The 72089-nt window shown below is 42.2% G+C and overlaps 5 protein-coding genes across 5 annotated transcripts; 3 read left to right on the top strand and 2 right to left on the bottom strand.

Annotated features, from left to right (window-relative positions):
• Nucleotides 1-29435: 29435 nt before the first annotated feature.
• tes (testis derived transcript (3 LIM domains)) lies at nt 29436-39271 on the bottom strand. Its single transcript, XM_083893776.1, has 7 exons — nt 39153-39271; nt 36003-36088; nt 33446-33989; nt 32616-33176; nt 31140-31355; nt 30899-31057; nt 29436-30024 (listed from the first exon to the last, which is right to left on the bottom strand). The coding sequence occupies exons 1-7, from the start codon at nt 39177-39179 to the stop codon at nt 29833-29835; spliced, it is 1785 nt and encodes a 594-aa protein (XP_083749902.1). The 5' UTR covers nt 39180-39271; the 3' UTR covers nt 29436-29832.
• Nucleotides 39272-42644: 3373 nt separating this feature from the next.
• On the top strand, nt 42645-46966 carry cpa5 (carboxypeptidase A5; the record flags this gene model as incomplete). The annotated part of the gene is made up of 11 exons (XM_083893616.1): nt 42645-42709; nt 43728-43809; nt 43976-44110; nt 44202-44314; nt 44772-44865; nt 44953-45054; nt 45158-45268; nt 45347-45437; nt 45696-45895; nt 45987-46071; nt 46779-46966. 11 exons carry the CDS (start codon nt 42645-42647, stop codon nt 46964-46966), a joined length of 1266 nt encoding a protein of 421 aa, XP_083749742.1.
• Nucleotides 46967-48453: 1487 nt separating this feature from the next.
• cep41 (centrosomal protein 41) lies at nt 48454-54076 on the bottom strand (the record flags this gene model as incomplete). Its single annotated transcript, XM_083893610.1, has 11 exons — nt 48454-48595; nt 49195-49398; nt 49528-49642; nt 49775-49842; nt 50387-50547; nt 51407-51512; nt 52181-52250; nt 52673-52734; nt 53085-53123; nt 53405-53468; nt 54044-54076. The coding sequence occupies 11 exons, from the start codon at nt 54074-54076 to the stop codon at nt 48480-48482; spliced, it is 1038 nt and encodes a 345-aa protein (XP_083749736.1). The 3' UTR covers nt 48454-48479.
• A 642-nt stretch (nt 54077-54718) lies between these two features.
• Nucleotides 54719-61025, top strand: poc1b (POC1 centriolar protein B; the record flags this gene model as incomplete). Its single annotated transcript, XM_083893774.1, has 11 exons — nt 54719-54839; nt 55507-55591; nt 56218-56389; nt 56514-56693; nt 57639-57746; nt 57960-58075; nt 59601-59734; nt 59820-59888; nt 60007-60159; nt 60249-60326; nt 60972-61025. Exons 1-11 carry the CDS (start codon nt 54825-54827, stop codon nt 61023-61025), a joined length of 1164 nt encoding a protein of 387 aa, XP_083749900.1. The 5' UTR covers nt 54719-54824.
• Nucleotides 61026-65863: 4838 nt separating this feature from the next.
• Nucleotides 65864-68191, top strand: LOC310930732 (semaphorin-4C-like; the record flags this gene model as incomplete). Its single annotated transcript, XM_083893773.1, has 1 exon — nt 65864-68191. One exon carries the CDS (start codon nt 65864-65866, stop codon nt 68189-68191), a length of 2328 nt encoding a protein of 775 aa, XP_083749899.1.
• Between the last annotated feature and the right edge of the window lie 3898 nt (nt 68192-72089).

Genomic DNA, 72089 nt, shown 5'->3' with positions numbered 1-72089 from the left:
GTCCGTGATGAACTCACTCTTTAGGAATCTCACCTCTCTCCACACACACACACACACACACACACACACACACACACACACACACACACACACACACACACACACAGCATCTCTCTGTGCCAGGGAGGTCACCATCATGCCAGAGTGAGACAAGCCTTCCACAACATTCCAGTCAGGAAGTGGTGTAAGGCAGATAACAGGCGAGTAGGAAGGGGGGGGCGAGCAGTGTGTAGTTCAGTGTGCACGCACTGTGTGTGTGTGTGTGTGTGTGTGTGTGTGTGTGTGTGTGTGTGTGTGTGTGTGTGTGTGTGTGTGTGTGTGCATTAGCCATAATATCTTCAACAGCACACGAAAGCCGAGGCTAATTAATAACAACCAGGAAGTGCGAGGTTTGTTTTCTTTGTTTGCTGCTGAACATGAAATCAGAGGAGTTATTATCGCAGTCCCTCAGGTCCCCGGTCGCCATGTCTGACCAGACGTAATGAGACTTCCTTATTGATCCATGTGGGAAAACTCAGGCCTGTAGGGAATGTGTCGGACAGCAGCTGTGGAGGTGATAGAAGGCTTCAAAAAGACGTCAGTGTAAGTGTTGTCTGTTTTTGCACAAGTTGTGTTCTCCTCTGGGTTTCCCACCGACCTGAGGAAGCATCTGAAGTCTGTGTAGATGCTTTTACTGAAATGAATGGCTGATTTTAGCAACTTAGCAAAAAGGCTCATGAATATAAAACCTATACCCCCTTAAATTTTACTTATCTCGCAGGCAGACATCCTTTTCTGACTGAAAACTGAAGTTTGCAAACTGCTTACGACACAAAGTCGGCATTTTTATCTTGATGGGATATCCCGATATTTCAAACCCTAAAGTCACACATTCAAACTGACTGATGGAGGCAGCAATGGATCAATGACTCAATGACTCAATCAAAAATCTGCGATCTTCTCTATGGACTTTGGTGCAGCAAAAAGTGGCATAACGTTCAGTTTACAGTTTCAAAAAAGCTGTTTATTGATGAGATTTAGTATCAAACTTATCGTAGGACGACACTAGCTTGTGTGCTGTGCGCGCGCCGCGGTGTGTTAGAGCTTAACATAGCAGCGGAGAAAACTTAACGAAACCCCACAGCTAAGCCGAATTGCAAGTTCAACAATTTGTGCCTCCAATTTTCCTTCATGTCTTTTGTACGTTTTTACCAGTATGGATTAGAAATGGGTCTTAAATTGTATTCATTATGGTCTTAAAAAAGTCTTAAAAAGTCTAAAATTTCACTTGTTGAAACCTGCAGAGACCCTGTATATATCGTATACTTGGATAATGGATCTTTTGTTATAATTTTACAACATTAATAAATGGAAGCAGCACCCAAAGGCCACCTTTTATCAACGGCTACTGGTCATATATACGTCATCAAATGTTTTCTTCTTATCCGTCTATGGTGACGTAAGGATAAGAAGAATACCGATACCACAACTGCTTCCAAAATAAGTCATTTTACACATTTACAGCTACAAAAGTTGGCCAAACGGGTGGTGAAGTGGTTTGTGCTCTTGCCTTTGCAGCAAGAACAAGGACCTTTCTGCATGGAGTTTGCATGTTCTCCCTGTGTGTGCTTGGGTTTTCTCCCATAGTCCAAAAACACCAGCTCTTAATTGATTGTAGGTTTGAGAGTGCCCTGGGTGTACCCCACCCTTTGCCCTATGTCACCTGGGATTGGCACCAGGCATGACACTCATGTGGAGCATAACGTGGTAGAATATGCATGGATGGACGGATTGATGAGCCTTTTGTTAAGAGGCTGACACCTGTGTTTTCTCTGCCTCCACTGGCAGCGGGGAGAATAAGTGCTTGTGTCTCAGCCTGGTTCTAGTGGTGACTCTGGGTCATTACCGCATGCAACCACACAAACCTGAACTATCCCTTTTAAAACCCTTAAAACAATGGTTGGACAATTGAGAGGGCGGTTACAGCAGATCAGGTGTCGGGGCGGTCATGTCATCGTGTTCAGACATGTTTTTCTTTGTGTATCCTGTCACTCTGTGTTTTATCAATCAATAACCTTTCTGCTGTGATTTTGTGCCTTGTAATATTTATGCCTCATTGCCCTGTCATGTCTTCATCTCTCTCCCTCCATCAGACTATTTCTCTGTTTTCATCTCTTTAAAAGATAGATCTCTCTGTCTTTACATGCCCTGTTACCACTTACCCACTGACATCAGTGGACCGAGGTGTAGCTGCATAGAAGTGTCTATATAAAGCCTCTCTCACCACGCCGAACACACACACACACACACACCCGACCCAGCCCCTCCCCTTCCTCCCCTTCCCCTTCTTCCCACAATCCTCTCTGCCCGACCGACGCAGAGTTTCCTGGCCTCGGTTCAGGAAATTGCCGCTCCAAAGAAGGAGGAGGAGGATGGAAAGTTGGAGACGGCTGCTTTGCCCTGGATACAATAATAAAACACACACAAACACACACACACATAGACACACATTCAGGGATAAAGAGAGAGCACGTCTTCTTCTGTCTGTAATCATGCAAACACTGGACTGCTCTGCGTTATCGAGGCTGTGTGGGAAAATGTAGACGCTGAAAGTGCTTGCACTCGTCTTCCTCAGTTTGATGCGTTCTTCTTCTCTTCATCATTCTTCTCTACCTGTTTTAGACGTGACGTGTATGCAGGAGAGTGTTAAAACTGTTAAGAGGCTCGTTTTTGACATTGAAACATGACTTAAAGCTGCAGCATGCAGGATTGCTCGTAAATTCTTTGCTTTTTTGAGTTTTCATCTGCTGAAAACGCTCACATTTGAGGGATTGGAGTTCCACTCATCAGATCCTCTAATATACGACATCCCTGTAACTCTGTGCTGATACTGACATACGTCTGGTTTTAGGTTTCTTTGCCGTGTAGGAAGTAGTTGCAGGTGCTAGTAAAGCCCTTTATTTTTTTTTCAGAGAACCCTTTAAAACCCCTTTATTCAGGAAAGGGGTTTTAAAGGGTTCTCTTGGTGGAACCCTCCAAAAGGGTTCAAGGTTCTACCTGGAGCCAAAAATGGTTCTCCTACGAGGACAAGCCGAAGAACCTAATATGGTTCTACTTAGCGCTTTTATTTCTAAAAGTGTAAAAGTAATACAGAACCCTTTTTTATAACCTTCTCTGATTCTCCACTTCTTCATTTCCTCCTGCGTTGCTGCAGTGTTGAGAGTATAGAACGTTCTGCGCCTTTCCCTCTCTGGTGTTCCTCACTTCTGATGACTCAGTCTTGCCTTTGAATAACAGAGTTCCCTTCTTTCTCTCTCTCTCCAGTGCAGTGTGTGTGCATGTGTGTGTGTGTTCTCAGCACATGCCACCACCACCAGATTCTGTCGAACAAAGGCCAGTGTGAAAGAGGTTTCTCTGTAGAAAGTGCAGTGTTTCATAGTTGACACGCTGCAGCGTTATTGTCAAAAGTACTTATTGTCATTTCTTTGTCGCTTCCACTCAACTAAACTTTCTTAGGAACCTATTTTCTCAACCAAAAGTGACTACCCTGTGATTTAGACATGGAAATAGCTCAAACTTATCATAACAGTGTTAAAACACACCGTGTTGCAGTATTAAAACACATCAGATATCTATAAAACCTGATTCTTGTCAGTACTTTTGCATCTCCACATGAAACTGAAGTTCAGAAAATGGTGTCTCTATTCTGGTGGTTGGCGGTTTGGAAATAGGAAAATCTACATTATGAGGCTGTTCCTGCATCTGGCTGAAAGAAACCAGAGCTATTTTCACTTTTTTTTAGTGTTTTACTATGAGCGGCAAAGGACTGCGGTGGCGCTGGTTCATAGGCTTACCCCCTTTTAAACCAGGCATCCGGCCGCACCTCTGGCTCCGCCTACTCAACGCTCGCCTCCCCGATGCCAACTGCCAACGCTCCTCACAACATGCAGGGGAAACCACAAGGACTTTGTTCACACTCGGTCCTACACGGGCGTACACAATGAGTACGCACACACTCACACACGCATACAGTACATATTCTCTCTGCTATAAAACATATAGTAAAACATAAGGCTCGTACCCTCAAAAATAAACAGATTCCTCATAGAGTTTATATAAAAGGATGCACGCACGCACACGTGCACGCTCACTTATAAGCTAAATCACACACAGGCACTGACACAATGACTGTAAAACCTCAGCATACTCTGCAGATGACACACACCACAAATACCCCCTCCAACTTCTGTCAACACTGGTGTCTCCCCCCTTTTTTTCAGTCTTGTTGTAACTTGTTGGCAGCTGGTTGCTACGACAACATCGGATCGCCCTGACAACAGCGGTGCGGAGGTTACACAACTGAGGGATAGTGTACGTACTGGGCTCCGGGACAACATGGCTGACTCACAGTTCCTCAGATTATCGGTGATAAGCTCAGCACGGTTGAATTTAAACTGGACTAAACCACTAATAACACAAAAAACCTGGCTTTATCCTCCACATAAGGGTCGTGAGGGGAGCTGGTGCCAATCCCAGCTGACACAGGTGGGGTACACCCTGGACAGATCGCCAGTCCATCGCAGGGACACATATAGAGACAAACAACTATCCTACATTTCAGATTCACCCCTACAGAGTGTCCAATTTGCCCAATCCCAGAATCTGCATGTTTTTGGACTGTGGGAGGAGCCCGGAGAACCCGGAGGAAACCCAAGCACACATGGGCAGAGCCAATAAGTGAACTGTGAGGTCAAATTTGAATGTTGAATATGAATTCCAACCGAATTTCCAGGCTCATTCCTCTTACAGGCGCTGTACTTCAAAGCAGCCATGGAAAATCACAAAGCTATAATCAAGCACAAATTAGCAACTGCACAGTGCAACTTAAAAACCTCAAATTGCAAACGCAAAGTGCAGTGTATGTATATATATATGTGTGTGTGTGTATTTCAGGTATTACTATGTTGTGGGGACCTAAATCTGTTTACACGCTCACATTATGGGGACATAAAAAAAAGTCTCCATAACATGAATTATTACAGTTCCACGTGAAGACATGTTGGTTAGGGTTAGCGCAGTAGTAGTAGTTATGGTTAAAGTTAGAGGAAGTCTCGGGAAATGAATGTAAATCAGTGAAATGTCCTCTGAAGCCATGGAAACCAGACGCATGCGTGTGTTTGTTGAATCAAGAGGTTGCACAGGCGGAATCTTGTTGTTGATGTTATTTCACCAAAGCTTTTAATCAGTGACTTGTTTAAAGAGGATTTTGCAGAGTACCTTTGGTTACGCCTCAGTTATTTCTGCCTTGTTCACAGTGGGCTACTGCGGAGGAGACCACAGAGGGCAACATATTTAAGCTAGCTAAATGGAGGCTAGCTGCAGCCTCCATTTTGACGACGTTAGTTCGACTGTTAAAAACTAATGATGTCATCAGGTTTGGTCTTTACTTAAAGGTCCCATTATATCCTATTTATCCAAGTTAAACTAGTTCCCTGGTGTCCTAATGAACATGTCTGTGACATGCTTTGGTCAAAATACCATAAGGATGAAGCACCACAGCAGTTCAATCACCCTGCCAAAACACTCTGTTTGGTAGTATCTCTTTAATAATAACAAAAACAAAAACTCAAGGGACAGGAAATGACATCAGCCACAGAGGCTACTGGGAGCTAACAGCAGTTAGCATTTGGAAAAGTGATCATTTGCAGGCTCTAGCAGGCACATTGCTGTCATATATAACATGTATCCACTGGACAGATAAATCCTCTGAGGCTGGAAGTTTGTGTAGAACTCTGTGCTGCACTGTGGAGCCAAGAATAGAACATTACACGGACTTCGCAGACTTCAGGTTTTCGGATGCCATTGCCCTCGCCAGCACTCTCGCGTGATTTACGGACAAATCGTAACTCCGCGCGAGACAACAATTCCAGGAATTTATCGTCGTGTGACGTCCCAAGTCAACATCGCGTGTTTTACCTCCTGTACCTAGACTGAGGCGGACCACAACAACATGAGTGGGTCATCTTTTTGGTAGGTCCTCCAGAGTCCCAAATATAAGTATTACAATTGTTAAAATGTTGATTTTGCATATTATGGGACCTTCAACTGGTAGTTGGTAGTGAGCCTTCAGCTGCACTAGGCAGGTGATTTTTGTTGATTGTTGGCTTTTATGTACTGTATATATATATATATATATATATATATATATATGTGTGTGTGTGTATATGCAGAGTAGTTGAACTGGAACAGCCAGGAGTGTGGAGACAGCTCATGAGAGCAGCTGCAGGTGAGCTGATTGCCACAGCTGCAGCTGCAGCTTGTTTGTGAATCATGCTCTCCCTTTAAATGTAGGAGCATTCAGCACATCGCGAGAGACACACACACACAACATGGGTTTGGTAGCGTTAGGTGCTGGGAAAATGCATGAGACATGTGAGCCACAGAGGCCGGGTCAAAGCACTTTATTTGAGTTTGCTGTTCATGTGTGCACAGCAGTTTAAAGCTTCTTCAGCTGTGAGAGGCCAGTTCCTAACAGCTACACCTATGATGGGCCAGATTTAGCAAACAGAGTTTAGAGGAGATCAATTCAACCAGTAATGCCACAAATATGTAGCCTTCACCAGTTCTGAGGTTTATAATCACCACTACTTGATTTTAAAGATTAAGACTATGTGTCTCTGAGGTGAAAATAAAAACGAGTTTGATATATATAATTAGATCATACTTAAGGAGAATGGTTGCAATGATTTTGCGTTGAGAGCTCAAAGAAAAGAAAAAAGACCAAGAGGCGAGAGCGGCGAGCTGACGGCTGCCAAAATATGAGGGAATTCCAAAGGATGTAGGAGAGTTTGTCAAAAGCCTGACAGGGAAACCCTGCCATCGCAAGAAATTCCTTCCATAACCTCTCACCAAACACACACACACACATTTGTGAAGCCTCTCTCTCACATTACACACACTCACTGTAGTGTGCACCAAAACACAACAGAAGTCATAAAAACCTCATGATGGTGAACGTCAGGGAGCAAAAAAAAAAAACACAGAAAAACAATCAGATGTACTTGATAGATAGTCAGTGTGCCTGAGGACACCCCCTGTGGCCACGTGGTACAGTCCAGATGTGTGACCCTGCCATTATATATGCGTGATGGAACATATATGTGTGTTTTTTGGACACACACACACACATTGCTATGGAGCAGGGGTTTCCTCAGCCTGTTAATGGAACACTGCCCCCGCTAATGGAGGGAAGCTCAGGGGCTGACGTGTGTAAATCTGTCCACGAGCTGAGTTAATGCAGGCACACGCCCTCATCCCCCTTGACTCGCATTGTCCCACAGCAGTGCATTGTGTGGCCCCTGGTCGCAGCGAGGATATGACAGAGTGTAGTTGGAAGGCTGGATGTGCAAATGACACCCCAGAGTGTTCTCCTGTTACCCAAATAGGCCTCAGCCGGCCGCTTCCGTGCATTGTCACGACAAGAGAGGCGAGGTTACAGTAGAAAGGGGGCTTGGCGAGGACTCCACTGATGGATTCCCAAGTTAATCAGGTGGGGAAATATCAAAGCACTGCGAGGGGGAAATGATCCCAGAGGGCGTAAACTACACTTAGCACTGTATCCTGACTGAAGCTGTGTTACAACCTGTAATAAAACTCATGATGTGATTGGACATGTGATTTTTTTTCGCAGGCACACCATCTGTTTTTGTAAGGCTTAAATCGATCTTTTATTTGGGAGTTTCAGAACTCCAAGTGTATTTGGCTTATCCACATCAGAGAATCATCATCATAAAGATCAGTGGTGTATGGAGTCTCTATATGTTAGCCCTGCAGTGGACTGGCTCCCGCACAACCCTCATTAAGATAAATAAAAGCAAGCAGTAGACAGTGAATCAATGAATTAAAAGTTTATTTCAGTAGTTGCAATACTCACAGCAGTTCATAGCTACGGGCTGCAATATCTGTGCAGGATGTGGTTGCAAATCTTTCCCGAAAAACAAGAATCTGTGACATGGCAGCATCAGTTGTGGGCGTAAACACATGGTTTGGGTTCTTCTCTCTCCTTTATTAGAGGAGTCGCTGGATTCAGGCCCAGATTGGTCTAATTTTCCAATTAATTCCCTAACTGGGTTAATGGCGTTCTGCTTATGATCAGTGTGTGTGTGTGTCCCCAGATGACCTACACTTAACTGTTCCTCCACAACCCAAAGATCTACCTTTTTGTCGATCTTTTGCACAAGTGCAGGGTAAAGGATCTGATAGAACCACAAGTTAAACCATAGGTTAATATGTGGACTTTCTTTTCTTTGAACTTGAATTTAGTAGCATTTTTTAACTGGGAGTAAACAATCAAACAGAAGTGGGCAGTGGGTGTGTTCTGTTATAAACAACAGCGTGTTGAAAGGATAATGATCTCCGTCCAGAGCTGCATTTTGCCTCTGTGTCAGCTGTAACTACATCTGTGTACATGTAATCACAACGTTGAAAGGAATTAAGTCACGAAACACGATCCAAATTATTTGAAGACGCATAAAAGAAAATTGAAAAAGGAGCCGCGATGAAACGAGGTGAAGTCAAGTCATAAACATCACAACTACAGTGATGTAAATGCCTCAAAGGGCTTTACAGCAGGTGACACCCTGTATCCTTAGACCGCGAGGAAAAGCTCTCCTACAGGGGAAAAAACATGGGGAAGAGCCACAGACGAGGAATTCCTCTTCCAGAAGGGACAGATCTGAAGGTGCAGAAGGTGCAGTGTGTGTCACGTGTACAGGATCAGCAGATTGCTAAAAACATCAAAATTTACAAAGAGTGGATAGTAAAGTAAATCACAGAATGTAAAAAATAGAAAATACCAACAGGAACAGAAATAGAAGAAAGGCAGATGGTCACAATAACAGTAAATGAAGATAAATGTAAAACACCTTTTTAAAAAAAGTGATATGATGATACTTAACAGTCTGTTCACACAAGAATGTGTCTATAATAAATAACTACTAATGGTCACATTCTCACCTACATCACCACATGCTGTAAATCCCAGAGAAAACCCACACAGACACAGAGAGAAGAACGTGATCCAAACCCGGGACAAAAAAAACCACATCCAAAGATATCCATCGTGTTAATGATGCACGTATGATCTGTTTCTGACACTGTTATACACATGTAAGGAGGCTCCTCAGGGTTAATTGGTGGGGCACCGGAGACGCTGTCAAGCTCTGTAAACTTTCCATGTGAGATGAGCTAATGTACCTGACACAAGCCCCCGTGTGGAGGAATGTGGGGAATGGCCTTTAACAGATGACAGTAAACTGCTGGCACAACAGAGGAGAGAGATCATGCCCTAATGGTGTGATCCTGGAGTACAAAACACCCTTTACACCATGCTTTATATGAATGTGTGTGTGGACACCGAGTGTATGGAAGAGCGCTGAGCATTAATTCCTTCTGCGGCTCCATGGTGCCGCACATTGTGAGCAGACACGATTTATTGCGACCAGATGGGCCAAGTGTATTCTCCAAAGAGCCACACAGCAACACTGAAGCTCCTGTTCATGTGTCCTGCTGGAAGAGAAATGGTAGAGCCTTTTACAGTTGAGCTAACAACAATCCCATCCCTCTCTCTACCTCACACACACACACACACACACACACACACACACACACACACACACACACAAGTATACATCGTGGGAAAAATGCAGGGTGAGAGCCAATCGCACAAAAGCCTGGTACGTTTTTGTATAAATTATTCTCTGAAATGGTCGTGCACAGGGTTTTTTTTAGAAATCCCAAGTTCAAAAGCACTCCGTATGCTGGTGTGGTATAGAATGAGAACCCTTATCTGTAAATGATTTCCATATGTACATATTAGGGCAATAAGGTCTGAAAGACGATCATCAACCCATCCATCTTCGACTACTTTATCCTCCACATAAAGAGGGTCGCGTGGCTGTTAGTGCCAATCCCATCTGACTTATGGTGAAAGCTTAGATTAGATTTAATTCATAGGTTCCAGTTCCGTTCCCTTGGAGTCCAGATCCTCAGCCACTTCCACCAGCTCCTGCTTGAGGATCCCAAGGTGTTCCAAGGCCTGCCATGAGCTATAATCCTTTCTGCATGTCCTGGGTCGGCACCAAGATCTCCTCCCAGAAGGACATACCTGAAAACATCTCCCCAGGGAGGCGTCCAGGAGGCATCCTAACCAGATACCCAAACCACTTCGGCTAGCTCCTCTCGACATGAAGGAGCAGCCGTTAGAGATGGTGATTATTAACCAAAGGTTCTGTTGTAATTACCAAACATCCACCTGCATCTCTTCCCTTCGTAGAGCTCAACTTGCTTTAGCTGTTGTGTTTTCACAAACTCCTTTTCTTAACGTTGCAGGAAAACAAACATTATAAACGACGAGTGAGACCAAGAGGTAGAGTGGGCAATCCTAAGGAAGAGAGGCACTGGTCTGATCCCTTGCTTCTTCAGTCAAAATGCTGATATTTCTCTGAGCAAGACACTCAACCTTAATGGGTGTGAATGTGGAGTGGCCAGTTTGCATGTTCTACCTGTGTGTGTGTGTCAGTTTTCTTTGGGAGTGAAGACACTATACTCTTCTTACTCAAGCAGTTTGTTATTTAAAATCTCCTGTTTTACTGCTTATTTCCACTGAAAATCAACCCTGCAGTCCCTGCTGTCCAACTACAGCTGCGTCTCATCTTCAGCACAGCTGTGCTGATAGTGTTAGTGCATTCCTGATCTGCACGGACCAACCCTGAACCAGGATGTGAAAAATACAGTACCACCTGGAGACAGAAGGAGGAGGAGGAGGAGGAGGAGGAGGAAGGGGGCTGTACAGTCAGAGGGTGGATGTTGAATTCCTTGGTACGGATGATATTCTGTATATGTTTGGATTAAGTTCTGTTTTGAACATGATCATATCTTGGATAATGCCTTTTAAGAAACGTTTTGAAGGGACTTCAAAGTGTCAAGACCGCACGTTTGCATTTCCATTAGGATGAGGACCAAAATAACCCACCCCAACCGTTCCATTTTGAAGTACCCTTTCTTTGGGGTACGAGAGTAACGGTATGGTACTAGTGGAGCTAGACCCAGGACAGTCAGCTGATTGGGCAACAGAAAAGCGTCTTCCATTGTTGTTTGTTGTGTCAGTGCACCGGTACAAATGTATCTCGTTGACACGGCCATCGGGCGCAACGCACACCCCTCCTACCAAGTAAAGGTACTGTTCTCAGTCGTAACGCAAGACTGGCCGAGGGCTTTACCTTGTACCATGATGGAAACACCAAGGCCAGGGACAAGACTGAGTCATCATTTGTGGTCTTGACAGGTCTTGACGAGTCCTCTATGACTTGGACTAGAGTAAAAATATGTCCTGTTTTGAGATAAGAAAACAAGACCAGTCTTGAGTACTAAACTTCTAAGATGTAAGATCGAAACTGATTTTAATGATCAAAGTACGTTAAAGCTAAAAACAGTAGCAATCTGTGAATGAGCGGCTGCCAGGCCACTGTTTCGCTTGAGTTGCTAACTGTTCCTAAGTACAGCAGTGATTCATCAAGTGGTCTGCAAATGGTTTAAACACATTCTACAATGGATGCATTTGTCTACATTTGTGTGAACTACTACTGAACAAACTACACGACCATATCCGTACACATGCAGCTTCCATGGGACTGTACTTTCACGCCTCAGTGGTTTTAATTGTGCCTAATCATCGAGGGAGAGACACTTTTGACACAAATTCATCCGTGACATTGTGGAAAGTGTGCAGGCTGCCTCAATAGTTGACTTGTTTTAAGGGACACCGGGGGTTATAATAAACCTCAGTGCTGTAAGTCTGTCTGGACAGCTGAGTCGGTTGGGAAACACATGACCCAGTCGGAGAGTGAGGGAGTCTGCTGGGGTCAACTCGGCGCATGCAGGGCAATGTGTCAAAGATGTCTGTGTTAAGTTGAGCGAGATCGATTTAGACCGATGCAACTTTTCCTCGTTAAAATGATTGAGCAATCGGCTGCATGCACGCACAAGTCGTGCTCTTGAAAATGAAATTTATTACAAGAGATTGTTTTGGTAATAAATTTAATGACCACCTTCCTTTTCACCACCAAATTAGTGCTTTACCTCAAACATGATGGATGAGCGTCTGCTCCCCTCCAAACACCACAATTTAAAAGTGATGTGTTTGGGGTTATAGATCAATAATAACCACTCGGCATAATATAAATCAAGAGCGATCTCTTCTGCACATCCTATGGCTTCCTATGTAAATTCTGTAACATGGAGTGGAGACACCTCCTCTTCCTGTGCCCCTGTTTCTGTGGGGTCCCGCAGGGGCTCATTCTGGGGCCCCCTCTTGTTCATGTTAACTCTGGTATAAATCATGAGGAGGCATAACATCAATTACACAAATTTCTTTGTTAAGCTTGGCCTTTACCTTTGCCCCTGAAGCCTGGTTCCACTGACATGTCTTAAATCACGTCCTGTCTAAATGTAATAGAAATTAAATGGCCAAAAAAGTGTAACTTTAAATGACTCTAAAAGTGAAGTGCTTTTAATTACACCCTAGGGCCCGAGCAGTACTCTCCCTTGAAATTTGGATGCACCTGCCAAAAAGCAGAACAAAAAAAAACCTGCGAGTCATGTTTTGATTCTGAGCTTTCTGAGGTTTTGATGTACAGGCCAAATGGCTGTGAGGATCTCTTTTAAAAACTCCCTTTTATCATACAAACTATTAGGTTGAATTCCAATTCCTTGCTTAACCCTCAATCTCAAAAATTCTCGCTCCCGCTAGTGCAAGTGCTGTCCCGATTCTCAGAAAAATTAAGTTCAGGGGCAAGTTTAAGGGCTGTATCGCCCCCTCAATATTGAGATTTTCTGAGACCACCCTTGGGAGCAAGGACTACCCAGAATGCATTGCGTGTTTTGACATAACAAAGATGGCGTTGAAAGCAGCGAACCGAGTACGCTACAAATGAAGTATTTTCTTTGTTAATAGGGATATGTGTGGTAACTGTAAGCTGAATATGTCCTTGGTTGTGGTATTTGTATGAGTATCATCTTATAACTAACTGACAACCTAATAACTTCACTGACAAACGGATTGTAATAAATAATCGTGACGTAAATGTGTTCTTCTTCTTCTTCTTTTTTGGAGTTGACAGACTGGATGCAGCTTTCGCGTTATTCTGCCCCCTACAGTCTGAAGACGTATCTGCATTTAAGGGGTGTCCCATTTCTAAGTGTCAAAATAACCCTCAACACTTGGTTTTGAGGGCCAGTTAAGGTTAAGGGTTGAGCTTGAGGGTTAAGATAGGAATTGGAATTGGCCCTTAATCCCTCCCTAACCTGCCTAATGTTTGCCTAATGAACATTTCAGTATTTACAGAATGCATTGCAATAACAAGCAACTACCAAAAAAAAGCTCCAAAAGAGTAAAAAGATGAATTTAAATCAATTAAACTCTTACTTTTTTATTCAAATAGATATGGTAGTCAATAGTAATACGTGGTAGACCACCTATTAATAATTGATAACTCTATTAAATATAATGCAAAAAAACTGAGATCTGAGATGACATGACACTGAAGTCTGATCTGTTTCATAACAGCGCTCTTACTAAACAAATTGTTCTCCTCCCACTGCCTTGAGGAAAAGTTACGCAGCAGAGAAAACTAAAAAGAAGAAGAACAACAAACAGGCTCAGTTCTGCCCATCAGGCCCGAATGTGTCCTGACGATTACCTCACACACCAAGAACGCGAGGTGGGATCTAAAAACCCTGCCAACAGACGGCTTTTGATGCACCTCACCTTCATCTGAGAACACAACAACTCACCAGACACTGTGAAGGCAGATCAAAGCTGCCTGCTCTGAAACATTAACCGTTTACTGAAACCTTCTGTGTGGGAAAAGTAAAAATCTGCTCCCGACTCTTCATTTGTAGAGAAATGCATACAAACATCAGAGTGAGCTCACATCATCTGCCTGATGAGCTCTTGACGTGCTATGTTTATCTCTGCGCTATGATCGCTATGTTAGAGGAAGCCAGAGCAGAGCAGGTTGGTCCACATATACTGACAGGTACATATAGAAGTCTATTGTCTGTTGTCTGTAACATGTTTAGTGAAGTGTAGCCTTAGTGTCTTGTTTTTATGTTTAATGTCAACTTCTTGATCACTGTCACAGTGAAAGCCTACAACACTGAAGTCACAAAATTACACAATTCACTGATGGCAGTAGCAGTAATTCAAGCAAATCTTGTCTGCTCCTCCCACTTGCTTGGCATGGACACTCAAACTTGGGTGATACGTGAAAAAGGGTCTGAGACAATCTCTCCATATTTGAAATTCTCCGATGATGTTGACGTGTGTTTGCATTTATTGTACGACTCTCTTTTAGATTCTCTTCTCCCCTCCACTAATGCTAGTAGCAAAGTGTCCAAGGGCATAATGTGTATGTACAGCAGTTGTAGTAGAAGAGGAGGTCCTTCTCACGTGTCCTCTCTCTGAACTGTGATTGAGGAGAGCCTTGACGAGGCCTTATGTTCAGATTACCCGATTATCTGATTCAAATCTGATTCATTACGCCTTGTTTAGATTTCAGCACAAATCTGATCAGAATCTGATCTTCCTGACCAACTGTTCACATTGCAAGTGATCAGATCTGATCTGCATGTGTCCATATTGACATTGTATAGTCAAGTCTTCCACATGGATTTCTATAGTTAAAGGCCACGTCCAGGAAAAACAAGTAGTCTGAACAAAATAGACGACAGAAATCTGTGAAATCTGTTTGTGTCCCAAATAGTTGTGGGCAACCATGGCACACTTTCTTCAGATTTTCAAACTATTGCCAAACTATTAACTTCCATCTCTACAGATCCATGTCATTGCTGTTGTCATTACACTGCATGTGCGTCATGCGATATGGTGTCAACACGTGGGCTTTTATTCTGAAAGAAAATGGATGCTTAATGTTGCCACTTGTGCTGAATTGTGTTCCGCCATCTGGCAAACAAGGAACACTTGCGTATTTTCTGCTGGAGCAACACACTGACGGAACAAAGTTGAAGCCGGTACACAACGGTGTCGGTGGAAGCTGAGACACTGACTGAAGTGGATGCGTGTCACTTTTGAAGCCACGACGGAGATGCTACGTGACAGATACGCATTCCGTGGAGTCCCGGGGGAAGACACTTTGAAATCCTGTGGACGTTCAAATTCAATTTCGCATTCAAATCAATCTGGATTATGCTTGAAAATCAGATTTGAGGTCTTACAGATCAGATCACATTTATAACTACAAGTGTCTTGTATATGAAGACAAATGGTCTCTCAAACAGCACACACGTGTCCTGTGTCATCAACAACATCACAAAACATCACATTTTGAGTCCATTATTATGAAATGATGTCTCCTGCACCTTTAAAGACAGAGGATGGCACACCTCTTTAATCGCTTTGAGACGGAGTGAAATTGATGAATAAGGACTCCGTAAATGAAATAAAAGTAGATCTGACTCGTAACGTGATCGCATTCTTTAAACGAGTACAGACCGGCACAGCAAAAACAACACGCACCGGTTGTTTGTGGGAGGTCACGATGTTTCTGAATGTGACGTAGTGTTGTTGAAACAAGTCGATCACTTTGATGGGATAATGTCTCCCATGAGGTGTTCAATAAGCAGTCGTGTTATTATGAAGAAGAAATCTCACACTCAGACATCAGTGTAGAAGAGCAGGAGGACATGCCAGCGAAATGAGCTGGCACACGGGGAGATATGAGTTTAATTACAGCTTTAGGCCTCTCCGTCGTGAATTGAGCGAAAGTGTTTAATTTATTTCCTCTTCTTCTGTGTCTTCATTTATCTCCATCTTCCAGCAAACCACCGATGAATGAATGAATTATGCATTTGTTTTCTCTGACTCAGAGTTTCCTGCAGTTATCCATCAATGGCAACGAGCAGGTTTGACCGTGGAAAAGTTCACTCCCTCACACAAGAGAAGTGTGGATTTTGGCACCGAGAGTCGGTATGGTCAGCCGTTCGCAAGGTCGCGAGGTCACGAGGTGAGAGGCGGGGCTAACACTCAACACCAAACTGTGCCGTCGCAACTCTTGGAACCTGTGACGGAGTGTGTGGAAGAATGAAAGGAAGTTTGTCTGATGGGATAAAGGAGGGTGAATTAAAGTATATGTGATTAATGAAAGAGAAGAAGATGTAATAAAGGATTCCAATCACCTCCCTGTTTTTACTGTAGCTCAGTCTGTTAAATATGTCACAGTGGGGTTAGAAAAACATGTGCATACCGGTCTGGTCTCTCTGGAAAGTATTACTGTTTTACTCTTCTATAAACAATGACATATTACATGTATATTGTCATATCAACAGTTCTTAAATCAACAAATTATGAACAGGTATTGGGCCAAACCTGGTGAAATGGACCCTTATCTCCAGTGAATGTCAATCTTCTTCATACTTCATGAAAAGACATGGTTTGAAGAGTTTGGAGTGGAAGAACCTGACCTCAACCCCATCAAACACCTTTGGGATGAACTAGAACATCAGTGCCTGACCTCATCGATGCTCTACAGAATGTATGGGCCACACATTCCCATAGAAACACTAATTGAGGAAAAGTCCGAATCATTTTAGGGAAACTTTCTCACTCAGATGTGAAAGGTTAGGTGGTGATGTGTAAAATATGCGAGCGAGGCAACTGCGAGAAAGCAGCAGGCCATAGTTTAAGCATGAACATTGGAGGATTTGTTGTGGATTGTTACCTGTTATAGGACATTCCTCACGAGGTTCATTTGGGGCGTAAACCTAACCATATTTACAGACAAAAGTATCTGTAGGCAACCAAATATTTAACGCCATTTTGGTTTAGATACCTGCACGCCTGCATATCTATGGTTGACATTTTCATGGATAATACATATACAGTGTGATGGCTGTCCAATCCATAGCCACACAGTTGCATGAAGTCTGGTGATATTCGCTCTCTGTCATTTCACTGTTTTACTTTTACATATGTTTCTTTGTTTGAGTGACCGTGCACAAAGTCCAGTCCTCCTTCCTGGTTTGGTCAAAAGATGTGGCTGAGGGCAGCTAAATACAGAGAAATGGAAATTGGACCAAACCAACAAGGGACAAGCAGGGTGATTTATTGTGTGTGAAGTTATGCATGTGTTTAATTAATGTCCCCTCTTGTTTTAAAATGGACTGATCAGCCTATATATATGTTCCACCCGTGTCTCATTTGTCAGGTCAGTTTTGTCGAGTTCAGTTCAGCCACAAACCGAGCAGGGGGAAAAAGAGCTGCTGGGTGTCCTCCTTTGCTGCCTGTTGTCTTGCGTTTCAATGTTGCTGTCATGCTACGTAGCCATACACCATACCCCACCTACCAAATACAGGTACTGCTCTGACCGTACCATGCTGTACCATGATGGAAACACAGCATTAGAGACTGCAGACTGTCTCATTAATTGCCCCCAGAAATCAGAAAGGGGGCGATAGAGATCCCGCACTGGAGCTTTAACTAAAACCGGTGGTGTGAGAGTTTGTTTGTGCAAGTAAGCACCTGTTCAATGACATATACACAAAATACACAACAAATATGACTATGATATTGTCTAAAAAGTGATAGTTTGTGCTGTTTGGTTGGCAGTGGTTTTTGAGTAGAGATGTGTTAAGTTGACCTCTTTTATTGGGCCCAGACTTCGACTAATTTGTCCTTTAATTTGTGCTTTTGAGACTTTTTGGAAAGTAAATATTTTTCAATATCATCATGTGTTGCTTTGTCCTTTGACTGCCTGGTCCACGACATACAGCACAGCATATTATATGTACCTGGTTTAAGTTTCTATGTTCAGTTCTTCACATTAAATCCCATTATTCTTGACACCAACAGAGAAAGCAAAAGATGAGAGTTATGGAGCAATGATCTTGGACAAATCTGCAAACATCACACCCTGCTGACCATCTGGCTGCTGTACTTACACACACACACACACACACACACACACACACAGGGTTAAAGGACTTGGCTTTGGAGCTACTCACTGATCTTTGGGAGAGTTTATGAGGCAGGAGAACGTTGAGTTATGACGCAGGGATTTGCACAACACGCACATACGATTGGAGGACGTTTGTTTGCCCGACATTTAATGAGCGGTGTCAAGAAAAAGGAAGATAAAAAAAATAAATGGAATAGTTCTTCTATTAGTTCCTCTTCCCTCTTCCTAACCAGCCTTCATCCCCACAGAGAGAGGGAGAGAGAGAGAGAAAAGAAAAAGACACGTGTGAGTATAAAAAAAGAAACAGCAGTCAATTTTTATGACCATAGAAGGCAACCTCACCCTTCTGCTTTGGACATTTACAGGCACTTAAACTTTGTCCCTGGTGCTTGCCAAAACTCTAGGGAGGAATTCTTATCTGGTTACAGAGCAGAAGACATTTATTCATTTCTATTTTTTTATTACACGGAGGAAGTTGTGGGAGCCTGTGTGATGGAAGGAGGGATTGTTAAAGGTTAATGGGAATTAAAGTCTGGAATGAGATCTTTAAGGGATGGTTAAGAGGTGATTGCTTGACTAAGTAGAAACGTTCTCTGTGTGTAGATGATGATGGTGATGATGACGAAAACAACTGTCAAAAACAGAGTTTAAATATACAGTAAATGGGCTATATTTAAAGCTGCAGTAGGCAGGATTGCTAGAAAAAGATGTGAGTGTTGACTCACTCCCTCAGGTCATTAAAAAGCTGGAAATGTGAGACTGTGGCTCTGTGTCCTCACTTGTTTGTTGTGCAGCAGACGACCCGAGGTAATCTCTCCATCTCTAAAAGGCTCCATACATATCAACACATTTTTGTTTGTGTGTTTATCGTCTCACTCCCTTTTAGACTCTTTTTTTATTTTGGGTTTCTTTGCAGCATAAGAAGGTTGTTGCTCTATTTGAGCTGCCCCTGTGATTGGTCCATGTCATCCATTACAGGCCAGATTTGTCCATTTACCCTAACCTCTAACCCAGATTTAACCCTAATCCGTATGCTGAAAAGCCATTATTGATCATTCCCTTCAAAGTGCGATGGGAATATTGGAGGGATTGGAGAAGACGGTTGCTGGGGAACTGGTCACGTGTTTTCATGACAGGTTTGAGCAGTGTTTCCATCACGTGAAACGGCCCAGTATGGTATAGTTTGGTAGCCTTCCCTTGGGGTACCAGAGTAAAATGGTATGGCTCCACCCATGACAGTCAGCTGATTGGGCGACAGAAAAACGTCACTCCCTTTGGTGTAAATATCCCATGGAAGTCGAGGCAAACTTCAGCAGTCTATTCTCATTGATTGACCGAGCAGGGGAAAAAAGAGCTGCTGGGTGTCCTCCTTTGTTGTCTGTTGTCTTGCATTTCAATGTTATCATGCTACACGGCCATCGGGCACAGCCCATACCCCACCTACCAAATACAGGTACTGTTCTGACCGTACCATGCTGAACCATGATGGAAACACAGCATTAGAGACTGTAGACTGTTTTGTTAATTGCTCCAGAAATCAGAAAGGGGGCTATAGAGATCCCGCACTGGAGCTTTAACTAAAACAAATGATGTGATAGTTTGTTTGTACAGTAAAGACATGCATGTCAGCACCTGTTCGATGACATATAAACACAATATAACTATGATATTGTTTAAAAGGTAATAGTTGTGTTTGGTGCAGGCGTCGGTTGATGCTATTTTTATTTAGCTACTATTTTAACTGTCAATCTGGAATGGAGCGTATCATCATAAAGGAAGTCCAGACATCTGATTGGACGTTGGAGGAGCGACGACCACATAATGGTCAACCATGGCTACATTCTTTAACTTAACGTGCTTGTTAACTAAGTTTGGATGCACGAGATCATCCAAGAGATGGATGAACTTATAGTGACATCAAGTGGGTGAGTAGGTTTAAAAAAAAAGATGGCAATTTTATTATGTTGCTTCAAGTACTTTTGTTTTCTATCCCACAGTCAGTTTTGTGAACACATGGCAAACTTCAAACGCCAACGGAAGGAATTTTGTTGTAACCAGCAGTTCGTTATGGCTCTGTTTAACTCACGTTGTGCCACTTTAATAAAACTTTTTTTTTTGTCTTTCCTAAATGATCGAATCTGTTTTCGTCCTGTGCTGTTTGTTTAGAGTGAACTCTCAGTTTCAGCTAAGAGCTTGTTAAAGGGAGAGAGGGAGGGAGGGAGGGAGAGTGTATGGATGGTGTAAATGGCTGGAATGAGTCATGCACATTAGAGTAACAATGCATTCGAGAGCGGATACTGCCCGTTTGTTCCTACTGCTGTTGTTAACCAGCGGCAAATACTACAAATTCCTCACTGACATTCAGCCTGTCAGAATGAGTCCTGACATGAATTCTGATTAAACATTTTTAAAATGTGCACTCTAATCCAGAAGAAAGCATCACTGTTATCATGTCATGGGTGGATCACTGATCGCCTCTGTGAGAATTCAGCCACTGCTTTTGTTCCATGTTCCACCTCCTGGAGGAGGAAGCATGTGGTCGACAATGGTAGGAAGTGGAAAGTTGTAATGAAGTCTTTGGCTGCGGCTGCGACATTGTCAGGACGCATCGCGAGGATTTCATCCCGACATAAATATTTGTGCACATGCGTCATTACGTGCACAAATACTGCATATGATCGGAGGGCTTTTCTGTCTGTGATCATTGGTATTTGGATTGGAATGACGTTCTCCACATGAAATCGCTTTAACCTGCACTAGAAATGTGTTATTTTCAAACTGCATACACGTACTGCATACACTCTATGGTCACTATAGCATTGCTAAACCACAACAATTGGCTAAAATCAGATTTCCTCCATGTTTCTGCACGTGGGGTCATGATTAGCGGTATGCCTCCTTGTGCATGTGAGCTATTACACTCAATAGCCACTTTATTAGGTACAGAGGACACCTTCTAAAGTGGCAGGAGTGGCAGTCGTAGTGGTCCCATGTTGCTGTGTAGGTCATCTGCTTCAAGATTTTAGGTTTTGTGCGTTCAGAGATGGTTTTCTGTGATTGAAAAGGCATTTTCTCTTTCTCTCTCATTCCCAGCAGTCGTACAAAACTCCATACCAGGCCATCCATGCACCAACAACCACGCTATGTTCAAACATTAATCACCTTTCTTCCGTATTCTGATGCTTGACATGTCTAAATGCACTGGGTTGCTGTTTTATATACATAAATAAGCAATTGGTGACGTAGAGCACATGTGTCAAACTCGAGGCCCGGGGGCCAGATGTGGCCCACGAGTGATTATTTGGTCTGAAAAATCTGTGTTAAAATAGGTCTATGCTTCTTTTAAGGCATGCGTTGACCATAAACTACATTTCCCACAATGCACTGTGATTTCGCTACCCGCAAAGTGACGGCACCGCCACTAGATCGCAGTATGCATCATGCGACGAGTGAAATTGAATAAGTAATAAATACAGAAAGTTATTTCACAATATGTTACCGTGTAGTTACCTTTATTTTACATTATCTTTGGTTACATCTGGCCCTTTGAGGGTAACCATTATGCTGATGCGGCCCTCAGTGGAAATGAGTTTGACACCCCTGACGTAGAGCCTTTACCTCTGAGAAATAGTCAAACAAAAAGCCATTACAGAGCAAAGGGAACACATTTCGTACTCTGAGCTTTATCATGAAATGCAAACGGTAACCAGGAAACCTGCAGGACGTTTGCTCATCGAAAGACTCATAAAACACGTGAGCGTCACTGAATTGTAAACACGGGGCTCCGATGTGGATATGTGTAAATGAGAATAAACGAAAGTAATAAAAGTGACCGACAAATACTCGTCTATTCTCAGGGCCGCGCTGGTGCAGCTTGAGCGTCGTCATTACACGGTCAAACAAACCAGCGACCAAATTGCCAGATGAGATTTAGAAAAAACTATTGTGTGCCAGCTTTGCTATTATTAAATCCGTGGCAGAGGAAAACAACTTTGGCCCGAGGGCACCAGAAGATCAAGGGAGTCGAGCCGCAGCTTGGTTCCACGTCATTCCATTCTACTCTCAGGCAGTTTTGTATACCTTAGGAATAAGATTCCCACTTTATCTGACAGTTTGAAGACCTGTTGTGAATGAACATCAAGAATATCAGTCATTTTACATCACGGCACACAGAAGTTGTATATGTACGTCTGCCTCGACCACAGAGTTCAAACGTAGGCAGCAGTAAACCAGCAGCTCCTGCGTCTTCTGTCATTCTCATTAGATCTCTTGATTTACACTAAAGTCAGTTATGATAACACCTCTATTAGCTCTATGATAACATGTTTTTTTCATCCAGGAAACAGCTGTTGATTTGAGCCGGCCGGGGCCCAAAGAGAAAGACTCTGTGTGTTTGATATAGAAGAGTTATGTGCAAATAAACGTGACCTGACTTGACGCCGCACTGCTGCAGGCATCAGAAAAATAAGATTCCTCCATCGCTGAACGTTCTGTTACCACAGATCTGCCCTTCGCAGAGGTAAACACAGTCAGGATGTCTGGGCCTGTCTGGGATCGCTATGGCAACATCAGCTTCCTGGCAACTGGTGTGTGTGTGTGTGTGCACTTCTGGGGTGCTGACTAATTGATGAATACCAAGAAATGCTGATTTTTGAGTGGCTTGGATGCCATTGTTACTGTCTTTCGGTGGGGTTTTATAATGAAGTGAGACTCTAACAAAGAAGCTGAGGTTGCCAGTTATCCATCGTTGTCATTTAACTTCCATTTTGTTTTCTGTAAAGGAAGAGAAATAGAGGAAATTTCAAAATATGAGCTGTGAACAAGGGTCAGATTTTTACCCACATTGAAACATCCTGATCAGTAAAGAAAGAATCTCATGCTGAACAGAGGGCAGTGATGGTTTGATCTGCTCAACAGGTGGTTCCATCTTATCTGGCAGGAACACATCCACTCCAATAAAGATTCAAAGATGTTTTTTGTGAGCAAAGCTGCACACGTCAAGCTTTTTGTGTGAGCGATGGATGCATGGGTTGGTTGTAAAGAGGTAGAAAACAGTGTTTCCAGGTAAAAAAGAGGATGAATTTTAACTGTATAATATGATTACATGACCAATAATATCAACCTATTACCTGGATATTGCAGTAGAGATAAGATGTGTTAAAGCGGACCTAGACCAGAAGTTCCAATTAACGCTGTTTTTTAGTGTGTATCTGCATCATTACCTTGATCTCTGAAAAAACCTGGTCCGGTTACGTAAACATCGTTTCTCCTGAACAGCAGATCCTCCTGCTCCGGGCACTAGTCCGGGCACATCCGGTTGCGTACATTGAACCACAGAAGAAGAATAACGTCCGTTGTGGAGGTGTTTCACTTGCGACAGTGTCTTCTGACTCTGGGTCTGACTCCGGGTCAAAGTCATAAAAGGGACTGCGGTGGGGAGTCGTGAAGAAGCTATTTTTAAACACTGTTAAAACAATGTTTTGATAATGAGTAGCAGTGCATCCACAGTTCCAGAGGGGGGAGCTGTGCTTCTGAGAGCGGGTGTGCTGAATATGTCACTTCCGGGTATTGGCCAATCACAAGACAGTTGGGAAGGCGCTACGCTGGCTGGCCAATCACAACACAGTCTGTCTTCTGGGTGTGAGAGTTGAGTCTGAAATATCCCGGCTGGGGAACAGCGTCAGAAAAGAGGATTTCTATCGGCTCGTTTACAGCAACTAGGAGGTTTTTGGCCATAAAAACAAGTTAATGTATGTAAGTAGACCTCCATAACTCACATATAATGTGCAACAGGACCACTCTATGTGAGCTTTAAATATAAATAAAACTCATACATAATGTCCTCACTTACCTGTGCAAGTCAGTGACAGAGACAGAACCATAGTTTCAAAACTGGGAACACTGTGTTCTGTCGGCCTCTATTTAAATATGAAGAAGAAAAAGTAAAAATGTGGATGCCATATGTTTTTTTTCGTTTTTTCCACTGTCTACCAGCTGGGCATTACTGAGAGAGAGAGGAGGGCAGAGAGGAAAGTTACTCATGGAAGACAAGAGAGTGAGTCATTTCACAGAGAGAGGAGTGCCAGAATCTCCTTATTCATTAAAAACTGGACTTATTTTACACATTTAGCCAACTTGTATATTTAGATTATCCTTCATATTTCCAACAACAACAAGCACATAATCCGTTTTATGTGGTGTCCTGTTATTATGCCGTCCTCCAGGACAAATATGGCAAGAATGCGTCTTCTTCTTTCAGCTTTTCCCTTTAGAGGGCGCCACAGTGGATCATCTGCCTGAAAGATATTGTTCTTATATTTAAAAATAATAACAATTAAAAAATAGTCTAGACACTAGAAAAACAAGACCTAAACCGAGTACAAGGCAATACAATAAATTAAGAAGCGGTACTGCCCGGTACACAGTACTGCCTCACGTCAAATATTATATAAGCAGTATAAGAAGTGATATATGAGAGGAGAGGTAATTCCCATTAAGGCTCTTACAAGACGAGGATGACGGAATGTATAGGAAAGGGAGGATGATGAAGGATCTCACAGGGGAGAAAGAGGAAAATGGAAAGAGCAGGTGAGGGATTAAAGGTAGCATCTCCACCGTGAAGGAGGAGGAGGAGGGTAAGAGATAAGAAGCAGCAAAAACATTCCATTTCTTACTTTTCATATTTCTTACTTTCATACTTTTCTATAAATCAGCAAGAAATGCCAATGTCAACAATTACTTAAAGGGCCAGTGTATGATTTATTTGCAGAAATTTAATATTTCTATCCATAAGCATGTTTTTGTGTGTTAGTCTATCAATGTCTATGTTTACTGTCACGTTTCTTTAAGTGTGTTTTCACGCTTTTGTTGCAATTTCTGTCCATTTTCAATCAAACGAGAGCTCAGTTGCAGATACGGAGCACGAGTTCATGGGAAGACGGTGAAAAAGGACAAAAGAGAACTTTGGCCTCGGAGGAACTGGACGCTCGTGGAAAAAGGAAGAGCAGGAAGAAAAGAAGCTCTGTGACTCTGTTTACTGCTCAAATGAGTTCAAATAATTCCGACTCTTCACACTTCGCCTCAGCAGCTTTTCAGTAATTATTATGTCGCGGCTCTGTACTGCAAAATGTCAAATATGCAGCAGTGCAAACTCACATCAGTATAAAAGACTGTTGTTGTTGTTGTTGTTGTTGTTGTTGTTGTTGTTGTCGTCGTTGTTGTTGTTGTCTCCTCGGTGAGATATCGAAGTTATTCTTGTCGCAGTTTAATTTGAAAGGAATTTGAGAGACAAACCACGTACAATGTGAGGACAGACATCATTTTGTGACTCCAGAGGGAGCAGCACTGTCTGTCTGTCTGTGTCTGTCTGTCTGTCTGTCTGTCACATGACGTCACTCCGGTCAGAAATGATAAGGGGTGAAGAAGAGAAGTCAAGTTGCATTGTTGTGTACGGTTTTAAAATAGTTGTGTCCCAATCTGAGGTGAGGTCACCTTCCTGTGCAGGGGCCGGATTTGGATTTATCTCCGGATTAATTGATTCATTCACTTCCTCTGTTCATCCCCTCATATTAACATTAATATGGCAGTGGCCCGAAACGGCTCTTGGTACGAATTTTAATTACAGTTGCCCACACTATTATTTATGTCATTTAAAATACATGTTTGTTTTTGATATTAATGCATACATTTTGCATCATAAATAGTATTATTAAGTATATGTGTGGTATCATGATGCAATATTGTGAACTTTTTGTTCTCTAGGCCGGCCCCCTCTTGACCACAATAGATTCGCATTGGCCCCCAGGGCATTTGAGTTTGAGACCCTTGTTTTATAGTGTCTTTGGTGTGTCTTCATTGCAGATTGTGCAGATTTATAATGCCGTTACCTTACTTTTGAGAGCTGGGGGCTTTGTTTGCCATGTGAATCATGAAAGTGCACGCTTGAATAAGACAAAAATGTTAATTTTGAATCACCTGACGCCTTAAAGTTGCAAAGTACAATAGTTCTTCTTAGCGAGGAGGAGGAGGAGGAGGAGGAGGAGGAGGAGGAGGAGGAGTAGATTCACGCAGCGAACAGAACATGATTTCTCCTGTTGATGTGTAATACCAGGCCTGCTCTATCATGGCATTCCATTAAAATGAATTGCTTCTGCTCCTTCACTGTCTCCTCCTCCCTCCTCCTCCTCTTCTTCAGGAGGAGGAATGTGTGTGGTGAGTTATTAGCGTTAAAACCAGAGCTGGCATTGATAGCAGGCTGTGTGAATGTGAAGCCTGCAGTGGCTGCTGTTTCTGCTTGTCTCGAGTCAGAGGAGGGGGGGGGGGGGGGGGGGCTTTTGAACATTCCATCGTACAGTACATCCGTGTTTAACCTGCGGTGATGGAGAACTGGATGTAGCTCTGCAGCTCAAGTATAAAGCACTGTGATATAACCTTTGATAAATAAGGACTGCTGCTTCTCTCATTCCTGTTTTTTTTCTTCCTTGTCGACCCTGATGTGCTCCTCTCATATTAATTTTTTTTTTTTTTTAAAACAATCCTCTCCACTTTGCTTTACATGCCTGAACTGATCTCTTACATTATGTTTCTAGTGCTGCAGGGATGTTATCAGGGAGCTACCACTCTTCCCCCCCCCCCATCCTGACATGTCTGTTTACAGGCAAAGCTGAAGAGTTTCGGAGGTTGAGATGATCCGAGTCATGCACTGCATGGAGGGTTTACCCCTGTCGTTTCCAGATGTACATTTGCCAAACAAACTGTAAAGAAAAACAGTTCAGATGAATCATTCAGATGAAGCAGAAATCAGAGTCAGAACCAGGTACCTTTCTGCATGGAGTTTTGCATGTTCTCCCCATGTGTGCATTGGTTTTCTCCAGGTTCTCCAGTTTCCTCCCACAGTCCTAAAACATGCTGATTAGGCAAATTGGACACTCTAAATTGACCTGTCTAGGGTGTACCACACCTTTTATGTCAGCTGGGTTTGGCACCAGCAACCCCCGCAACCCTCATGTGGAGGATGAAGCTGTAGAAGATGGATGGATGGACACAATCAGTAACTTAATTGAGACAGATTGTGCCACTAAGAGATCCTTCCTGACCAATTCTCAATAACACAAGGACATTGTATAGATAGTACCGGTGCATCCTTACAAGGGATGTTAGCAAAAGTTCTTCTTCTGTCAGTTTTATTGATGATGGACATGCGTATTTACTGCTCTACTGCCACCAATTGTTTGTGTGTAGAACTGCACACATCTGTCCACCTCCCTACTCGGATATCCTTAACTGTAAACTACCGTTCAATAATCCGGGGTCAACTATACAATTTTTTTGTGTTTTCCATTAAAAGTCACACTTTTATTCATCGAAAGAGTTGCAAAATTAACCAGCAAAACTGTTTTCAGCTGTGCTAACATCATTGCACAAGGGTTTTTCGCAGGTTTTCTAATCATCCAATAGCCTTCTAACATGATTAGTAAACACAATGTACCATTAGAACACTGGAAATAGGCCTCTATACACCTATATGTAAATATTCCTTTAAAAACCAGACGTTTGCAGCTAGAATAGTCGTTTACCACATTAACGATGTATAGAGTGTATTTCTGATTCATTTAATCTTATATTTGTTGAAAAAAAGTGCTTTTCCTTCAAAAATTAGGACATTTCTAAGTGACCCCAAACTTTGAACGCCTGTGTATGTGATGGAGTGGACGCAGCTTTCCAGTGAACTCCATTTTAACTCGATGCAAAAGTCCACCGAGACTTGAATTACAATGTAAAACTGCGGGACAATGCAAATTGGAAGTATGAAACAAATCACATGCAAATTCCAACCAGCAACACAATGTTACAGGATGAAGACCCAGCCCCTCTCTCTCTCTATCTCTCTCTCTCTCGCTCTACAATGCTTCCACTGTACTCGACTCCTCTCCAAGGCGAGATACCAAGCATTTTTTTGACTTCCCATGATGGAAGGAACTGGAAAAAGAAACACACTGTAGGAAGGATACACACACACACACACACACATGAGGATATTGGAAAGAAGTTACAACGGTCAGTGATGGTGGAGGCGGCCAGGTGATTCAGTCACATCAGGTCTGGTAGAGTTGTGGTGGAAAGAGGAGGGAAATAGCAGAAAGGCTTTGGGCCGACTGCCATGTAAGACAATGGGGCTCCTCAGAGATGGAGCTTCCTTGAATTGTGCGCACTTTCCACTCGGTGAATAAAAACAGTCCCTCAGAGGTAAGGTTGTTTTTTCCAACATGGCCCTATGAGACAGACACAGGATCTCATTAGAGTTTACAATATATGGTTCACATAAAATGAGGAGATTTAAAAATAATAATATAAAAAGTTGTGTAAAGAATTATTGGGAAAAACCCCAAATCGGTTTTTAAAGTGCAGTTTATTGCATGTAAAAGGAAATACATGGTACAAACATGACAGAAGTGCAGTGACAAAAAAGCCTGATGTGTCGATTCAGTGTTTTTTCCTCACTTCACTAATTGGAAACATAACAGTGTTTTTTATTTATAAAGATAAACTCCTAGCTTCCAAGTAACTTCAGGGGGGAAATATGGTCACAAATTATTATCATACATAGATTTGGTCACCATTTGTTGGTCTTAAACCATTTGTTTTTATAATGATTTATATTCAGAACATACTTAGGACAAAAGACCAATTTGTGGAACTGGGGAACCAAATAAATAAGAGTACAATCAAATGTAATATACCAGTGAATATGTGTTTGTTGTGTATTGAATGAAATCATCAGTGTCAGTCTGTTGTTATTCCATTCATCCAAGTCCTTTGGTTAGTCACATGAACATTCACTACGGTAATGATATTACAGACATGTCTTCTATACCTGAGCACAACGTACCGTCACATTTTTGTTTCCTTACAAGGGATTGAACAATTACTGACACAGGGTTAGCACTGACAGCGCTGTGTGAACAACATATTTTAGCAACTTAACAAAAGGCTCACCTTATATAAAAAGAAATATACCTGCTTAAGTCAATGATATTCTAAGGCTGCTCACTGTTCTGCACCAAAGTCCACAGAGATCCAAAAGATGGATGCAGCAATGGACCATATCATATAAAATAGCTTGTTTATTTTATGGACTTTGGTACAGGGAGAGAAATGACACAAACTTCAGTTTCCAGTATGCAAAGGTTGTCTAACAACAAGATAAAGTGGGGACCATATACTATAGAGATATTATAGACTTAAGAAGATATCTTTTTAGACAAATATACTGCTGGCAGAGCTTTTCTCTTCAATTCAGGAAGTTCAAACAACTGGAAGAAAATCAACCTCAAACCTGGCAAACACAGCTGCTTGTCTTAATACTGCAGGATAATGAGCATCAGTAGTTGTTGTTAGACAAAAGCAGGAAAAGGAGGCTCTTTCAAACAAACGTTGGTACTTAAGGAGTAGAATAGTGCTTAACAGACACAAGATTAATGCTTTAAAAAACTAGGACTGTCACCTGTTACCAATACAAAATGAATCTCATTAGTACAAAAATTACAAACAAACAAAAATGGAGTGGTTTTAAGGCAGAGGAGTGGTTTAGGTTTCATCCTAGCTGAGAAAAATGAGCACCAACTTTTTCTTTAACACATCTCTTCAACAGCCGTATCAGGTGCTCAATTTCATGTTAACACAAGCTCAATCCATCTGTGACCTTGCAGCTGCACAGGTGTTTGTTTCCCCCCCCTGCTCTGGTTCTAGTTTTAGCCAAACCTGTCCCGGGTTTCACAAGTGGTTGTGGCACGGATGAAGAGTAGAGTTTTGTGACCCTCCACTAAGCCATGACTTTCTTCTTGCACTCCGCGGAGCAGAAGAGGAAGCACTGCACTGCCATGAAGCGTTGGCCCACCAGGCACTTGGAACAGCCGGAGCACTTGAAGCACTGTGGCTCAGCGTGCCAGTGGTGCTCCCCGTAGGAAACCCTCTGCGCCTCAGGATCCACCGCATTCTGGCAGGCTGCGCATTTCTATGGAGGATGGAGAAGGATGTGATAGTTTTAAAAAAACACAAAAAAAATACTGTGTCTTTTCTCATTTTCATTTTAAGCACTTGTCTTCCTGGATTTTCTCAGTATATAAAGTAAAATAAACTGAAGACACGAGACGGGCGACCATGTATTCGCTGTGAGGTTTGGGATTATTTTAGGAAGCTTTTAAAAGAAAGGAAAAGTTCCCGGAACAGTTACACTGAAGGCAAATATGACACTCCATAAAAACCTGCACGGCTTTGCACAGGATTACGTTGGACAAACCATGTAAACACATGCCGAGTGTTTCACATTCTTGGATTTGGGTGGCCAGTGTTCATTTACAGCCCTTCTCAGGCATCGGTCTTACAATTAAATCTGTTACTGAGGCAGCAGGAGAAACAACAAACCTGAAGACATCAGGATTATTCGGGTATGTCAGACTTGTTTTTTTGTTTTGTTTGGGGTTTTTCTTTCAACACAATGCAAGCACAAAAAAGTTAAAGGTGCAGTCGCATATTTAGACTGCAACTTTCTCTAAAAGATTGCTCTGAATTGGCTCCATCTCCCTCAGATATTATGGATTGATGGACAATCCACACCAAAGTTAGACAATCCACAAAGTTATATATAAAATATATATTTTATTTGATGGTTTATTTCTGGCACATCCACTTTACTAGATGAATATTTAGGAGGAACTGCTCAAGTCATTCATGCTCTGATGCTACACATGATAATAGCAATTTCACTAAAGATTAATCTAATCTTGGGAAAAGATTATTAATTCTCAGAAGAAATTAGACACAATGTATGCACAGAAAAACAAGAAAAATGTTCTAGAAACCCAGTGGAAACAGAAAGTGCATCTCACCACAGCATGGTTCTTCATGTAGCAGGGTTTGCACACGGGCTTCTCGTTCTCCATGACGTAGGTCTCTCCGGCGAGGATGCAGTCACAGTCGAAGCAGCAGAAGTGCTTCAGATGCCAGTTCTGTCCCTCGGCCTGAGTGTACTCGTTACTGAAGATCAGCTGTAAAACAGAAAAGCGTCGGCTGCAGGTTAGCCGGCGTCACTAACTTCATCAAATCGCATGTGATCGCTTGCTGCGTCACCTCATCGCATCCTCCACAGCGCGGCTTCTCGCTGTCTCCGTAGTGACGTCCACAGTACAGCTTGCCCTTCTTGAAGAAATAGATCATGTCCACCAGTAGCTCCTGGCAGTTGCAGCACACGAAGCACGCCGGATGCCACAGCTTATCGTAGCCGGCGCGCTCGGCGTAGACGGCGGGCGCGCCTCGGCGCATCGGCTGCTGGCAGTGATGGCACGACTTGGAATGAGAAAAAAGTTAATTGAGAGTTAGTGAAGTAGTGGAGATAGCAGACATTTTGCATGTAGAGACACCGAATATCAGAGTTTGTTTGTGCCGTAGACAGTGTCATCGATTTCCGTTTGAAACTGCTTCCTGGTAGCCAAGAGTAGTGAAAGCAGTGCTTACAATGGGGTCAATATCAGCATGCTGTTTTTAACACCATAATGACAAGTTTAAAACAAAGTGTCCACGTTCGACTTTACATTTTGGTCTATTTTGGTTTTGTGTGTGTTGGTTTAATTTCATCCTGCACTTTTTCAACTGCTCATTTATTCCATAAAATGTCAAGCTGTGCCCGCGATGAGTTACCAAGGTCATGACAATTGTGTGGGTGTGTGTGCTAGAAACATTAAAGAAAGATTTCTTTCATCCCGTCAGTGTTAACAAAGAATTATTAATATGTACTTCCAGGACTTTTCAATAGATTTACACAAAAAGCAACATCTCCCTCACTTTGATTCCAGTTCAAAGCCAAGCAGAGCTTCTTTTGATCTGACAAAAAGGCCATTTTATCAGGAAATATTTCAACTTTCTGCCTTAGGTCTCACTCACTGGTCAGCTGCTTTCAGACGTGCACTGAAGGCCAGAGTGACCTCACCGACAAACTCGAGTCAAATTTCCGAAAAATGTTCATGTGAGCTCATGTGAGCAGGAAAATCTACTAAAAAATAAATAAAACCAAGCAAGTGGCGAATGTATGCTTGGCCCAGCTGCCACTCCTTGTCTGAATATTTGGGAAATTTTGTGTGTGAACTGGACGATCTCCTGCTTTGGTCTTCACAATGTACGCATCCAACGTTCAGTTCATGTCTATAAACAGCTGTCGAGAAAAATCCAGTCGTAAATGCAAAGATGTGTGGTCACTGCAGACGGGAACAGAATGGGGTTATGAAGTAATAAGATACAAAAGAAAGAGAGAGTGGAGGTGGATCAAATTCAAAGAGAATCTGCAGAAACACAGAAAGACTGAGCATGGAGAAAGGAAAATAAATTAAACTTCAGCTGTGACACAAGAGCCTGTGTGAATCGTAATCAAATCACTATGCTTCACTCTGTCAAAAATGGGCTTATGGCTCCCTCTAGTGTCCAGTTTAAGCAGCTTTTCAAAACACTGCACCACACGTAACCAAAATTCTGGATTTTATATTGCTTATGACAGCAGTTGTAGACATGAAATGAACAGGAATAATTCATATATAATAAATATAAACATCTTACAAAGTTCTGTTGTGGTAGTCCAGATTGCTGAGCTCCGGGGACGCCCATGGCTCCAGCAGTAGCAGCAGTACCCATGGCTCCTCCAGCAGATCCAGGTCCAGTCCCAGCACCCCCAGCTCCTACTCCTAATCGAGGTCCACCCATTGGTCCAACACCACCACGGCTTGCAGCCCCTGGCCCAGATCCAGCATGAGAACCACCAACTCCTGCTCTTAACCCAACCCCTTGACCATCAGCACCGACACCAGCTTGTGGGCCAAAGCCTGCGCCACCAGCACCAGGTGTAGCTCCAACCCCGACCCCTCCACCCTGCCCTCCTGCCCGAACCAGAGCCATCTCCTCAGGCAGCAAAACGTCTCCGATCCCCAGGGCCTCGTCCTTGTATTTGCGGACATACTGCTCCATTTGCTTGACTTCGGCGGGACTCAGTTCGTGGCACTTGGACGGGTCCTGGTCATGCTCCGGCAGCTGCTGAGCCATCTGCTGCCGACGGTAGGCAGCTCCCTCTGTCCCGGCCACCGGGCGTTTCTCTGGTGGGAGCAGCTGAATGTACTGCGCTGCCTGGAAGTCAGACAGGAGAAAGTGAAATATTTTTGTTCAAACAGGACGAAAGGAAGGTCAGAGATGAGAAAAGGTTCAAAACAGGGGTTGGTACAGATGCAGCACCAGACTAAACAAAGAAAGATACGAGAGCTTTTTAGACTGGGAAAGTTAATTCTTGGCAAAAGGGAGTGGAGAAAAAAAATAAGTCTGACAAACCAAAACATACCTTAAAAGATGTGCTTAAACTTAATCTGAATTTACAAAGAAAAACTGTCACTGCAACTTACCAGATACCTATTAGCTATTGGTGGTGCCCACTCATAGGTAACAGACTGCATCGGCACGTCCTTGTGAACTGGCGTCACATTGGCTGCTGTGGTACTGACAGAGACAGGCACCCTGTTAGCCTTTAGTGGTGTGACACTTGCTGGTGCAGGCTTAACCAGAGCTTGAGCTTGAGCTTGAGCTTGAGCTTGAGCTTGGGCTTGGGCTTGGGCTTGAGCTTGAGCTTGAGCTTGAGCTTGAGCCAGAGCTCTGTTGGGTGCTGCTGTGCCTGCAGATGCTCCAGCAGGCTGTGCAGAGCCAGCGGTGGCAGACGGTGGCACAACAGTGGACGAAGCGCTCGGTGGTATGATGTGAGCGGTAGAAAGAGCGGGCAGTTTGATGGCCATCGAGCTGCCCTTGTAGCCGGGGATGCCGTCGGTCTTCAACTTGGCGATGAGGCCAGTGTATTTCGTGTCCTCGAACAACTTGCCGACCTTCTTGTTCTCCTCCGAGTTCATCACCACGTTGTGCTCCGTGATGCCACATTTGCAGTTTCGGCAGATTTTCCTGTAGAGAAGACAGACACAGGAAAATATTTATGGATTTCTGATATTAACTGAGATGCAGTCTTCTCCAAACAGTGTATTCTATCATTTTACATTTAAAGGTGAAGTAAGTAGTTTATAGTGCCATCTAGAGGAAAGGATTTGTATTTAAGTTTTAAACAAACAACAGTGTCAGTCTGCAACTATGCTGTAATAAACCAACACTGAGTGTTAGCTGCACATATCTGCTCTCTGCACAGGCCTCAACACAGCTTGCTCCATGTTTTCAGAGCAACTATTTCACAATTTATGACATGCGTCAACTTGACCGGGTGCAGAAACTACAACCAGGCAAATGTCCTTTGAATGTGTGAAGCAGCACAACCTCTCATTAAATCTGTGTAGGTAAGAACACACAGCAGTGACGACAACATCCACGTTCCAGAAATGTCTTAACATTTGTAATATAATCAATTTCAAACAGCCTGTTATTTGGTGAAAGTTGAGGAGAAGCACCTGGCTCTGCTTTAACTGCCCTGTGAGATACTTTTGACTCTCATAAACTGTTGCATTAAAGCGATAGTTGTGTTTATATGAAGTTTGGTCGGATGAGGTAATGGTGCACAGCCAGTGCTAACTACAATGAGATGAGACCATTGCTCTCACTGACTCAGTGACTGAGAGCAGGGACATGGAAATACAGATGTTAACCACTTATTCACCTAATAAAATCTACACCGGCCTATGCCTACTTTATCTTAAGAATTTAACTCATTTTTAAAAGAAAGCCTTTTCCAACATGTGCATGAAACCCATTCACTCATCTTCACCACAGTCCATTGAGCAAATCAATTGTTATACATCACAGCACAAAGGAGTTCTATCCGCAGATACTTTACTTCGAAAGTGTTATTTTGTGACTTCAGTGTTCACCTCAAACATCAGTTTCTTCAGGTTTATCAGTGTTTTTTTTCCCTCGAAAACAAAGAGCCTGTTTGTCTGCTGCTATCTCGTTTGGTAAGTTTTTTGGCAACTTTTTGTTAAGTGTATAAAATATACACTTGTCCCTGCTGAGAGTCATGTTTTCAGTGGGAACAATCCTCCAAGTGTTTAGCTGGTTTGTCAGCCCTGACTTTGAGAAAAAGACCTACAGGATGTAAACAAAGTTTTGTGCTGTATGAATTGAAACAGGGCAATGGCACAGTTAGTACAGTCTGACTGTAATAATACACCATTCTCTCACTGGCAAACCTTTCAAACTTGAGCCTTTGTGCTGCTGCTGTGAGGAGTATAAAAGCACCTGGTGATGTCTTCAAGAAAACTAGACAAGTGTGGATAATTGATGTGACAGAACACCATTTTACTTAAATACAGTGACAGACACAGGGTAAAGTAGGCTGGGAACACAGTACTGAATATACACTGTCCCAAAACCCAGTGTCTACCCACACATTCACTGCGTGTGAGGCTGTAGACTCACTGTGTGGCTGGTCTAAGCTTCCAATTATAGTAAGTTATGACAGTAAGTGAGTCTGCTCTTAGCTCTAATCAGACCTACAGTTATCTACAGCAGACTCACTCTGTGCCCATAATTTCCACCATTGTCATCACATTTGTTAACAATAAGCCATTCGGACATGGAGCGCAGCTGTTCTCGTGAGCAGCATGTTCCCATTAGGCCCATGACTCCTGCTGCTACACAATATTTTCAACAAACAAAAGAGGAAAGTGATGTTATTGGCTAGTCTGGGAGCATGCATGGGCATTTTTTTGATTTCCCTTTATTCAGTCCAGGGACACTGTGCAAAATAAGTATGTCACGGCTCATTGTCTCATATGAACATGTCTGCCAAGTGTCCAATAAAACCCGTGTGTATTGTCACGTGAAACTCAGAGATATGCTCAAGAGACAAATGACGCATATGTTCTTTGTCTCAACACAGGAAGTCAAGGGGTGGGGGGGCTGCGAAATTGGATATCCACACCGTATTTCTCACATGATGCTATGCTGGAGAAAGAAAAAAATGGACCGTACCTCCAAAAATGCAACTCGAAGCCTTCGCACTTGTCTTTGCATTTCAAACAGGCTGCTCCGGCGCCGAGCTCGTGGCCCAGGGTCATCTGTCAACAGAGGAGCACATGTGATCAAAAGTGACATCACTGTTTCGGTTTAACCAAGGAATGAATGGACACGCTGGGTTTTCTTTGTGCAGGATGTCCCACATAAGGATGGAAGGAAATAACAATACATGTGTTATGGATTAATTGTGAGTTGTCTGTATGTTGTTGCTGTGATGGACTGGTGACCTAGAATTACCTCATAAGTGTTTGTTGTTTTCTGTCAATGAAAAGTTTGAAGCCACAATTTCTTGGTTCCTTTTAACTTTTACTCAAGAGCAAAATCAGTCTTTTATCAAGATAATTATCAGATGTATATCACCCAACCATATGGAAAAAGAGATTGTATTCACTTCACTGCTCACAATCACCCTGTCCTGACTTCCATGATTCAAACAGAGCAATTATATATGTTGTATAAGTAACAGCTGTGCTTTCCCTGCTAAAATGCTGTGGAGAAAGACCCACACAATCCCTTATTCTCCTCTTAAGATTTATTTCAGCAACACTTCTTAAAACAAACTTCCAGCTACCTCCTTAAAGACATAAAGAAGCTCAGTTGTTCTTTGTTGCTCTCGCCTTCTTGACTTCAGTGTCGAATAATGCTCGTGTCCATCTCAAAGCATTTTATTGCCTCTTGAGACCATATATGGTCAACTATTCAATGATGCTGTCGTGCCGTGTGGGACCCAGAAGCAGCAGCCACCCCTGCTGTGAAAAGAGATGTGCGTGACTGACCCCAAAAAATAACTCAGTAAAGAGGAATGCAGACATTACTCTTTGTTTCTCCTTGTACTTGAGGTTCCATCATGGCGTCCATGGCAGAGTGAGACTTCCTCCCCCCTGAGAGTCGCTGACAAAAGCTACTTAAAACACCGTGATTTGCAGTGACAATAAAAATAGCTAATGCATTAGTATTCCTCAGAGAAACTGAACATGCACTTTAGTTCTTTTACTTCTGTAGACTAAGTTCAGATTACTGCATTTGATGTTTTTTGTGAAACTGGCAGGGAGAACAATAATCAGATTAGAAACACAGTATACCTGGGAATAAATCCAAAATTTGGTATGATAATAATATCAATCCTTAATCCTTCTATCCATGTGTGATGATAACATTTCCATTAGTAGCCATAGTTTTATGGACAGAGACATTTTCAGACTTGTGTTAACACTTCAAATCTTGCACCTGGACCTTCAGTGTTGCAGGAAATTTGGGGATTCAAAGTGCTCACGAGTTGTGGAGGTCTAAATATTTATACTGGGAAGAGCGATGATGACTGGTCATTTTGGGCTGATGTCACAGTCACAGCATCCAAGTTAGCGCTGATGAGTGACTGCAAAGAGGTTATTCAGACACAAAGTCTGTAGTTCACAGTCAAATGAGTCACTTTCATGAAGTCATTTAAGTGCAGCAGGCCACCGGCTGCTGTGTGTGTGTGTGTGTGTGTGTGTGTGTGTGTGTGTGTGTGTGTGTGTGTGTGTGTGTGTGTGTGTGTGTGTGTGTGTGTGTGTGTGTGTGTGTGTGTGTGTGTGAACATCAAATGAAAAACATCAGATAAGTTCTGTGGTGAGCAAGTATCTAAGAGGAGTAAACAAGACGTTAACAAAAAAGGGAACTAAACATCTATGATAATGTTCATGTTGAACTAGCTGCCAAACAACTGAAGATTAAAGCTCTTTCTGTTCAATCAGCTGCACATCCTGAGGGATATTCCTGAAGAGACACACATTTAAGAAGCTAAAATCAGAAAACATATCTCTTTTTTTATCAGTTATTTATGAGATGTGTTGTTTTTAAATTAGCCTGTGAAGCTCAAGACAGATACACACATCTGTGGAAATATCTGTTGCAACCCTAACTTTCACTGAGGCTGTATCTTCCTGACTCACCACTGCTGTGAACACTTCTTTAAAAGATCTTTGCAAGCTCCACCTAACTTTTACTGACAGTGTCCCTGCATCTTAAGCAATAATTTGTATTTTTTACACAAATTATAAATGCAGGCTTGACTAAAGCAAAAGTGACAATACGTTAAGAGTAATAGCTCATTGAGTGATTGATTCTGCAGCTTCACATACCACTCTAACCACGTTATAACCATCTGTTGTGTGCTCCCCTCCATTGCTTCCAGCAATCTGCAGGTCTAAGCACGAATCAGGCAAACTGAGATGACGACATGACACAATCAATAACCAAGGAAAAATAAATAGTGCCTGTAACCAATACATGGGCAACCAAGAGACATTATTTTTCACCCATGTACCTACACATTAATGAAGATGCTAAGCTACAATTATTAAAGGGACATGTTTAAAGGGACAGTTACAACGTGGTTGTATGACTGTATTGTGTGTGTGCACCCCCTGCACACTTTAAACATGGCTGCCAACAGGGACACAATGAAAAACAGATTTGTGTTTACACTAGTTTTACCAGTTAAGAAAAGGCTCACCTCATAAAATCTTTACTTACTTAAGTTTACAACACCTTAAAAACATATATGCTCATAATCTCCCCTTTAGACATTGTTTTCTAATTGGAAAATGAAGTTTAAACCACTCACTCTCCCACACCAGGGTCCATAGAGAAATTTAGCGTTTTAAGCTAACAGTTTTAAGTCTTTTAGCTAAGCTAACACGAGTTGCTGGTGTACTGCTGCTTTATTTGGTAAGTTTATGTCACTTGGGTTAATGTCAATGAAGATGAAACAACAAGGACACTAAAATAAGTAACATATTTGAATTTCCTGACAGAGACAGAAGTGTGTCAACAACTCCTAGGAGCTGTGATGTAAAATCTCAACTTTTCTCAATGGACTTTGGTGCAGACTGACACAGCGACACATGTAAACTTCCCCCAAGTTTTAAACTTGTAGGGCATTTTTTTTTTCATTTTAAAAATATAAATTTCAGTTATTTTTATTTTGTGAATTTTAAATAAACATGGAAACCCATTTACAGTAACTTTAGTGGCCACCTGCACTGTGCTCGGCACACCTTCTCTCAGGGCGTTCTCGAGGTGGCTAGAGATACAGACGGAGAACATTGAGAGGGAAACACCTACCTTCTTCACTTCCTTCTCTATCTCCATTTTCTTGTGTGTCGGCGCGACGTAGACGAAGCGAACAAGAGACTTTATCCTCCCGTAAAAAGAACTGTCAGGAAACACAATTCTGAAATAAGACAACGACACGGGCCGGTCCACTCTCTGCTCTCTCTCCGGCGTCCAAGTACTACTAAACCGCCGCACAGCTGTCAAGTTCCGCAGAATCACCGGAAAACCTCCAGGTCTCTGCTTACCAAAATAAAATAAAGCCATGTGTTTGCAAACCGCATTCAGCATGAAATCTCACTGTCGTGTTTTTAAACATTTAATGAACGCGAAATTAATATAATATCATTCAACTTGATCGCGTTAGCAGAACCTTATGTAACTTTAACAACGGAACAATCACTGTTGAATATTTTCATCTTTTATTTTGAAAAGTATGTTGACGTTCGCTCTCTTGCTTGACGGGACTCTGTGCTCCGACTGTCCCGTTTCCGACTCACGGGTGTTTCAAAGGGCATTTCCTACTTTGATTGAGCTGTTTTTCAACCAATAGGAGAGCGGAGATTGAGCTGTTTCAGTTCCGGTTGACCAATCACAGAGCAGCGGGGGCGTGTTCTTGTCGCAACAAAGGACGTAGGACGACCTATTTTTTGACAGATTGAACCTGCTGCAGTGAAAACTCTACTTTTGCTTTTTATTTCCTAGAGACGTCACTGAATGTGTCCTTCTCATCACGATGTGACTAAAGACGTGTTTACAAACGCCTTAATAACTAAAATAAAAGTCTAAAACATTTGGAATACTTGACTGAATGATGCTGTAAAGCAGCTTTAGGACACAGAAAACCTGCTGCACCACATCTGTATGGTGTTGATGTGGTTTGTGGAACGCCTGTCAAACAGATGCAGCAGCGGTGACTCAGTGACAGGAAACTGTGGTGGTGGTGAGCAGCTTCCTGTGTGACCAGCTGCTCCACCAGCACTTGTCACAATGATGCTGTTGTATCTGTCAGAGAGCTCACCTTTACCTGACCTATCCTCTGTGGTATGAACATCTGTGAAACACTGAATCTCCTGTCCTGTGTTTTTGGTGTCTGTGAACTCTCTCTCACACACACAGCTGTTTTCTTCCCTCCCTCACAGACATGACATCATTTCTTCTGCAGGGGTCGGAAACTCGATCACATCAGCAAAATGTGGAATAGACTGATCTGGGACCTCTGATGCACGAATAACCTGCTGTTGGAATGCAACAATGATAGTGATTACTGGATGCAGGGGTGACTCAGATTATTCCAAGGGCCCAGATAGCATTATTATGATTATAAATTAATTAAATTAGACCATTTGTAATTGCATAGATGTAAACTGAAGGTATTATTTATCGGTGGTTCGAGCATGTCCAGTCGCCTACAGGCCAACTACTGATGAAAATAAGGTATTATTTGTTTCTAATAAAGTGTGGTGGTCTACTGCTGTAGCCCTTAAGGTCTAAGGTGGTTATTTGAGTTAACCCTTAGTGCTCACATGGCACAAACGCACCCTTGGTAAATTGCACTGGGAATAATACACAACATCCTGTGTGTGTTTATAGGTCACATCTTCAGACTTTACAAAATGTGTAAATTATAAATAACCTTTATGTCGCATATTTCAAATACAAAAAAAAGGAGTGGCGATGATTGCCCCAAAATATACTTTTTTTTCTTCTATTTTTGCTAATAAAAACGAGCCAAGCGAACTCTGAATTATTTCCAAATTTCACAAATTAAATCCAATTTTTTTTTTACAAATTTTGAGTACTTTTTGCTCAGGTGTGTTTATATAGTTGGTGTAAATGAAAAAAAAATCATAATTGCTTATAGGTTATGCTGGGGGACAAAAAAAGGATATAAGACACTCTATATTGCACATTCTTATAGCCTATGTATATACATTTTAAAATAGTAATGGGGAAAAAGCAGCTTGTGTTCTAAGAGTTAATGTTGCGTTTCTATCATTTTAAACCAGTCTAGTCATTCCTCCTCCTCCTTCTTCTTTTTTTTTGTCTATTTTTGGAGCATTCTCTGTAAATCCCACAGATGCTTGTGTGTGTGTGAAAACTCCACTAAACCAGCCTCATCTGGCACCAACAACCTTAAATCAACACTTAAATTTCCCCACATTCTAATGCTTGGTTTGAAGCGTGCCTGCCTAACACTTAATATACTGATAATATATTTACCTCAACAAGCAGCTGTACCTAATAAAACGATCGGTGAATGTATGCAGTTCAGTTTCAGCATCTTTAAATTAGAGAGTAAGTGTAAGTGCCCCTGTCTGACGACAGTAATTACAGTCATTTGAGCATAAAACTATAGCAGATATATATACATGTGTGGTGCAAAGGGAAGCTTTCTGGTTGGGTGGGCCTGAGTGCATCAGAATAAGGAAGTCACATATTCTCGAAATGCTGACGACAGACGTGAAGTGTTAAGTTGATGCTCTGAGAGATATTTACAGCCAAGCTGTCTGCAGCAGCAGACAGCCGCACAGTATCTTGCTCGAAAACACCTTTGCAGATGGATCTGGATCCGCATTCATGTCTGTTTTGTTGTAAGTGAAATTATCTGTCCTTATCTGTGCTGTCGCTGATTCCGAGCCAGGTTACAGATCTTTACTTTACTGTCATGTAAACTGCCTTTAAATTCTCAAATATCTGCTCAATGCAGTTTTTTTTGTTGTGTGCTTGTATGAAGTAGTTCTAACTGCACTCCACCACCAAGAACCAGCCTCGGACAAGTCGGGAGAAGTTATTTTTGAAAACTGTTCGTCGATTAAATTTATCTAACAAGGTCATGTGGAAAAACAGCTGGACGAGAAGCCAGACTGGGCTTTTTTTCACCTGCTCCCAGTCACTGTTATAGTTAACAAAAACTAAAATTGAAAAATAAACTGAAATAAAAATAAAAAATAGAGTTAAAAACACCCCAATAACTGACTGAAAATGAATTGTGTGCTTATTAAACAAAGTAAAACTCTGAAAAATTGTAACAAATGTGCTTAGTTTTTGTCTTTGTAAATTTATTTCATACATAATCCTTTTGGGTTCATATGAAGTGTTTTTATTTTATATAATATAAGGAGTAATATAGGGGTGCACCCTTAGTAGGGTGGTTAAAATGGCATCTTTTGTTGTGTTTTTATGACACAACACTTATTGTGACCTTGCAAACCCGCTCTAAAAACGAATTATAACTAACTAATTTTAACAAAATAAGAACTAAAACTAATGACAAATACAAATGTATGATAACCTTGAACCATTCCAAGACAAACAAACTTCTGCTAACCTTTCTCTGTCTGTCATATCTCCAGTCTCATGTGAGAACGGCACCAGCTGACAGCACACCATCACCTCCATCACCTTAAGCAACACTGTGGTTTGGACACGTGACCTCCTCCTCCCACTCTGAGACATAAAAGACAGATTTTTGCCTCAGATTTTTTTTACTTACTGGTCATGATGAAGGTGTTGCTCGCATTTGCCGCGTTGTTGGTGGTTGCTCTGTGCAAGGAGACGTTTGAGGGGTAAGTGGGGCCACACCGGCCTCCCTCTGCTGCTACTACCTTTATTTTATATAGTGGTTTTTCACCTTATTCCAGCCTGTTGGGCAGTATATTTATATTAAATACACTCTTAGAAATAATGGTTCCAAAAGGGTTCTTCTACAAGGGCTGAGGTTGGAACCTGGAACCATTTGCTTTTGAAAAACCCTTTCCCAAAGAAAGGGTTTTTCAAGGGTTCTTGGTGGAATCCTCCAAAAGGGTTCCAGGTTGAACCTTCATAAAAAGTGTTCTCCTATGAGGACAAGCCGAAGAACCTTATATGCTTCTACTTAGCACTTTTATTTTTTAGAGTGTAGAAATATGTGCATCGATTTAGACAAGTTGCCTGTAAAATTCAGCCTAACACAACTGGTATATTTGAACACATGTGGTTCAAACAATGTCTGGATGCTTATGTAAGGAATATGTTTTTTAACATTCATTTCCTTTAAATTGGACAGTCTAAACAATGCTTTATCCCTTACCTTAACCATAACCAGTCAATGCCTATAACCCTAATCTTAATTTAAGTGTATTCAAGTTAAATTTTTTTTATCACAAAATGTAATTTATTTGAACATCATTAATCTGGATATGAAATTTTCTTTGCACTGACTTGTGTGAAAAAGTCCTTTAGTACGTATCTGTCCCTTGTGTTGCCACATGGGGGCACTAAAGTGTCACGGTATTTAGTTCAGCCAGTTTAATAGTCAATCATCAACAACACAAACATGTTGTTTTTCTCTGTTGTTTGTCTGCCACTCCTGCAAAAGCAGAACCAGTCAGTCTTAAGAAATCTCACCTGTGTGTGTGTGTGTGTGTGTGTGTGTGTGTGTGTGTGTGTGTGTGTGTGTGTGTGTGTGTGTGTGTGTGTGTGTGTGTGTGTGTGTGTGTGTGTGTGTGTGTGTGTGTGTGTGTGTGTGTGTGTGTGTGTGTCAACTTCCCTCTCGGCCATGGGTAAAAAGTTGTAAAACACTGTGGTTCTCTCTTTTTCTTGCAGGCACCAGGTGTTCCGCATCGTCCCCAAAGATGACGTCCAACTGTCTCTTCTCAGATACCTGGAGGATATGCTTGAGTTCCAGGTCCATTTATCGTCCACTATTAACTTTTTTGTGAATTATGTTTATTTTTAGACGTAATTTGATGTATTTCTACAGTGTTTATTAGGATATATTACATAATAATACATGTATGCATACAAATACAAATCATGAATATAAGACAAATCAAGTCGTTTTGTTTCCACAGCTGGACTTCTGGAAGGACGTGACTGCAGTGGGCACTCCTGTGGACATCAGAGTTCCCCTCGAGAGTCTGGAGTCCTTCAAGAGCCACCTGGAGACCCAGGACATGGATTACTCCATCATGATTGAAGACCTGCAGGTATGAGGCTCCTGTCCTCTGAGATCGGCCCAAAGTCGAGCACGACTTGACTGTCTTTATCAAAGTAATGAATGATGTGGCCGGTGTGCAGGCGGTGCTGGATGTGGAGCAGGAGGAGATGGACTCTGCTGCTCGTTTCGCTCAGCCCAGGAGCACGGACAGCTTCGACTACTCCAACTATCACACCATCGGAGAGGTCAGTGTGTAAGAACTAGTGACATCTAATGGTGAGATGTGGATCTGCAGTGGCCTACTTCTTCATTGGTTTATGAGGACGGAGACGCTGTAGTTTTTTGCACCTTGTCCTTTATGAGTCTGTAGAAATGGAGACTGCTGAAAAACTATACCCTCACTTAAAGTATATAAATAAATATGCATGTACAAGGCTTAATCTAAGGCCATAAAACCTATATGCAATCTTCTTAGGCTGAAAAGTCTGCTGCCAACTAGTGGCTTAAACACTACCCAAAAACACTGTTAGAAAACCATTGCTGAGAATACTTCAATATCAGTGCAGTATCACGCCATGAAATATCATATTATTTTAGTGTATTGGTATTTTATTACATCCTAAGTAGTAAGTTCATAGGATGTCATCCACACTGGACCTTTAATTTATTTAAAAACATATTTACTTTTGTCTCTGGTTTAAGATCTACAGTTTCCAGGACATGCTGGTGGCCGAGAATCCCAACCTGGTCAGCAAGGTGGTGATTGGCCAGAGCTACCAGGGTCGTCCCCTGAATGTGCTCAAGGTGAGTCAACTTACGACTTAAAAATTATGTTTCTTCCTCATAAAGGGGAAAAAAATTACAATAGATGATAATCAAATTTGTCTGTAGTTCAGCACTGGTGGCAGCAACCGTCGCGCCATCTGGATCGACACTGGAATCCACTCCAGAGAGTGGGTCACTCAGGCCAGTGGAACCTGGTTCGCCAAGAAGGTGCTTTTGAAAAACACCATCGTACCACACGTTCTCTTCCGTCTGTCTCTGCTGTCTCTTCAGACCACACGAACGTCTCATTCGCGTACGTCTCTGTCATCAGATCGTGACCGATTACGGACGCGACGCCGCTCTCACTGCCATCCTTGACAACATGGACATCTACCTGGAGATTGTGACCAACCCTGATGGCTTTTCCTACAGCCACACCAATGTATGTTCCTCATGTCACCTTTATATTTATTTATTCCTTCAAAAGAATTTGAAAATCAATGAATCTGTGTCTCTGTAGAACCGAATGTGGCGTAAGACCAGGAAGCCCAACCGTGGCTCCAGCTGTGTCGGCGTCGATCCTAACAGGAACTGGGATGCTGGTTTTGGAGGTAACTGTCAAATGTCAATGTCAGTTTACAAAGCTCTCATTTGCACAATACTCAAATTCTACATCAACCTGAAGCCTTGAGATTGAGGCGACTTGGCCAATGTCCTCACGATTATGCAAACATACCAAAGGAAGCTCTTTAGGAAAGTAAAACACAAAACAGATTGCATACTTGTTTGGGTGCTTGAGTCACACTGTGGTCAGAACAGAAACTTCTCCTGCATCACTTGTTGCATTACATGTTAATTTCCACGTGCAGGACCTGGTGCCAGCAGCAGCCCCTGCTCTGAGACCTACCGTGGACCCTCCGCTCACTCCGAGTCTGAGGTCAAGTCCATTGTGGACTTTGTGAAGAGTCACGGGAACATCAAGTCCTTCATCTCCATCCATGCCTACTCCCAGATGCTCATGTATCCTTATGGCTACACCAGGACTCCAGTCAGAGACCAGGCTGAGCTGGTAAAAAAAAAAATCTACTTCTAAATCTCAGTTTTATTTTTTCAATGGTATGAGAAATGATATGACATCATGCTAATCTCTTCCCTGACAGCACGCTGTGGCTAAGAAGGCCGTCACCAATCTGGCTTCTCTGTACGGCACCCGGTACAAATATGGCAGCATCATCAACGTCATCTGTAAGTCTCAACAACACAGTGTTTTATATGTATAGTTGACTACATTTGTGTATTATAAGGAGGTGTGTTTGTGTGTATACTCTGGCATAAGCAGTAGTTCCCATGGAGTCCAAAACCTGGTCCAAATAAGACATAACCTCACTTCTGAGGAACTGGTTAAGTTTAAGTTGAAGCACTTGCCAAAAATGAGATTAAAAGTTGTCACTTTTAAAAGTCTGACTAGGACTAGAACACTGTATTTAAATTGTACTATCATTATTTAGATAGTATTAGGTAGGACTGAAGGATTTAGGTTGGAAAATTAAGGAATATAAACAATTCTTACAGCATCTATGAGCACAAACGGCCAACTTCCTGTTGGGTGAAGTTTGTGTCCGTAGACCACTTTCTGTTTTGCGGCGAATGGTCGAAATTTGCCAAAATGCCGATGGTTGCCAAGGCCACGCCCTTTTGAATCCGCAAAACCTTTCAACAAATATTCTCCTTTGCCGAGTCTAGAACAAATTGGCACGTACTTTATGTTGGTACGCTCATTTACGTAGGGTGCAAATTGTGCGCCAAAATTCGAAATGGCCGACTTCCTGTCGAGTTGAGGCTTGAGTCGACCTTTCTGTTCGTCTTATTTTCCTTTAGGCCTCCCAAAAGCAAAGGATCTCCATTATGTTTGTGTTTTATATCAAGATTTCAATATCTGTTTTGAACCACAGACCAAGCCAGCGGTGGCACCATTGACTGGACCTACAACCAGGGCATCAAGTACTCCTACACCTTTGAGCTGAGAGACACCGGTCGCTACGGATTTGTCCTGCCAGCGAGTCAGATCATCCCCACCGCCAGGGAGACTTGGCTGGCTCTGATGACCCTCATGGATCACACCTACAAGAACCCCTACTAAAAAGTACAAAGTGTGTAAGAGTGTGTAAGAATCCCCCCCTCGGAGAGTCGTCCTTCAAGGCCGATGGCGACCAACGCCGTGACTCTTTAGATACGATGAAATCCATAAGCAGAAATATGAATGAAGACATCAGGAAAAGTGTCGTATTTATGATTTCAGGATATTAAACTTGTTGTACACACACATTTGTCTTGTGTACCAAACTCTGTCTACATCACTTCATAAACATAAGGCATAACATATGCAACATTCCAGCTTGATAAAGTATCAGGAAACAAATATTACTTCTAAAATACATACTGTAAAAGAGAATATTGATGTCTAGAGGGGTCACACAATCTCTATTTCTTGGTAGCCAGTCTGCCTGGTTCTCAAACTGTGGTATGTGTACCACCAGTGGTACATGAGCTTCCCCTGGTGGTACTTGGAGGTAAAATCCGAAATACTGTTTCTACTACTGTATATACCAAAGTACGTGACAGGAATTTTGATCAGAGACCATATAAAATGAAAAACATTTATAAATGAATTAGCTGATAATAATAATTTTAATGCTGGGAACGTTAACGGCATTTCCATGCCGGCATTTCCATGACGACTGACCGGAAAAAGACGTTGACGTTTACGTGACTCCCGATTGTTAAAATGAGTCTCTAAAGTAACGATAAACTTTAAAAACAGAGGCACAGGTACACTGGTTATTTGTAGACTGTAGGCGTGCTAACGGCGCTAAAGGAGCTAACGCAGCTAACGGCGCTAACTGGTAAACAGTGCCTGGACACCTTATCTGTTGCTCCATCTTAATCTAATTTCACTGCACCAGTGTGTGAGCCACTTAACAAACATATTGTGTAATAAAATCCATTAATGTTTAAGTCAGCAACATTTTAGTAACAGTTCTGCTTCTTAATTTTGCTGTAACGCGGCCTTTTCTATGTGCAAACTGAAGTTTGTAAACTGCTCACTCTCTCAAACCAGAATCCACAGAGAAAATCAGTGTCGTTGTTTTTTTTAGCTCAAGTTCACAAGTCCTATTTGAAGGCGCCATAAGTTCCAGGACTTGTCCTGTATGGGATTTACCACGTGTTAATTGCGTTTCTCTTGAACGCGGCGAGAGACGAGCCACATGGTGATGCTCAGGGAGTAGTTCAAAGTAGTTTAGCTCAAGGCTGAATTTTTTTATTCTGCTTCCAAAGAAAGATCTTTGTCTGTTTCACAGACTCTCTCAGTGCCGTTATCAAGGTGCTATTCATTTTAATATTCATTAATTCACAACTACTTTACAACAAACAATCATACACTCCATTCACACACACACATTAATTTACTAACAAGACCACGTGTCCAGCTGATTAGAGCTAAGGCTGATGATGACAACATCAAGTAATCACAATAATGCTTGTAGTCCATTTTGTTTTGTCAGTGAGTTCCATTACTGTTAGGTACAGTGTGTTTAAAGTTCATTATGTTGATGTGTGTGTCACTGTGTGGCAGAGGGTGAGTGGGGTGGATGTTATTTCCAGTGCCTACTGCTCTGAACTCTCCCAGCTGTAGAGGAACTCAGTCGACTTCCAGCGCTGGACGCTCTGGACTGGGAGCTGAGGGTCGACATGCGGCTGGACAAGCGACCTGCAGTGGACACACACGGACAATCATGAGACATATGTAAATAGACATTGTGCAAATTTCTATTCTAACAGCTTCTAACAGTACTTTAACATAACATAACATACATCCTCAGACATCCAAATAACAACCGCAATGAATTATGGGCCGACATTACATTTTTATTTTAATAGCATTAATTGTGAGTACCACCTCGCACACCATGGAGAGTGTGAAGCTGCTGGAGGCGAAAAAAAAAATGAAAAAACATTTAAAAAGTGGAAAAAAAATGGGGGATAATGGAAAAAAAGTAAGAACGAGCTACTTAACTGGAACTCCTGCGAAGTGCAAATGCTGTTGTTAACATTTTGTGAAGTAGATATTGTGTAACAGTGTTAATGTAGACTTAAATCTGTTGATATTTGCACATTAAAACAACTTTTAACTTAATAATTAACTATTATACCTCCCAATCACAATCACAATATTGTTTGAGATGTTAATAACTAACTGGTTTTCTCTATGAACTTTGGTCGTAAATAGTTGGCGACACAAACTTGAGTTTCCTGACACACTGTGTTCTTGAAGTTATCATAGACTTAAGTCACTCCTCAGATACTCACTCGGGATGAGCATCTCCTCCAGCTCCTCCTGGATCTTGGACAGCTCGTCTGACGTGAACCTCCACCTCTTCTCTGCTGCTTGTATCTGCTGCTGAGGCACGGAGCTCTTCCTCACCCTGGAGGACGTGGGCGAGGCCAGGCACGAGGACGGGACGGAGCCTGTTGTCATTCCTTCTGGAAATTTCTTATAGAGTACCTTGAGACCTGGGAGAAGAGAGAAGAAAATGTGTTTTCCTTCCTGTTTTTTCTCCATCATTTCAGAGATGTTGGTTGTACTGTGATAAATCCTTCATCTGGATCAGGGTTTGTATAGTTGTACAGTTGTATAGTTACCTCCAGACAATATGAAGAGATTTTCAAATCCTCGTTGACACATGCTGGTGGCTGCCTGGCTGGCTATTCTCTCATCATCGTCGTACAAAATGACGATCCTCCCTGCTGCATTTCTCTAAATAGAGGGTTAAGTTAAGGTCAACTCGACTGTATTTTTTCAATGATTGTGTGTGTGTGTGTGTACATGCAAAAAAAATAAAAGACAATAACTGAAGAAACGTTTTGTGTCGTCTGTACTGAAGGATACATATTCCCGCACTTCTTTGGTGTACGAGTCCATCGTTCGAGACAGCATGGTGACGGGGAAACTGTGTGCTGTGAGAATTAAAAAAGAAAAAGGTCGGTGACATTTGGATTTATTCTCATTTATAAGTGTTCCTGACACTGAGGTCACAGTGACCTTAAACAAACTCAAGTTCGTTCTCATGTCTTTGTTGACTTTTGTGCCAAATGTGAGAAAGATTTCTCTGAGGGAAACGCAGCGCCTGCATCTATAGTAGAGCTGCAACTAACAATTTTTTTAATTTCATCAATTTCATTTGTCGTTTGGTCAATAAAATGCTGAAAAACGTCGATCAGTGTTTGTCAAACCTGGAAATGACGATGTTCTTGAATGTCTCGTTTTGTCCACAAACCAAAATGATTCAGTTTTTAATGATTTCTTTGTTTATGTGGAGCAAAGAAACAAAGAAAATATTCACATTTAAATAGCTGAAACAATCGATGAATCATTATCAAAATAGTTGACGATTAAATTTAGTAATCAATTAAGAATCTATTCATCGATAACTCTAATCTGTAGTACATCTGTCACTGGTGAAGAGAGAAACACAAGGACTTCATTTTTCTTGCCGCCTACCGCTGATGATGTGACAGCGGTCGTAGTGGTCGCGGTCCCGAACGTCCAGCAGCAGGTAGGGACAGTCGGGGTACGGCCCGTCAGCCTGCGTGGGCGCGTCAGGCAGCTTCGGCTCAGAGATCTTCTCCTCTCGGCTCAGCTCTCCCACACCGCTGATAACACTGAGGGATTCAAGTTTCATAAATGTCTAATTTTTCTTTGTTTCTGAAAAAGAATACACAAATCTTGCAACTGATTCTTTTTTTTTTTTTTTTTAAATAAATAACCAAATTCTTGCAACATTGAAAACTCTTTAACACCCAGAGGAGACTGAAGCACAGCCTCTACATCTGTTGTCGCATGTGACCGTGAGCGATGATTCAGTTTGGGTTTCGTAAAAAAGCGGGGAGCCAAACGACACTGCACAGGCACAGCGCTCTCATCTTCACCCCCCCCCCCCCCAGTGTGTCCCCCACACCTTTCTCTCTCTCCATCTGCCCTCACTCACATGCTCTACCATTACAGCAGATTGTGTTACACCCCCCTGTGGTTGCTGATCAAGCTGGAGGAGGAGGAGGGGGGCGGATTAAAGGGAGGGATTCAGATTCCCCAATCTGCTGTCAGACACAGGAGAGAGGGTGAATTTATGGAACAGGTAACATGTCTCGAGGGACAGCTAAATCTGTTGGGTGCAGCCACAGATAAAGTGGGTATAGGATTACGAGTGTTCTTGTGATTAGGGGAGGGCACCAGACTGCATAAACGGTAGACACTTAAAGGCAGATGAGGCTTGAGGCTTAGTGAAAACATGGCTGTCAGTGGGGGCACAAGGGAAAAACTGATTTTAGCCACTAGACAAAAGGGCCGATCCAATAAAACCTACACCTCCTTCAGCCTTCAGAGTATGTTTACCACTTTATTTTGCTGTTTCTGAATGGAAACTGAAGCCTCCTCGTCTCAGGCCATGTAGTTTCATGGACGGTTTAAGCAAAGAGTAAAGTCGAATGTAGGGTTTTCAGAGTATAAAAAACAGCACAGTACCTGAGCAGCGTTGACCTGGCAGTGTGGCACATGTCCCTGGCGTCTTCCGCATACGAGCGATCGGACTGACAAGCCGAGTCTGCGTCAGACGCCACCGACAGACAGTCTGCAAATCAAGTCAGAAATCAGCTGATTGTCCCCAACCATTGATGTCACTTACAGAATAAGTACAAGTCGTTTAATTGAACTAAATGAGATTGAAGGCATTGAAGAGTGTTTTTATTTCTGATTTCAGCCACTTAACATAAAATCTACACCTGTTTAAATCTATAATATCTTAAGAATATGTTTGCTGCTTTTAGACAGTCCTGGTTCATGACTTTGCCTCTTCACCCGTGACAGATGTGGATAGAGACACACTGCGTTTCCCTCAGGGGAATCCGCTCCAAGTTGGCACAAAACTCAACAACAAAGAGAACAAAGGATGAATTGCTTCTGCCTGAATTTTGGCATTTATTCAAGGTCCCTGTGACCGTAGTGGCTTTGCAAATATAAAGTCTTGACAACACTTTGAGAATAAATCTAAAAAGTTTGTCACAAATGTCACTGGCGGAACAAAAGTCACCTTACACTTCAACAATGGCTTTATCCGACTATTTAACGTCGATATTGCACTTAATCTGGTGTAGACTTTATTTTTCATGCAGTCCTTGCTTGCAGCTACGTTTTCAAAGAGCTGCTTCTCAGCACAGTGAGCTGTAAGTCTGTCTCAGTACATCATACAGTACAATCACACTGAACAACGCCTTCAAGCGAAGGACGGACTCGCGTTACCTTCAGGCCTGTGTGAGTCGATGTCATCCTCAATTTCATTCAGCTCGGACACAGAAGCCACCTGGAGTATCTGGTGAGGAAAAGAAGACAAAATAAGTTTATCAGAGAAAGAAAAACTGCTATAGGTGCAAAGAGAGGATTAACTCAGGAGTGTATACATAAATAAAAACAGTGTTTGTTAAAGCTGACTCACTGTGCAGAACTATTCACACATGTAGTCTATTAATTATTAAACACAGCAAACTGATCAGGGTTTCACTCCACATTCTTCGGGGGCCATTTGTGACAAACATGCAACATCAGACGAGAGCTACATTCTCAAGCAGAGGTTTTTAAATGTTTCTTCACCAAGGACGACCGAAAAGATCCATTTGTTGCACTCTGAAGCCTTTTATAATTGTGATTATTATGGAGGATGAATGTGGAAACTTGTCATGGACTCTCGGCAGCACAATATGTTACTGTATTGAGAGGAAAAACAATGACGCTTACCATTTGTGCAAATGTTGACACGCCTAACCGCTTGAATATCTCATCTTTACGATAGTTGTAATCTGAGGAAAAAGAAAAAAAAATTCCAACAACGGTTATAGGATGAAGTCTGGAATGAGTCTAAGAATCTAAATTAACTGTGTCATTACAACACCTTACTGGTTAATATCAGAATACCGTTGTCTACATAAACTTAGTGAGAAAATCAAAGGGCAAGTCAACACCAGATGACTATTTATCTAAAGGGATAATTCTGTTTCTGCATGGTCAGTGTGCTGAGAAATTGTTTTTTTTGGGTCCCCAAATGGATTATATATTGATTGATATAACATCACAATATGTTGGGAGACAGATCTGTTGACTGGTAGTATAATATAACCACTTGTGGCTCCTCTTCAGTCAAGATACTCACTTCTTCGAATGTCATCCAAATAGTTTGTAAGGCTGCATCCTGTCAAATGACACACAACAACACAATAAGCACACACAAATTAAAGTTGCATTTATAGCTCATCATTGTCATTTATTTGCCAGAACAGATTACATTACGATATGTGGGAGAGTCACTGAGATGTTACTTGTTCGAAAAGGTTTGTAACTGTTTGCAAAATGAATAAAAAACACAATTTGAAAAGGCCTCTGAAAGATTACATGAATGAAAAATAGCAGTAGTAGTAGAAACACAATAATGACTTCTAAGTGTAGTGCATGCAATCTGTAAGTAAACAGTACCTGTGTCTAACTTGGTCTTCACATGCTGATACTTGGGGTTTTTTGGTATCCTTTTTTCCATGTACTAGAAAGAAAAGAACAATGTGGATTTAAGTTATTTGTATAAACATACAACAATAGTTTGCTCATTAAAGTTGCTAGAAATACAAATAACAAAGTAAAGCACAGATATGTGAGTGTTGTACTTCAGTACAGTAACAAAGTATGTGTACTGCATTACATCACAACACTGGGCAGGAACAATAAGTGAGTAATATCAACTTTCTAAAGATTTTTGTAACAGCTAATGTCATCATTGGATAAGTGATCTACACATTTCCCATAGATACAGTATGTTTGATAATCTGGGTGTTTATTTACCCCCAACAATGTCTCACAAATCTTGACCCATGTCCTGAGAGTGACTGAAAAAGTGCAGTATGAAACTAGCCTGTGTTTAGGAAAACATGAGACTGATTTTTTGCCAATACATTTTGTTTTGAATATGAAATTAATAGTGTTATCTCTTCTGTTTGCCAGCGACGGCTACACACTGTTCTTACATGCATATATATGTATAAGTATGCGTTCGAAAGCTGCCGTCACTTATGAATCACATGGCGGAATGATTAAATCGATTTAAATACAGCTGTTCTTTACCTTTACATTGCCTATTCCCCGGTTGAACGACATTCTTTCCAACAGAATACACATACATGCCAATGAGGAAGACCAAACAGACACAACTCAACAAGCTCTCCGCTGATTAGTCAGTGCACTTCATTGGACCAATCAGAGACGCTGATACTGCAGCAGCAGTTGCATACGGCGATGTTCCGAGCTAGTTGCTAGGTAGCGGAGGAAGCGCTGACTTTCACGTCATGCTGCATTCATGGTCAGACAAAAAAAAAAGAAATATGGTAATACAGATTGCGGATCTTTTTGTTTGCATTTTATCCCATCAGTTTTATGATGTTGTTAAGTTTCCTTGAGCGTCTCAATGTATCACATTAGAAGGCCACACGACACACCAGCCATATATACATTTTATATTTTTATTTATAAACCTTTCGAGTTTCGACTTTCAGAGTTTATTATTTTTATCCTAGCGATTATTTAATCTACCACTTCAGTGAATGCAGCAGCAACAGTCTCATCACAAGTAAACACCAGACTACAAAATAGTTTTTGAGCAGTGGAGATAGCCAACTAGTTTTGGCAACTTTTACAAATACAAATATCTGGTCATGTTGATGGATGATTGGTCTTTTTTTCGTTTTTAAAAGGAAAGACGTGCCGCCCCCGCCGCTGTTTTCTGCGCTCGACAGGTCAGGTCTGAGACAGTTGTTGAAGGCGCTCTGTTTGACTGGGATGGGAAACGCTGCACAACTTTCCCTCGGGCAGACAGCATTAGCTCTGTAAAGGACAACAAATAACAACAATGGCCTCTGTTATGGTGAGTTTATCCGTCACACACATGCCTAAGGGAAAATGTATGTCATAAAAAGAGAAAATTGCGCTTGCCAGCGTTCATTTGTAATGCCAACGGTCGCTGAGTTGGCGAGTTTGCTAACAGTGCTAAGAGGATTTGCTGTTGAGCGGGGCTGTCAGAGACACACGGGCTCCTCTCTGCTGTGAGAACACTCGTGAAAACATACTTAGTGAACACAGTTTGTTTTTGTAACATGCGTATTAGTATGTGTGCAAACATTTCTGTGCCACTACCAGCAAAGTGCTTCCTTAGCGTGTACAGTAGAGCAGACTGTAAATACAGCGCAGACATAAACACCGCACAAACTACCAAGGACCAAAACTATTCCTGGACCCAGTCACATTTCCATTGTTTTAATTGATGATTCATTTGATTACAAAATGAAAATGAGTTATTCTGTGTACAATGCAATGGTGTAAGAAAGTTTGAGGCACTTAAGTATTGTGTGTATTTCATGGCGTCTTTGAAAAACATGTTCTCTAAGGTGCAAAACTCAAGGCTAAGGAGGGTTTTAGACTAAAGTTACTTTCTGTTTTTTATTTCTATTTTGCAACAACCTTTCCAAACTCCTCTATAAAAACTGCAAAAGACATGTGCAGTTTTGCTGACTGAATGAGTGTTGTCACTGCAGGAGGATCCCACACTGGAGAGACACTTCAAGGGCCACAAAGATGCCGTCACATGTGCAGACTTCAGTCCAAATCGCAAACATCTGGGTAAATACCTGCTGCAGCTGCCTTTATAAGATTTACACCTGTAATCATGTGTCCTGCACTCTGTTCCCAAAATGAATGATGGATCGGCTGTTGAAGCATTAATTTACTATAAGTTTGAAACATTAAATTGCTAAATTTCTGTCATTTTTGCTTCTTATCTGTGAATATGTTCTGGTTTCTTTGGTCCTCGAAGACCGTAAACGGAATATCTTTGGTTTAGGGCTGCAACTAATGATTAAAATAATCTGTTGTTTATATTCTCAATTAATCCATTAGTTGTTTGGTCCATAAAATGTCGGAAAATGTTGATTGGTGTTTCCCATACCTTAAAATGATGATGCTCTCAAATGTCTTGTTTTATGAAATAATTCAGTTTTAATGATGATTTTAATAAACCAGAAAATATTTACATTTAAGGAGCTGAAAAATAAAATGTTTCAACTATTTATAAAACACTCGGATCATTTGATCATTTATCAAAATATTTGCCTATAATTTAGTTATGATTAATTATTGATTATTCAAGTAATTGTTGAATTTTTTTGGACCAAATCGCTAATTGATTAATCAAGAAAATAACTGATAGGTTATTGTGAGTTACTGCCATTTATTTATTGTTCCTTCAGCCTCGGGTTCAGCAGATAAGAGCCTGATGATCTGGAATCTGGCTCCTAAGGCGAGGGCATACCGCTTTATTGGCCACCAAGATGCCATCACTGGGGTCCATTTCTCTCCATCTGGTAACTTGGTGGCGACGTCCTCCAAGGACAGAACAGTCCGCCTGTGGAAACCTTCCATGTAGGTCTTCATTGTCACTTTAATCAAACATTTTTAGATATACTAGAAACTAGAGTGGTGATGAAGACCGATTCACCGTATGTCCTAAATTAACTGTATTTTTGTGTGTGTGTGTGTGTCATAGAAAAGGAGATTCCACTGTTTTCAAAGCTCACACTGCCGCCGTGCGCAGTGTTGCTTTCTCCAATGACGGTCAGAGACTGGTGACGGCGTCTGATGACAAGTCGGTCAAAGTGTGGAGCGTTCGTCGACAGTGCTTCCTCTATTCGCTGAATCAGCACACAAACTGGGTGCACTGTGCCAGGTACTGATTAAAATTTAAATGTAATTTTTATTTATTTATTTTAATCCTATAACATAATAGGAAGTTAAATGATCTATTATACACAGACGGGGTCTGTTAGCAGCATCGCACACGCAATGGAACAACCATGTCAACAACAAGTAACTTCAAAACAAAAGGTGAAGAACAAGGTGCAACAAGGCAGCGATATTTAGTCGTACGTTTGTCAGGTAATTTAAGCAACTGCATACTGAATTTCCCCAGTGTCCAATCTCTGGGGACTATAATATTGGCATATAAGTATTTAGCCTTTGCTATGAAACTGGAAATTTTGCTCAAATTTACCTCTTTTACACCAAAATTAGTGGGTAAAATGATATCCCTATAACACCAAATGTATAATTAATTTTTGAGCCCTCTCACATGAGCAGTGTGACAGTTGTTTCCCTGAAAACCCGATATATAATTATGGGAAACCGGACATAGATGCAAGCACTGTGTAGGCCACTTTGCCAATGTTTACTGTGAGAAATTCAGAGTGAATCTTTGTCTGAACAACTGTTTTCAAGCCTACCATGACTCAAAATAAAAAGGTTGTGAACAGCAAAATTAGTAAAAAATAACTGAAATGTTATGTCTTCCAGACTTCCACCCTGCCAGTTCCATTGCTGCTTTGTTTTTGTTTGTGTATTTATTGTTCAAGAAAAAAAAGAATCTTTGAGCATTGTGACCGGCTGTATCAAATATGATACAAATTAAAACTCCTATATGAAAATTTATATTTTAATATATTTTTTTGTTTGTTCAGAAGGACCAATAAAGGGTTTTGGCTTTACAGGGTTAAATATGTTGTTTTAAACATGTGTAAATCTGTCAAACAAAAGCTATTTTCGAAATGGGCCACAGCGGCTGCAGTTTTGTTTCTCTTCATTTGGTACATTTTTTATTATCTGTTCCTTCCTGCAGGTTCTCTTCAGACGGGCGCCTCGTCGCTTCCTGTGGAGACGACCGTTCTGTCCGGCTCTGGGACACTTCCACCAAACACTGCATCAACTGTTTCACCGACTATGGCGGGTAAGTCCTGAAAGCAACTTACAAGAACAACAAGTAATTCTAGCCTGCTTTAAAAAGACATCAGTTTTGTTTCAAATATCGCTTTGTTTATGCACACTTTGAGACAAATTCTTAATCATTTTTGAGTTACATTGACACTGATATAAAGAAGAAATGGTTTGATATGAAAATGGTTGCATGAGGCCTAATGTTCTTTATTATGTATCATTATAGATCAGCAACGTGGGTTGATTTCAACTCCAGCGGCACCTGCATTGCATCTTCAGGAGATGACCGTTCACTTAAAATATGGGACCTACGGACCAACAAGCTGATTCAACATTATCAGGGTAAGTTTTAAAATGTCATATGTATTCATAGTTTTCTCCCTGACAGCTCTTAAATCAAAAGGTCCTTGATGTAATTGTATTTCATGGTTATTTCTTTATTCTGTGTGACATTAACGCTTATTATTAAGGGTGGGAATTTCTTGGCACCTCACGATTCGATTCTAAACCGATTATCGATGCATCTTGATGCAACAATTTTTTACTTTAATACTTTGCTACTCTTTTAAAAGTAAGATAAAGCAACATAAATATAAAAGTGGTAGTGCCCCCTCATCTGCCTCATCTGGTGCAGATAAACGGCCCTTTTATTTCTGCGCACCGCCCCTGCGCTGTTCTCTTTTCCCTCTCCTGCGCCGTTCGTCGCTCCTCTGCGTCTCCAAGCGATCATTTCATATCTAAAGCAGACTGGATAATTTCTCTACGTGTTTTATCCCCACATAAAAATAATGATCTTTATGACGAGGATGGAGTACAGTCACGATGAAGTGCAGGTGATCGGAGTGAAACATGGTGACAGACTCTGAAGAGCAGAGCGCACTTTTCATCGTTTTCACTCCGTGGTCTTAATCTTTGTGAAAGAAGACGCTTTAACGCTGCAATTACGGGAATAACAGATGCATCAGATGAGCTGATGTCTTTAGTTAACTGCTCAAAGAGAGAGAATGTTCCCTGGTGCGAAGTGAATGTCGCGGGGAGTTCATAATCTGTGCCGCACGCAGCCAAGTTTCGCTTTTGCGCAGAGACTTTCCAGCGTTTAACAGGTGCTGTTCCACCGTGTTGTAGCTGTGTTTCGATCACCGAATTATCGGTGCATCCCTAAATATAACATCTTTATTGACAAGAACGATGTAACCGTAATAACGACGCACTTGATGGTGTGACTTGGGTTTCAATCGGCACCTGGACAAGCGTGCGCTGCGCGGATTACATGGGGGAACTTGCGCTCTTGTTCCCCGGTATAGAAAAAGCCGAGGTGTATAAAAAATCTATTTTAAATAAATAAACAAGCAACACAAAGCCTGGCGGCGGGGCAAGTAAAGCCTGTCGGCCCGCTGGGCTTATAATACACTGGGGGAAACCCTGGCTCTGCAGCGAACGATCACGATGCACGATGCATCGAAGAATCGATTATTTTTCCCACCCCTACTTATTATATTTACTGAAGTCAAATTATGTTGTGTGGGCACATGTATTTATTAGGTTGTGTGGTTTTGTTTGGCACAAAACCATTATTGTGATGATATGTTGACATTGTGAGGTCCTCATAACTTGAAATATCACAAATGACTTAAACAATATAAATGAATTATCATAACACAAAGGTTTTTAGTCAAGAAAAAATTAATAAAGGATGCATCACCTCTCTGTAGGGTGAGGATAAGAGCTGGGGTTAGGCATTTAAGTGGCATGATCAAGGTTAGAAAAATGAGCTGCATTATGACTCTTTATGAGTTTCCTCACATCTGTAGAGAGATGCTCGTGTGTGCATGTATACGTTTCATCTGTATACTTTTTGTGCATTCAGTCCACAGCGCAGGAATCAACAGCTTTTCCTTCCACCCATCGGACAACTACTTGATCAGCGGTTCCAGTGACGGCACCGTGAAGATCCTGGACCTGCTGGAAGGACGTCTCATCTATACCCTACATGGACACAAGGTTCACACTACAGGCAGTCTGAGCAGTATATCAATTACAGCTCCTTTATTCCTTGATGACCAACATTGTTCCCTGTGTTTGTCAGGGTGCTGTAATGACGGTCACCTTTTCCAGGACTGGAGAACTGTTTGCCTCGGGGGGAGTTGATCGCGAGGTTGGTGTTTGATTGCTTCAATAATGACATTATGTCAGTATCATAACTTCACTGGTAATCCTTTTTGTTTTTCTTGAAGTAGAAAATATGAGGAACTTTGGTCCCCTTGTTTTGTTAGGTGCTGATGTGGAGGACAAACTTTGACACCAAGTCCTACCAGGACGTCCTACAACAACACAGCCGCAGGTCCACCCCTGATCCTCCACCCCACCTGTCTGACATCCACCCCAAAGTACCGCACCGTCATCACCCACAGTCAACGACTCTTCAGGTCAGTTTACTTAATGCTATGGTCTGAAATGTGTTTATGTTGCCTGGGAAGCTTTAACAGGTAAATTATCATTCTTTTAAACTCCACAGATCAATCCAGCAGTGACAGACACTCACTCAGCTAACCCACGTGTCGTAGAGTTTGGCAAAACCTTTCACAGCACAACGGTAAGATCACATTCTTACATTTACAGTGACCTATCCACAAAGAACAGAAGCCAAATAACACTGATAGCATTTATTTATACTACCGTTTGGGGGGTCACCTATGCAATTTTTTGTGTTTTCCATTAAAGGTCACACTTTTATTCATCAAAAGAGTTGCAAAATGAATAGAAAATATAGTCAAGATTATTATTCAAAATAATAATTTTGCCATTTAGCAAAACTGTTTTCAGCTGTGCTAACATAATTGCACAAGGGTTTTCAAGGGTTTTCTAATCATCCAATAGCCTTCTAACGTGATTAGCAAACACAATGTACCATTAGAACACTGGAAATGGGCCTCTTTTCACCTATGTACATAGTCCATTAAAAACCAGACGTTTGCAGCTAGAATAGTCGTTTACCACATTAACAATGTATAGATTGTATTTCTGATTCATTTAAGTTATATTCATTGGAAAAAAAGTGCAAGTCCTTCAAAAATACAGTAAAAGCAGCTAAAGCTAAGGTGGCATGATTGCGTGATAAATTAGATTTTCTTGCTTATAATTAAGAACGACAAACACTCATCGGAAACAAGAATATAATCGTTTTATTCAGACTGACAAGTGTCTGTGACACATGGTCAGTTTTTACCTGTGTCAACAGCCACATAAACACTATGAAGTGGCTTTGATCACCACTCACCTGCAGCTGCTGTGATCTCCATGGTTACTTTTATTTAGAGGAAGGCTCTGATGACCACCAGGTGGCAGTGTGGGCCTGTCTTAAGTCATGGAATCGTGATGCATCCTTGTGAAGCCTGTCTCAAAGCTACTAGTGGAAAGTAAAACTGTAACCAAGTCTGTGGTTGCACTTTAAATGTATTCTTAGGATTAGAAACAGATAGCAGACACAATAGAAAGAGACACCTGCACTCAGGAAACCTGACATCTGTAGCTTACATAAGAACTACACAGCAGTATTGTGATTCTGGATTCCAGAGATTTTAAGACCATTGTTGTAACCTGTCAATGCAGATAATAGGTTTTAACAAAGGCAAATATTATTATTACGACTTCTACAAACAGTCAAGGACAGTGCAGAGCGGTTATTAGTCGAGACGACTCAAACAAGACTAAGTGAACATTCTTCAGAAAAGCTTCCTTTAAACTTGGCATCCATCACAGCAACTGTGTAATGAGTTACAGAGACTTGACACGTGTGAAATTCTAAATGTTCCCATTTCCAAATGTGTCCTGTTATTGGCCTTGCACGTGTTTTGCTCAAAAATAGTTTTCACACATTCAACCATTTATATAAAAAGTGTAATTTGTTCAATTTTGCAATGAAACAATGACGCCTTCTGTCGCCTTTTTGTGCTTCGGGGACACTCTCGCTACACATCAAGTGTATTTGTCCAAGTTTTCAAGTCGCCTTCTTGTTTTTGCGTTGACCCACAATGTGAATGCCCAGTGTTGTTTTCCAGAGCTTTCCTGTCTGTGGGGTAATTATTGTTGCTGGGGTGGACTATATATATATTTATCTATATAGATATAGATATATCTATATCTATATCTATATCTATATCTATATCTATATCTATAGATATACACATACACATACAAATACATACACATTTGTATTTGGATGTTTTCTGGTCTTTCTACAACCTACTAATTTCCATGCATGTTTTCAGTCGTGTTGTGTTATGCATAGTGTTGTTTGTTTCTGTTTTTCTACATCAGAAGAAGCCAAGGACATATTTTATTCATATTTCCTGTAGCAGATTCTGTCATTTTGCTGCAGGCGTTTCTTTTTAGCGCGCGAAGGTCTTTAGAGTTCACGTTATTTGGTATATGACCTTTATTTAAAGTGACTTGCTCTTAATTATCCTTACCCTTTTATTTAATCTCAGATCAGGAAACATGTTGCAGTGCCTCTGAATGAAAGCACCTATTGGAGCAGTAGTAATGTCCGTGTAGTGTGGCACCCCACTTCTCTCAGTGTGTCTCCTTCCTTGCCATCGGCTGCTGGAAAAAAAATGAATGAAACAAGGCCAAGTGTAAGTCGTTTAGATCGAGGACGGCCAAGTCAGATAGTGATTTTGGTTCGGTCTAGTAAACACATGACTACAGAACAGCCATTCATGACTCCATGTTCTGATGTTAATGGCATTAGTTAGGATTGATGATAAATATCAGCAAAGATGCATTTTTTTTAACACTATAGTAGCTTTTACTCAATCACATAAACACTATCAAACTGATTAATCAAATATCAAAATTACTTATCGATGAATGTTAACTGGCTTAAGAAGTGATAGACACTATGGCTGAACGGATCTAGAAAGTGATGCCACCCCCAGAAGACAACAAAAACAAACAGAACCTTTTGGTAACATCGTTTTCTGGGTGAGTGATATCAGAGAACGGAATCATTTAGAATGTGGTTTGGTGAAAAGATGAAAACAAATGTTTCTGTCTAATGTCATTCATCTCTCGTGTGTCAAAGAATGGAATCGTTTGATTTGAGTTGCTGCTGTGCAGTGTGAATGTAGGCTCTCAGTCAGTCAGATTTGGCTCCTCTACCTTGTCCATCCTTTCTTCCCCCCCCCCCCCCTGTTTCCTTCTCAGTGTTGCGGAAGGAACTTGTCTTTGCTCCCTGTATGAATCGCTCAAGCGTGCCTGAATGGAAAGGCCCGTGAGAGATGGGGGTAGGAATAGAGATCAGAGAGATGTGGAGATAGCAGGAATCCACGTGCCAGTGCTCATGCCCCCTGGGGGCGCTTACCAGGGAGCAGCAACCACAGAAGCAGTAGCAGCAGCAGCAGCAGCCATAGCTCTAATAATAGACTAGCTGAAGTTCTGCCTGTCTATTTAACTCGCTGCACTTTGGTGTCACACACACAGTTAACCCATCACTTTCATCTTTGCCACAAATAGAAAGCTGGTTCCATACATGAATTCAAACACAGGCATTTGTGCACGTCCATGCCTCTGATATTGAAATGTGTGTGTGTGTGGGCGCAAATGCAGCTGATTAAAGCAGGATTTGCGCTTCTCCAAAGAGACGCACAAATCCTGATACTGAGAAGGGTGTTGTGGGTATCTCAAAGTCACACGAGCCGACTCGCACACCTCCCAGACGTCACATTGTGCAGACCTGTGCTTATAAGTAAGATGGCTGGTTGATCCAGACTTCCTGTCAAGGGAGGCAGGTGCAAAATGATACGCTGATGGACAGGGTTAATTCTACACTGCATAAATGAGCGAAGGCCTCTTTAAGTAATTCAGCTTTTGTAAAATGTAGTTCTATGAGGCACAGATAGCATAGCTTAGTTTGAGCAGAGAACTAGGTTGTGACACAGATGCTTGCCATAAGTTTAAACCCAGTAAGGACATACGGAAACATAGATTTTGCCCACTTGTTTGAATGTTTTGATTTGGTATAGTATGGTATGCACATTTTTTTTCTCATTTTATGTACGAATAGTACCAAAATAACTGGTGACGTGACAGAAGGGCAACCCCACAACCATCTCTCTGCCTTCTTCTGGACTTTTTCCAATCATTTTTAGATGCTACATGTGGGCAGCCCCTGAGACTCCAGTATCAACACACTGCCTAGCAGATTTATTGTTCTTTTTTTATGATGGTAATAAATCTGTTGCTATTTTTGGATACGGAGAAATAAATTATTATCATATCATTGCCCAACCATACACCCACACTTACAGTAATAATATCTCCTGTGTATGTTTGTTTACATGCAGCAAGGGTGCAACCTTATGTTCAGTGGGCATGTGAATTTGCTTAGTCGTGTCGTTTTTGCTTGTAATGTTTGTGTGTGACTCGCAGGGCATTTGAGTGTGAGGGTCATTCCTGTTTTGATTGGTTCAAAGCAGGGAGCCCCCAGTGCTGCGACTCCTCCTGTCAGCTCTCATCACCTGATTTCCATTACAGAGGGGGAAACTCTCCTTTCACTTCCTCTTTTCCTCTCGTCTTCCCTTACGGCCATCTCCTTCCAGTGTTGTTGATGTCTTCAGAGTGCTTTCCCTTCCGCCCTGCACCTGTGTTTCCCCTCCATCACACTAATAGGTCCAAGTGTGGGCTAGAACAGAGGAAGAGGGAGAGAGAGAAGGGGATAGGCGAGCCTGTCGGACAAATGGAGAGAGGCTATAGGGAGATGCACACAACCTGAGGTGGATATGTGGGGGTGGTGAGATGGGGAAGTTCCTGCAGTCAGGGTTTCTCCTGCTTCTGGAAACCTTTATGTCCTTAATTTGACAGTCATCTCCTCTTCCTCATCTTTAATACATTATAGGCATGGCTGAAATCCATGGACACAGGAGTTGTTGGTCTATTGCTGCCTCCCCAAAGACACTATTCTCTTCTTTTACAAAAAGAAAACACAAGACAGTGACTTTTACTGTGATTGTAGTGGCTGCCAGTGGGGTCAGGAGGATTAATATATTTGATTTAAGCTTAACAAAAGGCTTAGTTAATAAAATCTGTGTTATGTGGAGCAAAGACACGAAGAAAGTATTCACATTTAATAGGCTGAAACAATCATATTTAATAATGAAAAACGATTAATTTCGTAATCAATCAATAATCGCTTAAAGGTGAAGTAAGTTGTTTATAGTGACATCCAGAGGAGAGGCTGAAATTTACAACATTGAACTGCTCCTCTGCTCACCCCCTCCCTTCCCTGAGCGCTACAGTATCCTCAGCCGGTCAAATTTGGCAATGCAGTAGCGGCCCGCAACATTTTTATTTTACATTACTTTTTGAAACACTCCGAAAATGACACACAAACTATTATACAGCGACTAGACAATGCAGAAGCACATAATATGTATAAAAAAGTGCATTTTGGGTTATATAAACCCATAAATACTACTCAGTGTCCCTTAATTGTTTCAGCTCTAATTTGTTGCTTTACTTTGGCGTTGGACTTTTCCAATAGCAAACGAACGTTTTTGAACTGCTCAGTCCCCTGCACCAAAGTCCAATTAGATAAGTCTGTCTGTCTCTGTAGCAGCCAATGTTGGGTTAGGTTTAGTTGAGGGTTCTCCGGGTGATTGGTGCAGGATTGCTTGTTGCGGTGTGATTTGTGAACAGCTAGTGTAGCTGTCAAATGTAAACGTTAATGTCAACTGTTGTCTTTAATCCTTTGATTAAAGCGCGGCTTTGTAGCCCTTTGTTGTTTACATTTTTTCTTTTGATAAAAGACACCATGGACACTTTGATACCTTTGATGGCTTTGATCCAAAGAGGGATTGCAGATATATACTGAAAATATCTAGCAGGTTGGGGTACATGTCCAAGTGGCAAGTAGATGTACATGACTCTTCCTGGCCTTGGTGATTGAGTTGCGTGTCTCTATTCAACATCCACAAAGAAAACGGAAGCAGAAACCGACTGAAGAGGAAGTTAAGAAGACGGCCCACAAGGGAGGAGAAGAAAAACAAGCTGCTTGGAGAGCTGGCGTTCTATTGAGTCCCTCTGATCAACTGATTGATCGGTCGATCCATCACTCCACATCTGTGCTGAGGAATGGGGGTTGACATGGGATCCATGGGCAGGACTAAGGTCTTGCTCTTGCTGATGCTGGTTGGATGGGAGATGGCGACGTCTCTCAACTGGAACCCAGTCCCGCGCAAGACTGTTCGATACCATGATGTGCTGGACAGCATGGCGAGGTTCAGCGTTCAGGGAGTGTTTAACTACAGCATTTTGACTCTGTCTGACCATGAGAGGGTCCTGTACGTCGGAGCGCGTGAGGCACTGTTCGCACTGGACACCAACGATATTAGCCGACAGCTACGGCCACAGATTGACTGGCCAGCTCCACTGGATAAGAAGAGGGAGTGCGTTGCCAAGGGAAAGAACAACCACACTGACTGCTTCAACTACATCCGCTTCCTGCAGAACTACAACCACACACATCTCTACACTTGTGGCACTTATGCCTTCCAGCCAAAATGCACCTATGTGAATGCAGACTATTTCGCCCTCAACACTGCAGCCTTGGAAGATGGGAAGGGCAAATGCCCGTATGACCCTACCAAGGGACTCACTGGCCTGATTGTGGATAAGGAGCTATACTCGGCAACACTTAACAACTTCCTGGGCACGGAATCAGTAATTCTGAGGACTCTGAGCCAGCAACACTACAGCATGAAGAGTGAATATTTTTCAGCCTGGCTCAATTACCCAGACTTCGTGGGTTCAGCCCTGGTGAGGGAGAGCAGCGGCAGTAAGGAGGGAGACGATGACAAGATCTACTTTTTCTTCAGCGAGCTGGAGCTGGACAGTGACACGGAGGTCACCGTGGCCAGAGTGGCGCGCGTCTGTAAGGGGGATCTGGGTGGTACCAGGACCCTGCAGAAAAGGTGGAGCACCTTCCAGAAGGCCCGGCTGGAGTGTTCCCTCCCGGAGCGCCACGTCTCCTTCAACAACATGAGGGCCGTCTTCACACTGCCGGGGAACGACTGGCAGGGAACCACTTTCTATGGCATTTTCCATGCCCATTGGGGAGACGTGGATGTGTCGGTTGTGTGCCAGTACCTGATCAGCGATGTGAAGAAGGTGTTTGAGGGATCCTATAAGGAGTACAGGGAGGGGTCTCACACTTGGGGACGCTACACGGGTGCTGTCCCTGTCCCTCGGCCTGGATCATGTATAAGTAACACAGATAGGGAGAACGGCTACAACAGCTCTCTGCAGCTGCCTGATGCAACGCTCCTCTTTGCCAAGAATCACCCACTGATGGAGGACAAAGCTCTGGCTCGCCCCCTGCTGCTCGCCAGGGGTGTCAACTTCACCAAGCTGGCAGTGTATCGGGTCAGCGCCCTGGACCTGCGGGCATACAATATGCTCTTCATTGGCACAGCAGAGGGCTGGCTGCAGAGAGTGGTGATCCTTGGCACCGAGGCCCATGTGATAGAGGAGATCCAGCTTTTTGAGTCAGGTCAGCCAGTGGACAGCCTGACCATCTCCCACTCCAAGAAGTACGTGTACATCGGCTCTCGCTCAGAGGTTCTCCAGCTGCCCTTGGCCAACTGCAGCCGCTATCAGTCTCAGGCAGATTGTCTTCTCGCCCGCGACCCCTTCTGTGCCTGGGACAGTGAGGGCCAGGCTTGTGTCCGCATCGACCTCCACCGTGGGTCCACCTCCTCCCTGTCACAAGACCTCATGCTGGAAAGGTTCAGCCAAGGAAAAGCCGAGTTTGATAAACTCGTCTCCATCCCCAGTCCTGAACACTCCCGCCTAAGGAACATAACTGTGGTGGTGGGGTCTGACATTGCTGCCTTGGTGCTGCCCTGTCAGCTGGTGTCCAACCTGGCTCAGCCCTACTGGGTTGTAAACGACCAAGAACTACAGCTGGGAGACCCACAGGCTGGAGGTCCACGATATGACCGCAACCTCAAAGCCCTCGTCATCCCTGAAGTACACCAGATGCAAGCCGGAACCTATATCTGCTACTCTGAGGAGCATGGGGTCAAGTTACAGACGGAACGCTTCCAAGTGGCTGTGGTAGCCAGTGCCTCAATCTTCATGGAGGCCCAGTGTCCAGACAGCAGCATGGGGCTGGCCATCACCCTCGGAGCTGCATGCTTACTGCTCCTTGTGGCAGCTCTTTACCTGCGCAGAAGGTTGAAACTGGCGTTAGGAAAGGGCGCAGACATGAAGCTTCTTGAGAGCACACTGGTCTACCCCATCACTCTGCCTAAAGAACTGCCCACCTTTGTGCCAATCAAGATGCCCAGTGATGATGACCACATCTGGGAAACAGGCGCCGACTACTACTACTCGGATGGCTCACTGAAGATCATTCCCGGTCATGCCCTGGGACCCACCAGCGTCGGCAGCACGGTGTGACCCAGTGATTTGTGAACAGCTAGTTAATGTCAACTGACGGCTTTGTGGACCTTTGTTGTAAAATGTGTTCTTTAGATAAAAGGCACCATGGACATTTTTGATGCCTGAACATCAAAGGAATATTTCTATGCATCAGTGACCTAAACAAGCTTGGATACATGTGTAAATAAATGTGCCTTCTCTTCGACTTTCTCTTGCCTTCGTGATTGATGAATTAAAACGGTACCTATGAGTCAAGCCCAGTGGAACCTTACTACAGCTGAATACTTTCATTGGCTTTTGAATTAAGTGTACGTTCGCCATTACATTCTCCTTGTCTGTGTTTGAGGTGATTAGTTTGCAGAAGGTTAGATTTGGTTACTTGGGCCACCTCTCATGTCCCTGTAGAAGGTGCGTGTGTCCGTGCATGCTTTTGTATTCTTTGAGAGTGATCTTATAATTTTGTGCCATCCCTTTTTAAGTGTCTCCATTCAGGTACATCCCATCAACTGTGATTCAGTAACACGCCATGCATTCTTGCATGTTTGTATAATTGGTGTGTTTGTATAATATGTCTACGTTAACACAGATGGCCTTGCCACCACCTCTCTCTCTCTCTCTCTAGCTTCCTGTGGTGAAGAAGTAAAGGGATATTGAATGGCGTGGAGGTTTAGATACCAGATTAAAGTGCTGTAGAGGAGAACATGAGTGTCAAGACGCGACGGAAATGAGCTAAAGATAGTAACAGCTCTTGGGGGGGTAGAGTGAGGCTAGAGGTTCACTTTCCATCAGGACACAGGCTCGGAGAAGCTGCACACAACCCTCACAGCCTCATGCATATTCACACTTGAATACACTCTGGTAAAAACACACTCACACATACCCATTCCGAAACATTGTGCTTGGTACCCCAACGATGGGTGCCAAAAACTGAGAAAGTACAGATTTAATTATTTCTGAGGCTTATGACAAACTGCTTCCGAACGCCACATCCAGTGAAAACAGTAAGGTAAAGACAGTCATGGGATTCCTTCCTTCTAGTGGCCAGATAGCTGTAATGCAGCTGCAGGTGTTTGATGTGTGTGAAGTGACTGAAAACCAGTAACTGAAAACCAGTCTGCGCAGTCTCCAGTCGCCTCGTGGTGGCATGCAAGTGTCCAAAAACTTGATCTTCCTCATGAAAAATACAAGAGGCAGGGCAAGCCTTATCACTAATTCAGGAGGAGTCTCTCATCGGATTCTCGTCCGCCCACTCTCCCATCTCTCCCACCTCCTCACCCTTCCTGTTTGTCACTCCTGTGTGTCATCATCTCAATCTTACGCAACACTCAGGAAATGGCGCGGGCCTCAGTTAAACACCTGTTACCTCAGGCCCGTGCCATCGCAAAGACTCCATATACAATTAGTGATGAGAAAATACAGATTTAATTCTATTCACACTACAATAATAAATGTTTCTTTGTTTATGCCAAGCTCATCATCATCCTGTTGTGCTTTGAGTGTAACTGAGGTCTTAGTGGATGGACTGCTTCAGACTGACCAGTTCGGGCATTTAGTGCAGACGCGTGTTTAATAGTTTATTATTTATAGCTATTTTCAACGGTGAACCCCATGTAAAACAAAGCAAGAAAACAAATGGTGCACGAGACGCAGCAGATCAGTCACGCCTGTCATCGCACTGCACATGCCTCCAGTGTGGGTTGGGAGTGAGGCTAAAACAGTGCTATATTCAAGGATGTATCTGTACTTGAGTTATTTGCTTTTGTGTTTGTTTGTTAATTTCTCTCTAAGAGCTTATTGTAGGAAACCCAACCTTTCCACATCTGACCGATCCTCAGATCCTTTGATGTGCTGTCACAAGGGTGAATGCATCCCCGAGGGTTTTTAATGGTAACGCGCTGATATTCGTTTCATTGCAGAGGCGTATAAAGCAAGGTTGAAGAGAAAACAAAAACATTCAGAAGCATTTGTGGTAGCCTAGCCTCGTGGTTTTTTAAAGATTCTGTCTTCGAGTTATGAGATTTATCTCTTTTATTAGCCTTTGCCATTGTTGAAAAAAAAAAATGTTGTCGACCTTGGTTTTTCAACAAATATCAAGCTAAATGCTCCAGAACTTTTGTCAATATTCGTCAGACTTTGGTGCAGGGGAGTGAACAGCTTACTTCAGTTTTCAGTCAAAAATTGTCTGGGATGGCAAGATGAAGGGGTGAATGTATGACACAGATTTTACTTGGTGATCATTTGTTCATTGCAAGGGCCAAGTGTGAGGTGGTGACTATGTGACAGAACTCCATACAACCACAACCGTAAGAATGTGTTTAAGAATTCCAGTCCAAGTTCCAGTGGCTTTTCTACTTGGGAATGATACTAGTTAAACTACAAGTAAGATATACTTCTTACAATGTCTAAATTGCAGTGGAGGATGATGATATATTGAGGACAAACAAATACTGTTTTTTAAGTCCGTCTTATAGTGGTTTGTCAATGCAAGGGACATCTACTGTGTGGAAATAGCAGGCTACCTTATGGTATTTCTCTCTGATGCTATTTTCTTCCTGAGTGGAGGCAGCGAGGATGTGGCCCCATGAACCGCGTAGGAAGATCAGACGAGTCATGGCTCTGCTGCCTGCCTGTAGAGCGCTTCTCTTGCTTTGCAGAAAAACAAATGATTGATTTTTCTTGTGCTTCCTTTTTTTTTTTTTTTACCTCTCATTGAGGACCACATACATGTAGACCTTGAGTTACTGCTAATGCTAAGACGACAGTATAAGTTAGGTGGACTTCTATACATTTAGGAAGGGAATTTTCTAATACCATTTTTAGCTACTCTTTTGTCTTTTGCCATGGTTTAGCTTCATGAAACAGTTTTACAAATTATTCTGCAACGACTAGATAAACAAAACCTGCCAAAAGTATTGTTTCACTCACAGGAACCATGTACCTGAGCATTTCATGTGCATCCATCTGTATATGTGAGCCTGTTTTTACACAGCCGTCTATGTCTGTGAAGGGAGGATTACTGTGAAAGGCTGACGAAAACAAATCCATTTCCTATGAGCTGAGAAAGCCACAGGGTCACGGTTTCTTTCCGGAGGTGCAGCTGTAACCCAATACTGCCTCAGTCCCAGGTTAAAGCTCACCTCCCCTCACTGCTACCCCCTCCTGTTAAGCTCGTAGTCCACCTGTTAGGAAGTCATTCATCTCTCTGTTCCCCAGAGAGAGATAACTGGATCCCCCACCTCTCACCATAGCCACACTGATGGATACCTTTAATGGGCTTTTATTGCTTCATGTATCCACTCTCTTCCTCTTTCTTTTCTAAATCTAATCAATCCCCTTTATATCTCTTTACTCCATCTGCCCACGACTTACCTCTTATTTGTCTCTTTTGTGCCCATCCTCTGTATCCATTTCATGTATTCAATATTTCAGTGGTTAATGGTTCTGTTTCAGCTTTTAATGGAACTTGCTTAAAAGATGACCAGTTCCAACATTTGTCACGTTTCTACTTTCTCTCTCTGGATATATTATCATTTTTCAAAGGCCTTTCAAATCACAGAATTAGACAGGGACCAATTTGAAAATTAGTCACTAATATCTTCTACCGAAAATCATTGCTATATATTACATTTCTTGCAATAAGTCTTAAACCACAAGGACCGTAGTGGATCTCAGTGGACATGGAAGCTCTGAATTTTCAGAAAACCGGAACCGTAAAATTACAAAGTCCCAAAAGAATATCATTGTTGAAATTATAACAATGCTCAATCCACATCTGCTGCTATTAACTCTGTCCAAAAGTGTTCTGGAGAAGTCCAACAACCTCTGGCTGCACACTGGATTTTCCAGTCCGATACATGCGAGCACACATTTCCTGGAAGACTATCAGCACAACAAATCTTTTCCCTTTATGGAACTG

Source organism: Microchirus variegatus, assembly GCF_963457635.1.
Source record: "Microchirus variegatus genome assembly, chromosome: 8".
Taxonomy (NCBI): domain Eukaryota; kingdom Metazoa; phylum Chordata; class Actinopteri; order Pleuronectiformes; family Soleidae; genus Microchirus; species Microchirus variegatus.
The sequence above is the reverse complement of the archived record's forward strand: the minus strand, read 5'-3'. Positions and strand labels throughout refer to the sequence as shown.

What these genes read in the sequence shown, in the direction of transcription:
- tes (XM_083893776.1), bottom strand. Translation starts at nt 39,179, where the DNA reads ATGGAGATAGAGAAGGAAGTGAAGAAG. An exon ending in CAATAGCTAATAGGTATCTG is followed by an intron (nt 33,177 to 33,445) that starts GTAAGTTGCAGT and finishes TCTGACTTCCAG; the next exon opens with GCAGCGCAGTACATTCAGCT. An exon ending in GCTGTGGAGGATGCGATGAG is followed by an intron (nt 31,058 to 31,139) that starts GTGACGCAGCAA and finishes TCTGTTTTACAG; the next exon opens with CTGATCTTCAGTAACGAGTA.